Consider the following 72,089-nt stretch of genomic DNA (forward strand, 5'->3'; position numbering starts at 1 on the left):
ATTTCCTCGTGCACTGAACGCATTATATTGAAGTATTACTGTTCAACATAAGTTTCTTTTAAACAAAAGCTTTACTTTGACCTTATTATACACTAGTTGAATGAGATATATCATATACTGCAAGGCATAAAATGTATTGTTACGTGTGCTTCATCGTATTTAAGGACTGGAAACCACTCCAACAATCTCTTGGCATACTAGTAATAAAATAAGATATAAATTTATGGTATTGATTGAAACAAATTCCGAATATATTATACAGCATCCTCCCTGACCTCGTGCAAATAACTCGAATACTATTGTATACACTACCATCATGCTCATACTTGTGTATTTTTGTAAAACGTTTCTGTCAGCTTCTAACTCTCCCCTTTCTTCTCACTCTTCCGTCACTCACGAGAGATAAAAATATTTGAGTCAAACACTTTTAAATGGAGATATTTGTAAGCATTAACAACACCAGAAGGGTTAAGAAGGGCGGGTGCACCACGCCCCTCGTAGCTGTCCCACGGCTGGTTTCCCAGATATGTATTGTAATGTAGGTCTAGAAGTATACAATATCCTCTTTTGTATTTAGACAAGTAACTAACACCCTCAAACTTCTTTGTTTTACTGACCCCTCCCCCCTAGAAAAAAGAAATATGTAAATAAAGAGCAAGTATGCGTCGTCACTGTTTGTAACGGTGTCGTCCCACTTGCGACATTCCTATTAGCGACAGGAACTGTTAACTGTCCTATGAGCGACCGATTCGATCTGTTAACTGCTCTATGAGTCACCGATTCGTTCATACTAAGATAATGGAAGAAGACAAGGTTCTCTCTTCTTTAACTTGTTTCATGCTCATGCGATTTTGAACCTAACAAAATGTACTATGAAAAATTTCGCTCTACCTGGATTTAATACGTGAGACTACTCTCATTACACTAACAATATTTTCTACATTTTTCCTAATATTATATTTTTGAATTACTATGAATACACTGACTATATCAAGGGGAAAACTAACTAAAAATTTAGAGTAGCTCCGCCTTTGTCTATTATTCTAATATAATTAAAAATTTCATGTTAAAATGATGCGGAGCATAAGTTTAGATTGAATATATTTATGGCATAAGAAAGAAATCAGAAAGAGGTAGGGGCGCCCGAAGAAAATTTTCTAGGGAGAGGCATCTTCATGGTTGCTGTACCATATCTGGTATATCTGGTATTTAATATACGTGGTTTGCTATATTACGTATACATTTTCGTGAGCCAGGGGGTGATCCCTGCCTTCCCATCGGGCGTCCATGGAAAGAGGGTGTTTACCACTTGAGGATATCAAAGAAATCTAAAAAAATGTATTCGAAGAAATGATTACACAAGTTACAAATCTCTCGCAAGACTTAACAGTTCGTCTAGTTATAAGGGAAGGCAAGGAAGGCAAATTAAGCAATTAGTTTACGTTTTAGTAGCTTACAATAGGAAGGAAGGTAGTTTAAAGAGTTTGTTTACCTTTTGGATTGTGTAGAGTGAACTGCATTGTAATTGGTGAGATTGGTTGAGAATAGCCAATCAGATGTAAAGGATCTCAAAAGCTGTCTTTTATCATTGACTTTTTTCATCTTATTCAGTGTCTTTGGAAGTCTAAAAAGTAGATAGTTGGCGAAACTGTTACACGTTTAAGTTTTTCAAAATAAAATATATTACTGTGCTTAGTGAGTAATTAGATTTGAACCAAATTAAGTGCAGAAAACAGAGCTTTTGAAGAAAGGGGATATTTCAACTGGATTTTCAATAATTACATAGGAATATACTTTTCATGGAAATGTCTCTGTTGTCTCGCTAAGTTATTTGACATGTTTTACGTCAAATCTAACTCAAAATTAAAATAAGTTTTATTTGCACTCACTGTAGAGGGAAAATATATTTGATAAACTGTATTACTGGCACGTACATTTTTCGTACCAAGGTTGTTTGGGCGCTAATAGCGCCAGAGGCAAACATATTTCACGAGAGAGAATCTTATCATCTTCCATCATCTCAATGAAAATGAATCGGTCGCTCATAGGACAGATAACAGTTCCTGTCGCTAATAGGAGTGTCGCTTCTGGGACTAATTCTTTGTAACTACAGTATTATGGAAGTATACTGCTTGTAATTGTGAAGTGGACTGCAACAACTTGAAAACAATGGGAGGAGTAGAAGAGCCACAAAAATAAATGGGCTTATCCATGTTAAGAAATTGAAACTCTCTGCCGTATACTCAATATTACAGCATGCAATTGCTGCTCTCATCTTCCAAAAACGTAAACTATACTTTCTTGTTCAGTTTTATTTATATTAATATTTGAAACAAATTTGCGCTCGAGAGCATATATTTATCATTTACACAAACACGTTAAAAGCATGTTTGTGGTCAGTGGCGGCGTAAGGCAAACTGGGGCCCGGGGCCAGTGAAGTAGATCGGGGCCCCTTTTCGAGTAATCGTGATTTATAAACTTCTATTTTTGACATTCATTTACATAATCATTCTTTCTGTTTACTACTCCCCCCTTTCCCATTGGTGTGTGTGTTTAAACCACTTAATTTGGGTGACATTCAGCATCCCTGTCTATTTTATTAACACTAAGAACCGCCTTCAGGCTGGTATCTAAAAATAAAACCGGACCAGAGCTATCGTTACATATATTTTTTATTCATTTTTAAACAAGGGACACGATAGAAAAAGGGTTAGAAATACAAGTTTAACGGAAGCTACAAAGAATCCAAAATTTATCCTACATCTAAGTTATCCTAGTTTAAACGTGTACTGTAATTAGATAGAATAGTAGGAGTAATGCTCCTAATAATATATTTAGAGACAAATTTATGTGCAAAATGTAACAATGAGCTGATATTGAAATAATCGCAAATAATAATATAACCAGCGCGATTTTTAAATGTAAGCTGTAAATGTAAGCAAGTTTTCTAGAATTTTCTTGTTCGGTTCTCGCCTTTGGTGTTCCTCCTGTACAATTTCTTATATGGCTAAGTTTATTCATGGTTTCTTACCTGTCTGAGTTTACACTACATGGGTTTTATTTAATTAGATTTTATTCCTGCAATTAGCCCCATTCACTTTAACATTCGGATTCTCTCCAGTGATCACACACGATACTTAAACTTTTTTTATTTTTTTATTTTTATTTATTTATTTATTTATTTTTTACCGAAGTATCAGTAAATAATGGCTAGAATAGATTTCTCTCCTGCCTGTCATCATTTATCTTTTACTAGGTTTCTCTTCAGTGATAATATACGATCTATTTAGTCCCACTGCTTTTGCCGAAGTATCAGTGAATAGTTAAGCACTGTATGTTTCTCTCCTGCTTGTCTTTTTTACGATTGTTTCCATATTTCACACTTGTATTATGATTACATCATTTCGTGTTTAATAATTCACTCATATTTATATTCTGTCACTTATGACTTTCTATTACCATTTACTAACATCCTTAGTATTAGAATATATTATAACAAAAAATCCTGAATATATTGAATAATTGGGAATATATCATAGATTAAATATGTGAACACAGAATTCTACTATGGGTTGTACCACCCATCACCAGTCAATTGACAGATCTTGACGGCTTTTTATTATGCTTTTGGTACTTTTATATTTTTATTGTCTTAAGTTGAAACATGAAACTACTTTCAATGATATTTCCACTACCTTAGTAGCCTGTGTTTCACCAGCATTCAGAATGTTACCTTTTTTGATTTGGTTGCTGCGGAAATCTCAACTATATTAGATTTTATTTCATTTTCAATAGAAAGAATGGCCAGATTCGTGAGTCTTTCTTGACCAATTGTGGAGTGCAAGTATGATTTTATCAGCTTAATTTGGTGAAAGACCGTTCACATGATGCGACAGATACGAGCAGTGTTATCAAACTCTGAAGAGCGGTTGCAAAACTTTTGTAGCTTCAATCCTCATTGAAGATACATATTTCAGTATGCCTTGTGGAGAAAAGTCAAGTTGTTCTTGAGCTATCTGAGCACACCTTAGAGAATGGATTATATGCTTACAATCCTGAAATAATTCTACGCCGTCCAGGTCATTCGGGTAGAACAAAGCCAAACCACAGTAACATGTTTTTAGTCTTTCCTCGCTCTCATCATCTAGCTGCTGCACAAAGTTGGCAAAGTAAAAAAAAAAAAAAAAAAAAAAAAAAAAGGTTGGCTTTTCACCTACATTCAACCTCTTCCTTTAAATTGCTTACCCCACCCCCCAAAAGAGCGTGGAACGTTTATTTTATTTATTTTGAATCTACATTCAGTTTTTTCTTTAAATTTCTTTCCAGGTCCCCAAGGGAGTGAGAACCTAAGCTATAGCTTGTTTAGCTTACACATAATTCGGCACTGATTAGTTTTATTAGACAGATATTTCTGTTGTTTCATCAGTTATTTGGTGTAATTTCGATCGACAATTAATTGCGTTTACTTTTAGGGAAGGATTATAAACTTTGACGGCCTTTGTACGGCTCATACTAACAAAGTTCTTTAGCAATTAGTTTTTAACTACCGTCCGGGGCCCTCCACGAAGTGGGGCCTCGGGGCGAGGGCACCGCTCGCCCCGCCCTTACGCCGCCACTGTTTGTGGTTAAAAATAAGTGGTTGCACAATCATGTAACATATAGGAGTAGTGTTGTCCACGAGACGAGAGATACACGATGTTCTTGATGACATATTAGGCGAGAAAAAGGTCTTCCAATAGACAAAGGTACATTTTTCGAGACAAAAACATTTTAAGGACACCACTTCGACTCAAGACTCTCCCAAATCGCTTCTCGCGGGCAGTACCATGTAGCAACAACCACGCCTGGATCGATCTAGGAAAAAAAAATGTGGAAGGCTCAAGTGTTAATCTCTATAGCTTTCTATATCTTTCTCTAGTTCAAATATAACGTTCTGGTAATAATAATAATAATAATAATAATAATAATAATAATAATAATAATAATAATAATAATAATAATAATAATAATACACTACTTCCACATGAGCTCTTCCTTTTTCGCCATTTGGGTAGCGTACACGCTTTCGGCACGGAACGTCCTGTTTCGATTTATGGTGAGAGCTCATGTGGTATGGATACCACACTAAGCTATGGATCCACGTTTGTTGCTAAAATTAGACGCTAAACTTTAATCCAACCTCGGAAGTTAAAAGTGTTTCTAGTATGTAATTTCAAAATTCATTTCCACACATTTCGAGATACTGACACTTTTTTTATTTAACATGAAGATTTTCGTCATCACATTTGTTTCTTGAGTATAAGCGTCGATTTTTATTATACTTCCAAACTATGCTAAGCGTAAGTGTCAGAAGACTTATAGAACGGCTTTCTCCGTGACCGTCTGTCGACAGGAATCAGGTCATGTAAGAGATATCGAGGTGCGCTTTCTCGAAATCGAATCAGTGTCTCAAGAATAGCTACTATCTCCTCCATTAACTATCCATTCAACTGGTTCAAATTAATCATTCCATGTTTCAACGTTTATTTAGAACGAAAACGGGCAATATACAATAACTATCCCAAGCCAGAAGTTGTTCCAAGTTACTATTGCTTCCGATTTCAATACTGATTTCCACAGAGAAAAAAATGTTAGAAGGTATCGAGATGCGGTTTTCTGAATCGATTTATTGTACAAAGAATAGGTCTCACCTTCTTCATTAAAACTCTACTCAAATCGGAAGTGGTTCAAATAAGTAGAGATATGTCCTTTTCTGACCGCCCTGAGGCGATATTATTTTAATCGTAGCCTTTTACGCTGTATTATGGGCTTTCTAGCGCCGCGGTGTTGCCAAATTATGCCCTAAAGGGTTGAAATTCCCTATATTTTGTATATTTATAGTGTAAATTATGCAACATTGTAAGATATAATTTAATTAAATTTTGATATCAATTTAATTAACCCTTTAATTAAACTCCTATCAAATTGATTACCCCTTTAATCAAACAGCTATTAATTTATTCAATTAAAGATGATTACGTAGAATTAATGTAATCGCGTATGATGATATATGTACCGTTATTACCTTATAGTGGTATTTAATTACGAAAGGTTTAATGTATTATTTTGGATTGATAACACGTGTTAGATGGTGCCGTTGGCGCCATTACTGTCTGGTTATGCCGCAACTTTCCTTTATACTTTCCCCGCCCGTTCACTTTGTATATTACCGACTGCCGCGTTGTATTGAACGTTAGTTTTTTCGCTGGCGCCATTACCGTTGCGCCGACCGCTTTGTATATCCGCCGCTCGGTAGCCGTGGACGCTAATGGTATTTTCCGGCACACTTTATATGTTTACCCGATACTTTAACTTAAGTTAGAAGAGAAAGTTTACTTACCTTTGATAATATTCCGCCTCTGGTTATTTCCTGGTTGCAGTTGGTGGTTTATTGATGATGACGTAGAAGAACTTGTTGAGCGAACAAGCAAAATACCGCATTTTGTAATTTCCTGTTTTAGGATATATTTATAACCTCGGTTGACTTTTGATTCAAATTATTATTAAACTTAATAAAATAATAATTCAATGCGTGAATATATGAATTTGATATTGTAATTTTATGAAATGTATTAATATTGTGCCTTTATTAATATTTTATTTTTATACATATGAAGCATATGTATTCTTCCTTTATCTTATACAGAATACACATACTTTAGTATAATGTACGTAAATAAGATTATATAATAGTATATGAAGCATATGTATTCTTCCTTTATCTTATACAGAATACACATACTTTAGTATAATGTACGTAAATAAGTTTATATAATAGTATATGAAGCATATGTATTCTTCCTTTATCTTATACAGAATACACATACTTTTTGCATTAAGTACCTTTTTAATTTTATAGGATGTAGAAATTAAAGGCATGAATATAGTTAAAATTTTATTGTAAAAATAATGACAAAAAATTATATAGCAAAATAAAAAATAAAAAATTGTAAACATAATAAAATGAAAATGTAAAATATATAATAAAAATTAAAATGTACATATATAATAAAAAATTTAAAAATGAATGTATATAACAAAAATAATAATGTTGATATATAATAAAAATAAAAAAATGTAAAATATATAACAATTGATTAATATAATGATACATACAGTGTTCTAGTGATTGTTTGTACTTGATTAACTAATTTAATATTTGACAAATGGTATTTACTATATGAAAAAAAAAATCTATTTACAATATAATATATGAAAATCTATTTACAACATATGAAAAATTTATAATATATAAAAACTATTTACAATAATATACACATTGTGTCTTAAATACAATAAACATAATTTAAAATATTATTTACAATATGAAAAATATTATTTACACCTGAAGCCGTGGATCATAGGGTGTGAGGGGTCATGAAAGATTTAAAGAATTTGATAATATAGCATACCCGGGAATAACATGATAGAGTGTATAATTCTTACGTGTTTCCTTTTATTCATAGCACTATTTATATTTTACTATTTATTCATTTATTTACAGTTTGTTCAATTTTATTAACAAGATATATATATATATTTACATTACATTTATGCACTCACACATTCACACATTTGCCAACCATTAGGCACGGTACCCAAAGGGTAATGTCCTGTAGTCAGTCGTGCTGTCAGGATTTAATCGTCGTCGTTTGTTGGATACCATTTGATGGGTCTTTGTTTCAGGACGTGAAACGATGACAAATCCCCGCTTACGGGTAATCCTACCTGGGATGTTTATTGTTTTCCTTTCAATTTTTCCACGAACCAGGTTGTAAAAATGCTCAAAATTTATTTCTTCACGCGTTCTATAATCCAAAGTGATACCCCGAATTTTATACACATAATCAAATTTTCCCGTCCCAATTTCTTTTAACCTATACGCATAATTTTTTGGCCCCAGACCTATAAATTTGTCTATTTCCCACCCTTCTGGTACTTCGTCGGTTAGTTCACCCAAGTAGGGCCCTAATGTAAGCGGAGATTTCTCATCACGGCGTTGTACAAACATGATGCTATCAGTATCACAATACAACACCTTATCGCGACCTACACTTGTCATCAAGTCATACAGTTTTAACCGCGCCCATGACGTAATGAACGCCGCAAGAACAACGTTTGAAAATTTCCAGGGCTTATTCTTATTTTCCGTATTATGAAAAGTAAGAATAAGATGTTTATCTCCGACGGGTAATACGCTTTGTACCTCGTATTGCGGTGCCCATAGATAATGCAAAAATTTTTCTGGTGTGTCAACAATTACGGATTGCGACAAGTCCGTTCTTTGTCCCCATTTCCCATAAAGCGAATTGAGGAATATCTTGGAGATATACCTCAGACCAGGGTTCGATTCAATATTTTTTTCATCTAATTGTATACCTTCATGGGCATAATAATCTGCTACGTATTTTTCTTCGTCTCCTTTGGTTTGACATGATGCAGGAAAACCTGAAGCCTCCTGCTTCATTTGGAGGAAAGAATTCACGTAGTTGCGGAACAAACTACGCGAATTACGATCCTCAGAACCGAACAGTTCGAATTCCCATACTTCAATAATTTGCAGAATTTTATATCCGGCCTTTAACGCTTTATGAAGTTCTGGGGTACAATACGTGTCTGTTAAGGCACGTTCGGCGTCGCAATGCGTGCAATCATTGATACCTTCTTCCATACACGTGCGACATAAGCCAAACATAAGTCGACCGTTACACGTATATGGGAGCACCGGAAAATACAAATCTTTTGGGGGCAAAATGGTGCATTTTACTAACCCATTGATACTTCCCACATCTGGGAAGACCGGCCCCTTGTATATTTTTGGTTTACCTACGGGCATTGGTTTACGTGCCATTACCCAAGGATACAATGATGTTACATCATAATACGCAATGAACTCATCGGAAGTACATTCGTACAACGCATTGAAACACTCAGTCCGACCACCATGAAAACCGTCCTTGGGTACAAGATGATTAACAAGATCCTTACACTGAGTTTTAATAAACTCTTGCAAACTCTTGTCATTTTTCACCATGTGGTCCCAATCACATTCCCACATTTCAACGAGATTAACACCTCGTTTCTTGAGGTAATTAGCTTTTATGATGGTCTTTTCGAAGCGATCTTGTAGGGATGTACTATCCTTAGAGGCAGAATCGAGACTGACGTGGCGCAATGCTGTAAAACAACGCTTACACCCGTGGAAAAAACATCCATGAAACTCATAAACTGTATTTGTTTTACTATCATACCCATCGACTTTATATTTACCAATACGCCTTTCCAATCCATTCCCTGAATGTTCAATTTTATTACCTTTGGTACGTTCTAAATACCGTAACCAATACAAAGCTTTTAGACTTTGCCGATCACGGTGATCGAACCCATAAGGCGGAATAATTGGAATGACCTCATTTGGTAAATATAAGGACCGATAAGTTAAAATTGCCAAACTTGCAATTGTAGGGGAGGAAATAAAACACTGGATACCATTCGTTTTTTCCTCGATTAAGTTCGAAAACTTAATCACAGCCTCTGCAAGAATCTTAACGTCATTCCTACAGTATTCCATCATCTCGTATTGGAGATCATACTCCTCGCCGCTTAAAGCACGTTCTTGGTGCCAGGCGATTAATTGTCCCCGTTCTTTCGGGCTGAGACTGTCTGCATCAAAATACTCTAAAGACGGAATTTTGCCTACATAATTTTGATTTTCGGATGTGTTAAATAAATATGGGAAATATCCCTTTCGCAAATTGCCAGATAAACCTAATGCTTCAGGGAGCCGGGACAATCTGACTCCCATATACAAATATGTGTCACGGAAATAGATTTTATTTCCAAGTCTCATTTCTACAATTTTTTGGCCCGTCATTATTACATCTGGTACGAGATCATGTTTTTCTATTAAGGTTCTTGCACAGAACTGCATGTCATAGTTACTTCCATTATGTGAAAGTACTATGATCTTCTTGAACATTGACCGACTTATTAGCACGTGACTAATAAATCCGTCAATATCCTGGAAATCAAACTTACGGGATCCATTTTTATCTCCACACACAAAACAGGGATCATCCAACTTTGTGTCTTTGCATTTATGGCAAATATTAATACAATTTACAAAATTCACGCAATGTTCTCGTTCTCCTCGTTCATTTTTGGGTAATAACATCGTCTCCACGTCAAACACAATGTACAAGAAGGTATCGACATGCTCAACTTTGGCAGCCTGAACAAAACAAATATGGTCACTATCCACATGCATGTAGCATGCTTTGCAGAAATGTTCACCACATTTGTGTTCAGACTTCCTGTTTCGCATATCGAACATATCACCACAATCGGGACAAACTTTCTTTAATTCACACATTGTCTTACCGCGCGCGATTACGTTTTTATGATTGGCAAAACATTCATGCGAAGGAAACAGTCGTAAACAATCATTACACTCGCGTTTAATATCGTCACCACAAGGCTCATGATATTTTTCACACGCAGGACACTTATATGCACACTTGTGATATTGTACATTATTATATCCTTGTAGACAATAGTGACAATAATTGTACTTGTCCAAAAGTGTAGTAATATTGGTAATCAGCTCATAATGTCCTTTTGTGTACAATATTAAGATTTGTTTGTTTGCATGAATTCCCGGATATATTATATTATACTCCCGAGTCATTTTGTTCTTCTCATAAATAACAATTTGATATTCGGGGGTTAGTTTGTTTTGGAATTTTTTCGCATCAGTAATAGTGCACCCATTTTGATGCTCAATGGTAACACCAGCATCATCGCACAAATCCTTAGCCTGCTTCAACAATCGCTCAGGATTGTTTTTTAATTTATACAGTTGTTCATATTTTTGATCGGCCCTAGCCTTCCCGAGGATAATAGACTTAGGAAGACAATAGACATTTCTTTCCATAGGGATGGTACACTTTTCCAAAAGAGTTGCATAATCCTCATATTTGGCCGATCCACGGGTTCGACCCCTTCCCTTGCGTGGATTAGCAATGTGGATCTTAAAATCCACCTTATTCCCAAAAAGAAAATGTTCATTACTATTTAAAACATTTTCAACTGTATGAAACAATATATTGGGGTTCAATTCCTTTTTAGGACGCCATGTCATGTACACTGGTTTGTTTAATTTTGACGCAGAACTTTCAATAGTAATACCAATGTACATATCATCATCGACGTCATTTAGCGTATGCTCTTGTACAAATTCAAATAATGAGCGAATATATGTTTGCGGGTCTTCGATTCCAATAGTGCGCATACGCTCAATGGTAACTTCCTTTCCACGCAGTCCAAAGTAAGGATAGTGCTTAGTTCTACTATTAACAATGCGAAAATAATCCCGTTTGCCTGCACCATACAATGTAGGTTCTAATGTAGAACATGTACTATGTTCTGGCGCAGAACTCGTACTAGCTCCCGGAAGAACACCCAATAACTCGTCGGAATCATCAGCAGTTAAGCCCGTAGTCTTCCCTGCAGACACAAATTCTCTAAATTTTTCACGCGCTGCTTCCAGCATATTGTCTTGACGAAAGAAGCCCACACGATACAAATCAATAATATCCTTCGCGGACTTGCAACTCTTCAATACAATAGCCGGTACACAGCCAAAATGCACAAATACCGCTTGCAATAACTTTACATATGATAAAGTGTTTACCCTCACACCCGTACCATGGCATTGCGTCAACACTTCCCACGTAAAAAACACTTCTTCGGCATTATTATAGCCCCGAGCTTCCTGGGCCGCCAACATGGTGGAAATAACATTGTGCGCTTCCATTTTTTTTTTCAGTCTTCAAGCACTGTTTAAATAAAATAAGTAGTTTTAGTTTTCGTTAGAACTTTTTAAATATTCTTACACAATTTTGCACTAATGATATAATTAAAAGTTTTCGTGCTTCAAATCAGTTACTTAATTTTTCAACTTACTGAACACACTGTTTAACTTTATCGACAAGTCCGTTAGTACTTTCTGCCAGCAACAATTCGCAATGTCCCGTAATCAACTAATGATCACAACACGGAAACTACAATCAGGGATGTCTTCGCTTTTTAAAAAATTCTTCACTACTAACTGCCCGTGCAATTTTACTTGTCTTATATACACGAAAATATTGTAAATTCCACACGAAGTTTTCCGAACATTAACGAAATTTTTCGAAGATTGCCAAAAAATACCAATCCTATATTAACACTGTTTATTGAAAATATAATTAAATGTTTATCGACAGATCCTGATAACTATAACTCCGTAAGTTTTTTCAGTTTACGAAACTGGCAAATCCACTCAAAGTTTCCAAAAACACTAAATGACAAAATCCTGTAATATTTATCTAACTGTTTTGCAATTGCAGCACACAACGTACAAACAGGAACGTCTTCACTGCAGCAGTCCTTCTTCTTCTATAGTGAACCGCCGCGGCTTGCTGAGCCGTATTTATACTTTCGGAAATGTAATCTCGTACCCAAATGCATTTAGTTTGTAATCTCGTACCCAAATACACTTACTTTAAAGTCTCGTACCCAAATATTTTAGTTTGTAATCTCGTGCCCAGACTGATTAATCATGTATTAACGAAAATATTTTCTAAAGTAATAATGTTATTTTACAAACATGTATTATTTAAAGTTATGTGACGTTCTCGAAGTTTCCCGAACTTAACCGAATGTTTCCGAATATTTAATTTTACGGGCAATAATATTTTAATAGTTGAAAAGTGAACATATCTGATGTGAACATTCCAAAGAATAAAAAATCATTTCAAAATAACATTTGCAATAAAAAAAATCCAAGTAATAATAAACAGAAACACAAATTAATAAAAATAACCTAGTAAACAAACATATCAAAGAAGAAACAATTTAGCAAAAAAATCAAATAAGAAACAAGGTTAGCAAAAGGTTTAGAATAGTTTATGACCCAAAGCATCAGAACTTTATCAGACAAACAATATAGCAGAGATTTAAAGAATATACTGAATTAATCCACATAGGTTAGCAAATCCATATTTAATTAAGCCAATTATTATTAAACATACGATAGCATAGAAATAGCAGATTTTAAAGATAATGCAGTTCTATTCAAAATAGCATTCAAATAGTTAATTGTTACAAATTATAGTTAAGAAAAATTACGTATGGTTAGAATGAAAGTTCGATTACTTACAAATCATAGTTAAACACCAATCAACAGAGAAAATTTATTAAATAGGATTAGCAAAATTAAAATAATTAAATCATATTAGGAAAAGCATCATTATTTAAAAGATCAATTACTAAATTTAAAATACGTATAGTTAGAGAAAGCATATTAAATTAACAAACAAAATAAGAACAAATAAAATAATTAATATGATAACTGTTCTACAGTATTCAATGAAATGCATCAACAAAGAAAACTAATATATTTAATAAATATTTTGTGACTATTCAATTTGTAAATTTTGATTTATTGTAACTATTTTTATAATGCACTACTAATGAAAGTTCAGTTAATTTTGTTTTTATAAGTTAATCAAAACGTTAATGTTTATTTTAAATGACATTAAATTTTGCAATGGAATTCTTTATATGTTTACATGAAACTTTTTTGATTGCAAAATACATTTTTTCATATATTCGTTTCATCATATGAAACTCTTTGACTGTAAAATAAAAAATGTAAAAAAGTAATTAAAATTTAAATGAGTTGCAAACGAAAATATAATTTTACATGGTCTTAAATATTCATTAAGTTTATGTACTTAAACACATGTAAAGTTAGTTTACTCAAAATTATTTGTCAATATGTTTTTAATTATATACTCTTTATATTATAGTTTCATTAGATTAAAATATTGTTTTTATTAGTTCATTTATGTAAGTAACAAATATTTTTATTTTTATTAACAAGTTTTACAGGTTAAAAAAAAAATGTATATGAACACTTACCGCCGCTGGGAAAACAAGAAATCCTTATCTAAATGTTCTTAGATGTCAAGAAGTGATAAATTCACAGTTGAGGATGAAACACTTGAATGCTGTAATAATAAAGAAAGACAATATTACTTTTACATGAAACATAAAAATTTGAAAATGTATATTACTAAACTGTAGAATTTGATTTGCAAAAATTTAACTATGTTGCATGCTACAAAAAATTTTAAGTGGTGTTAACAAAAATGCATGCTAAAAAATTTTTAAGTGGTGTTAACAAAAAATGTATCAGTTGTTAACAAAAAAAAATGTATGTTGTAAATGGAAACATGTTATAAACTTTATGTTGTGCAAACAAATGCAGGTTCTCAAAAAATAAGTGATGCAAAATAATTCTTTCAAAAGTAATCTGCATGTTACAAAATAATGCACGCTATGACAAATGAAATGATGCAAAATAATTCTTTCAAAAGTAATCTGCATGCTACACAAGCTCAAAGCAGCTACGCTGTGATTATTTTATTCGTTCGTGTTATTTAAAATAACACTCGTTTTTAAAATTAGAAAGTCGTAAGAGCAGCTACGCTGCGATTACTTATTCTCTCGTTTGTTACACAAACTCGTTTTTAAAATATTTTATTGGTTCGTATGCCAAAGCATACTCCTAAAAGCAGCTACGCTGTGAACTTACAAAGTATTATGTAAGTTATCAATGATACTTACTTTACTTCTGTGAACTTTGATACTTTGGAATTCTTAATTCCGCTGCCACTTTTATTCCAATTAACTGCCTGCCCTGAAACAATGAAACATTACTAAGCAACACTTGTAATTTATTTTCCTAATCATTTTTATGATTCACTTCTTATTTTTTATTGGATCGTATCTTATTTTTATTATTTCGCTTCTTTTTTTATTGGTTCGTATCTTTTTTATTATTTCGCTTGCTAAGCAAGCTCAGAACACTTACAGTGTGAACTTACAAAAATTTCTTATAGAAAGTCGTAATTTTAATAATGGATCGCTTCCATAAGAAGCTCCTTATTCATTTAACCTCTCGTAATAAATTACTCGAACACTTACAGTGTGATTATTTTATTCGTTCGTGTTATTTTATTTTATTGGTTCATTTGCGTAGCAAATTCAACTTTTTTTTTATTGGTTCGATTTCTATGAAATCTCAGAACACTTGTAGTGTGAACCTACAAATAATTTCAAAAATACTAAAAATTGAGAACTTGTAAATTACTCGGAACAACTATACTATGAATATTAGAATGATTAATCAAACTAACTCAACATAACTTAAGCTAATCATTTTTATATATTTGACTATTTCTATTTGGTCTTTCAATGTTGCTTTTTTTATATGTTTGACTATTTCTATTCGGTCTTTCAATGTTCTTTCTTATATGTTTGACTATTTCTACTTGTTCTTTAAATGTTCCTTTCTTATATATTTGACTATTTCTACTTGGTCTTTCAATGTTTCTTTTTTTATATACTTAACTATTTCTACTTGGTCTTTTAATGTTTCTTTCTTAACTTTGACGGATCATTTTCTGTGAAAACTTCTTATTAATTTAACCCCTCGTAATAAATTACTCGAACACTTACAGTGTGATTATTTTATTCGTTCATTTGCGACACAATTTTCTGGTATACTAGAGCAGCTACGCTGCGAAACTGTAAATAAATCGTATGCCAGAGCATACTCGCTAGAGCAGCTACGCTGCAAAACTGTAAAATATTCATTCTCTCCTAATAAATTAGTCGAACACTTCGTGTGAACTTGTAAATAATTCGTTTGCTAAGCAAACTCAGAACACTTACAGTGTAATTATTTTATTCGTTCGTGTTATTTTATTTTATTGGTTCATTTGCTTAGCAAATTCAACTTTTTTTTATTGGTTCGATTTCTATGAAATCTCAGAACACTTGTAGTGTGAACCTACAAATAATTTCGAAAATACTAAGCTCGTTTTTAAAATTAGAAAGTCGTAAGAGCAGCTATGCTGCGAACGTACAAATGATTCGTATTATTTTCAATAATATTCTTGCAGAAACATAATTGGTCTATTTAAGTACAAAGGAATAAAAAATACCTTTGGTAGCAGAAAATATCTTGCTCCTCTGGTACTTTTGGTTGGTACTTCTCGATACTTTTTAGTACTACACCAGTAATAAGGGTAACCTAAAATATAACATGTGTTAGAACATATAGTAAATATATAGTATTAAACCTTATACCTAACTATATATCTATATTTACATTAGAGATATAACCATATCTATATCTATCTATAACTATATATTTATATCTAACTATATCTATATCTATAACTATATCTATTTATCTATAACTATATATTTATATCTATATCTATATATATATATATATATCTATATCTATCTATAACTATCTATAACTATATCTATAATTATATCTATATATAACTATAACTATATATATTTATATATATCTATTTATCTATAACTATATCTATAACTATATCTATATCTATCTATATCTATCTATAACTATATCTATCTATCGATATATATTTACATTAGAGATATATCTATATCTATCTTATATGTTAGTATACTATATGGTATGCCTAATATAAGATATAAGAACATGATATTGAGTGTATCTAAAGATATATATTTCTGAAATATGTATAAATCATTTGGTTCTGTTAGAATTAAATTTTCAAATATCAGTACTATAAGATACTAGGAAGGTATACAGGTGATGTCAATGGAGTTTTGATAAGTTACGAGAAACTTAAAGGAAACATTTATTAAAAAACGTCTACGAAAACAGAGTACAAAAAACAATACAAAGAAAAAACAAAGGCAAGCATAAGAAGAAAACATGCATAAAGACAAAACAGCAAATTTGGATTATACACAAACAGAAAGCTTCTACTATATACAGAAAGATAAAAGACATATGATAGCTAATGTCAAATAGTTTGGGTTAGGTTAAAGAAGTTATAATAGAATAACAGACAATCATCTTGAAAAAATACAAGTAGTAGTGCTAATAATAATAGTAAATAGCAGTAGAAGCCAAGCAAGAAAAAAAACTAAACACAATAGAATAGTACTCAAGCAAGTTAAGAAATTCTTCTAGTAGTGCTAGCACCAAATAACAAAAGAAACCAAGTAAGGAAAATACTAAACACAATAGAATAGCAAACAGCCATTTTAAAAAATATATAATGCTAGCATAATAAGGAACCCATACACCAGTCTTAAAATCATCTACAAAAAGGAGCACAATTGGAAATTCTAAAAGACATCTAATAATAGAATTGGTAACAGACATATAATAGCAAACAGGGAGGCAAAAAAAAAACTTTCAAATAGCTTAAGCTTAGTTCAAGATAGGAACATAAACTTGAGCATGCAATACTTAAAAGCACTATACTGGTTTAGCATTATTTAAGAAGTAGCGAACTAATTAGTTAGCAAGTAAAAGCAGGACATGAGCTTAAGTTTAGGAAACATTTAAAGCTTAGTTGTTGTTCTGTATGGTTGTGAATCATGGTCACTTACTCTGAGGGAAGAACATAAACTAAAAAGTATTTGAAAACAAGATCCTAAGACGAATATTCAGTCCTCGGAAATGGAAAATGGGGGAACTACATAATTTATATGGTTTACCCTGCATTGTTAGGATCGTCAAGTCTAGGAGGGCAAATCATGTAGCTGAAATGGAAGAACGCTTTCAAACTCTTGACTGCAAGACCAGTCGGTAAAACAACCATTAGGAAGACCTAGGCGCAAATGGGAGGAGAATATTAAGATGGATCTCCCAGAGATTGGAATACAAAGTAAAAAAATGATGCAAGAATAGAAGTCAGTGGAGAACTTCTGTGAACCTTCGGGTTCCATAGACCATAGAGTTAGTTAAAACTTAGCTGCGGACAAGATCTTAAAAGTTTAAAATAATTCAAAACAAATTATTCAGATCATGACCGTATTGGTCTTTATTGTAAGTCATTGGCAATTGACGATTGAGGCAAAGCACAAATACAATAAATTAAATTTAGTTCAGTACAATAACGGCAGGAATAAAAGTAGCGGCAGCAAAGTAAAAGAGGAAATCATGTAGTACAACAACAAAAAGAAAATATTTAGCGATTCATACCATAGAGTCAATGATGGACAAATATATTACATAACAAGTAAAGGTGAGTGGGCAGAATCAAGAATATGTTAGCTAAAGCATAGTAGGGAAAACCAAAGAAAGAGCGGATGAGGATGTAATTTATGTAAAATTGGAAGCCCATCAAAGTTAGGGTAGCACACAATAAATTGGAATAGCTTAGGTTACATAAAAAGGAGTCAGACTCAAGCAAGAGAAGATACTAATCTGTAAGAGATGGCTTGTTAAAGGAACTTTACTTAATTTACCTACTTCATCATATTATTCTATAAAAAAAAGAGATAGACATACCTAAAAAAGAGAAATATTCAATAGAGATAAACCAAGGAAAGAAACGGGGAATTTAGAAGCTGATCAAGGAAAGAGTAAAATAGAAATAGGTACAAATAGAACAAAAGGTGAAATAGAAATCTAATAGCATTCTGCATAGAACAAATAGGTAAAAATAGAGATACAACACAAAGAAAAGAAACTTTGATTAAAAAAAGGGCATACATGCAAAGAAAGAAAAAAGAGACAGACATGCAAAGTTTACATGGTAGTAGAAGAAAGAAGGTTAGATTACAAATGGAACAAAAAATAGCAGCAAAACAACAAGTAGTAGCCGATACTCATTAGTTCACATGCAAGCCATAGTAGTAGTGGTAATACTAATAGTAGTAGTAGCGGAAGTAGCGATAATAGTAGTAGTAGTAGTAGTAGTAGCAGCGGTAGTACTAATAGAGTATTAGTAGCAGTAGTAATTGTGGCAGTGGTAATACTAGTAGTAGTAGTAGTAGTAGTGGTAGAATACTAATAGCAGTAGTGATGGCAATACTAGTAGTCGATAGTATTAGTAGTGGTGGTAGTACTAATAGTAGTAGTAGTGGTAGTAGCAGTGGTAGTGCTGGTAGGATACTAATAGCAATAGTGATGGTAATACTAGTAGTAGGGATAGTAGTAGTAGTAGTAGAAATGATAGTACTGATAGAATACTAGTGGCACTAGCGGCGGGGACAGTGGTAATACTAGTAGCGATAGCAGTAGTACTAATAGTAGTAGTAATAGTAGTAGTGGGAGTAGCAATAGTTGTAGTAATAATAGGAGTTCATGCAGCTTCAACGATCATGTGTTTTTACATATATAAAGTATCTGTAATTCAGAACTTAGTTACTTAAGAACCCAAGGTAAATACAAATGTAGCGGACTCAACTAATACAAATTTACTTTAAATCAGATACTTTCTGTTACATATACATTAAGTTTCCATATACGTGGACTCTCATTGGGTAAGCACTTATCTAATGTAGGGGTCCAGGGTAAGCATTCTACTTTGAACTAAATTAGTCACTATAAGAAAAAAGGGATGCCTAAATTTAATCATTATTATTATTGTTAGCATGAAAATGAGTCTTTACAATGTATCAGCTATATTTTCTAACAATATCAATAACTTGGCCCTATCTGCAAATATAAGTTGGACAAATAATGAACCTGTTTTTCTTAGTTTCACATGTCTCAGTGTCTTGAACAATAGTATTCACATTGAATTGAAACAAGTGTTTCTGCTTCTATTATTCATATTGACTACTCCTCATACTTTCACGAATATTAACAGCGTACAGTTCTTTCGCCTCTGATTATATTGAAATCTTCTAATTAAATGCGTATCCTACTTATAGTTAAAATTGCGTTCATTTAACTCAAATGTATACTATACTCAATAGTAAAATTGTGGGGGCAGTGCTATGAATTCTTGGCTCCCTGTAGCGTTCTCATGACAAAAAACAAGTGTTTTGTATAAATCGTAGTGAACAATCATCGTAATCGTGGGTTTCCTGCCACTTTTTTATATACTTTTTCAACAACTTTCTTTGTAAAGCAAATCAATATAAAAATCATTTCTCATAAGGGACCGCAATAGTTCAGTAAGCCAGTGGGTGTAGCCGAACGGTCTGAGGCGTTAGGCTGATAATTGTGAGATAAAGCCAATTGGGGTTCGTGTCCCTCTGTAGTAGCAAGGGTGGAATTTTAACTGTCCTCAATGTTTCTGTGTTCGTGTCCCTGCCGTGTCTAATGGTCCTGAAAAGTGGTTAAAGTAGGAAATAAGTCAGGAAGTTTAAAAGGTGGTAGAGCATTCACCTACGGTGTTTGGGGTACCGGGTTCAATACCAGCTTCCACCAAATATTTCAACATTTTCATGACAAACATTGTTTGGATTTATTTTTTAATAAATTGTGGTGGACAACATCGTGTCCATGTTTTTTTTTTTTCGGGGGTTCTCCCGTTTCCTCCCACTTCCTATATACTTTTAAGAGCTTATTTTAGCTCCCATATTTAGTTCAAACACCTTATTTTTAACAACGAGTTTGCACAGCAAACGATTTATTTTGCAAGTTCGCAATTTTTAAAATATTTTCGAAACAAGTTTCTCTTTATGAGATTTCATAGAAATCGATCCGTAAAATAAGTTGCTCCGACTAATTTATTAGGAGAATATCTTTTATTCTCTCACATATTGTTCGACAAATAAAATAATCACCGTCTCCTTTAGCCTAACCGGCATAACCGTGGGACTCAAAGATTTCATTTCATTTTCTCATAATCACCATAAACTGAAAGATACTAAATCTTTAACAAATACATACAAAATTTCCCTCTGTTCCCCCAGTCTTAGTGTCCATGTCCGGTCATAACAATTTTAAATCTTATATAAATTGTGGTGGGACCCCACCCCCCGCCTTTGGCTTACATTTAAAAGAAAATTGGTGAGTATTTTTCGAAACTCATAATTGTGGGACGCTAAACTAAAATATGTCACCTTATTATAATAGTAAATTTCAAAGAATAAGTTGAGATATGGTAATATCCCTGGCTGTATGCAACCCAGCGGTACATAAGTGCTTATCTAGACTACATAACATTTCAGGCACTTTTCTATTAAATATGTTTGGTATTGTTCCCTAAAGTATATGTATTTCTTCCCTGTATAGTTAAACCCGCTGTACGCTAAGCATTTTAAATGTCAAAATATACAAGTCTAGGCATGTCCTCAAATAAGTCATTATCCAAGGAAGTCTAGAAAATCTAAATCTCGATTCCAATTCTATATGAGTATTGTCCTGAACATCCCACTAATCAACCTTACAAGTATTGAGGGGTGCTATAACATTTTTCGCCGGCATCAAATATTTTAAGGAAGCTAAAGACTCTATTTGTTAATTGTCATTTAAAATTTTGTCCATCTAAACATTTTCTCATTTGTATTATCAAACGGAAATAGATATAAAACAAATCGGGTACGGTAATATTCAAATATTACTGTAAACAAGGCTGTGAAAAAACACAATTTATGTATACTGTTCAACTTATTTTACATAAATACGAAACTAATAGCTAATTTGATGATTCTGATATAAAATTATGTTTCCAATAATATTAAAACTCAATCAGGTACAAATCAAATTTAGTTTCGGGTAATACTAGTTTCAATAAAGTCAAATAATACGTTACAAGCAAAATTCAAAAGTACTATAGCTCGTTGTATCTAAAATTGTGTCTACGGACCCTGTAATCATCATTATTTCTTAATAAAATGTAATCTACAAACTAAAATACAATGTAATTAATCTAAATATCAAATCAGTACAACTACTCCTTTTATATAGTCTTAGTATTAATCAATTTGTCCTCATACCAAAATATTTCCTATATTTCTTTAATTGTGGGGAAATCAGTGATAGAGTGCTTACTTCAAAGCCAAGTTAGGGCATTATAACAATGTCCATAGATTTTTCGAGGTTCTATCTATTTTAATGGATCAAAATAATCACCATTTCCCTCATAACTTAGCAACTATAATTGTAAAAAGTCGGGATTATTCCTCAGATCATTATAACTGCAAGTTTTTCCTCAAGTGACTTAAAACAATATAATGCAGTAAACAAAGTGAGAGAATTCTTTAAATTTGTTCTCCAAAACTTTAAAAAAAAAAAAAAACAAACAAACGTGTGTGCCGTCCGTTTTTAAAATTACTAACAGCCTTTAGAATCTCAAACCAAACAAAGCGGTACTAGTAATTCAATAATATATGCCTCATATAATTACACCGTTGGAGGTTCATGTCTCAAATGCCATAACTTTTAAACTTATGTTTCGCCACCCATTAAAAAAAAAGCAATAACTTAGTTCATACAGTCTATCCAATGTCGTTAAGTGTCAATATTAACTGTATTACGCTATTACATCAGTTATGAATCTATTCGCTTTGCTTCACTCTATGACATCCAATAAATTAAAAACTGTTATTTCGCTCTACGCGATTTCTACTTTCATTTAAGCTCCTCCCCATAAATTTAATTTTATATGCGTCCAAAAGAAATAACATCTATAAAGTATTAAGGTTTTCTCGGAGTATCATATACGGCTTTAGCACGGTGGAGATTCCTCATGTTACTTCCTGTGATTCAGGAATATAATAATAAAATATAGGTCCATGTCTCCTATACCCTAGCTGTTAAAAGTAATAATAAAGCTTGTTCCTTACTAATCAATTAACATACACGTCCTAGTTGTGGGAAACCCCCCAATGGGGAAGCAACGCTAAGCTATGTCTCATATACCCACAGTTCTAAATGAACTCTATGTATTATCTTGAACTCTAAACGTAATTTTACTCAATAACCGTGAAATTGAAAAAGTACATTTTCGATCAGTTATAATCCAAAAGATCTAAGTGGGAAAATAAAATTCAATTACAAGGCTAATATAAAAAATAACATTACGGTCAATAAGCGTAAACTCCTCTCATTATGCGGTGTAAAGCATCTAGATGTTAATGGAAATTATTCTACAATTACATCTCATGACTTGTCCCTAGCTGGACATTCTTTATTTTTTTTTACTGCTATCAACTCGCTGGATACTCACAAAATTTTATAATTCAAACCCTTTAAACTTAATTATTCTGTCACGCAGCAATTCCTGTAACATTGGCAATGCCTCATTTCATATAAAGTCAATACTTTATACTATCGGTATGTAAAATCAACAATAAAAAGCTTAGTATTCGATGACTATAAGGAAACATCCTAAATGTAATTCACTAGACTTGACATCACAATTTAATGGTCATATTACAAAATAAGGAAAACAAACGTAATAATGATAAAAGGTACTGAAAAACAACCAAATAAGATAATATTTTTGCAATTAATCCTTTTTTCGCAAAACGAAGGATTTTCTCTTTATATATAATCTCAAATTGATTCCTAGTTAGAAAACCTTAAACACCAACGTGATAAATACGCATTTCACACTAGTAAACTCCAATAAATCACTTCAACAAATAATGTTTCCTACAACTTTGATTCAAATTCTGTACTGCACAATAATAAAATAGAAAATCTCCAAAACGGAAAACAAGTTTGAAATTAAGCTCAAGATGCGCAAAATTCCAGCTCATAATAATAATAATAATAATAATAATAATAATAATAATAATAATAATAATAATAATAATAGAGCTTCTTTACTGCTAAACTTTTTAGCGTATGTGCCTTCGGCAATTAATTCTTTTATTCCTACAAAACAGTATTCAACTCTGCTTTCCATTGTTTATTAGTTTGTTCGTTTCATTTAAAAAAAAAAAAAAAAAATCGGTGCTAAACAGGTCTATAAACTCAAGTACAATCAACATAGTGAAACAAATCTCTTTCAATAAAACAAAGTTTAAAACGAAATATCAATTTCATGAATCAATCAATCTTTGCAATATTTAATTCTATATTTTCTATGTATAAAATTATCTAAAGTTTTCTTACCTTAATTCTGCATAAGCGCTGAAACAATCTTCAATGTCAATACACCTATCTGCAGAAATCAAACACCAAACTAGTACACCAATAAATTCTAATACGACCACACAATAAATCTTCTCTATACCAAGCGCAGTACTACCCAAATAATAAAACGGCTATGGTCGGTCATGTATTTATAAAGTCCTTCAATTCCGTCAAAGCATAAGTTCATTTACCTGCCCTCCCTTCTCCTATCTATGATTAGTTACAAAATATCTTTCAGCTTTCTACCGGTATGCTTATTTTAAAAAAAAAAAATAAATAAAATCTGATTTCCTCATGCATTTTCATCAGATATAATAAATGAGGGGTCAGTCTCCTGCCTTGTCCTAGTTTTTGGGTTAAGCAAACAGTTAACCAATTTATTTATTTTATTTCTAGCCATCATGTTATTCCAAAATAAGATTGCACTTAAAAGAGAAAATTGTGGAAACCGTTTACTGATTACATGGCAATAACCTCTGTAAATAATGACCCCAGTATACATAGCACTTTCTTTCCTTAACTAGCATTCCATCAAAGTAACCTTTAGTGGCCCTTCCTTTCAAATCGTCTATTAGTACACAATTAGAGGCGCCTTACAGACATAAATATCTTCACATAAGTAAATCTTAAAATATCTAAAGAGTCGCCATAAAGTGGTTCTTTAGATAATATCACTCATTGGGCCATCACTGCAGATAATATCATCTATAGGAGAAAGTCCCATAGAGGTTCAAAAAATAGCACTAGAAATCAAAGCATGTTTTTATTACAACAGCTGTTGCTGTTAATCAGATATTGTCTACATTTATAACTCATTAACCGTCCTCATTTCAAAATACTTTATAGTTCTTGTGTACATCAAAATAGACACAAGCATCAAAAATAATATTTCAACAAGCTGTATTTCATTTAGAGGTAAATGACATTTTAAAAATAAATATGTTCCATATGCTTTCAAGATTGAGTTCCAAATTTCCAGTAACAACGAATATCCCACTTCAATCATACGAAAACCCATCGCTAAGGGTTCATTTCAAACAGGTCATATATGCTATCAAGTTCTCCAAGTTATTGTAGTACAAAATTCTGCCACATGATGTCAGCACCTCCTTATACGCAAAGAGAAATCTATCTTCGAAAGTATTAACACATAAAAAGATGCATAGCTAGTTTGTCTTTAATTTTCTTTCCGCAAAGAAAACTAAAAGTTACTATAATATATGAAAATGTTATTATAACAATAAATAATTCTAAGTTGTTCGGAAAAATCAAGTTCATTCTACAAATAATTAAAATTAAAAAAAAAAAAAAACTCCGAAATCATAAAACCACGATCTGTGCGGTTCATGTGTCATCAAAGTGCTACGTCAAAAACATCAGTGGTGATATCAAAAGGTAACTTGTCTCTTACAGTGCGCCAAAATACCATTAGCGTCCACGGCTACCGAGCGGCGGATATACAAAGCGGACGGCGCAACGGTAATGGCGCCAGCGAAAAAACTAACGTTCAATACAACGCGGCAGTCGGTAATATACAAAGTGAACGGGCGGGGAAAGTATAAAGGAAAGTTGCGGCATAACCAGACAGTAATGGCGCCAACGGCACCATCTAACACGTGTTATCAATCCAAAATAATACATTAAACCTTTCGTAATTAAATACCACTATAAGGTAATAACGGTACATATATCATCATACGCGATTACATTAATTCTACGTAATCATCTTTAATTGAATAAATTAATAGCTGTTTGATTAAAGGGGTAATCAATTTGATAGGAGTTTAATTAAAGGGTTAATTAAATTGATATCAAAATTTAATTAAATTATATCTTACAATGTTGCATAATTTACACTATAAATATACAAAATATAGGGAATTTCAACCCTTTAGGGCATAATTTGGCAACACCGCGGCGCTAGAAAGCCCATAATACAGCGTAAAAGGCTACGATTAAAATAATATCGCCTCAGGGCGGTCAGAAAAGGACATATCTCTACTCAAATAATCATTTCCGGTTTTAAAATTTAGTCATACAGCAAAAGTGGTAATAGATAACGGTATATGGTGCTCTGCAATAGATTCAGTGTCTCAGGAAAGCATATATTCGCAACACGCAACACTACCAAAACCGGAAGTGGTACAAATTTACTATTATTTCTGGTTTGAATACATATTTTCATAGGACAAAAACTGTAAGAGATCTGAAGATGTTCTTTGTTGCAATTGAATCAGCATCCCAGGAATAGGTCCTATCTCCTTCATTAACCATGTATTCAAACCGGAAGTGATTCAAATTAACCACTTCTAGTTTCAACATTGATCGCCATAGAATAAAAGTGGTACTAGGTCTATGTAGCGGCAAACTGTTTTCTGCAAACGATTCAGGGCGTCAAGAGAACATATCTTCATAGCCCACAACACTCTACCAAAGCCGGATTTTACTACTACTTCCCGTTTCAATGCTGATTTCCGTAGAGGAAAAACGATAAGAGATATATATCTAGATGCAGAGTTCTGCAACAGATTCAGCTCCCTAAGAGTATGTTCTATCTTCTCCAATAACCGGCTGCTCAATTCGAAAGTGGTTCAAATCAACGATTTCCAGTTTCAACCATTCCCCAAGCACAACGAGTAATGACTTTTTGATATGGATTCATTGTCCAAGGTATATATTCTATCTGTGATCGTATTAATTAATCTATTAGAACCATAGTTAGAGATGTACTACTTCAAATTTGAGTACTGAATTCCTAGAGTTTGGAAGTCTACCGTACTTTCTCATTATGAAACGAAACTCACTTATTATTGTTTTCAGTGGGTGCTCATCTGCGGTTTTTGAAGAAAAGTTACAACGTTTTTCATTCTAATTTTTTCAACAGATTCAATAGATTAGTGATTATCAATCTAAGGTTCCCCTTTGAGATGCATGAAAGACTATCAACGGAGGGACACTGGCCTCTGAAATCAAATGAACTGTGAAATTAGTTTCAAACTGCAAAGTCGTCAATTTTTTTTTTCACACCACCATTACCTATTTTTTTTATTGAACTTGGACTGAACATTAAAATTTTATTTTCCCATATTAAATGTGTAAGCAGCATTGGTCATTGTCTTAACTTTTAAAATTGTAACGTGTAATTAGATTAATTATACTCACTGCTGAAGCTCATTTTATATTACCTAATTATTATATTGGTATAAAAATGTAACATTCGATATTAATTTCAACGCAGAAATCCAATTTGTGCTAAGTACCCTTAAGAATCTCAAATGGGCGCTGAGTCCTGGAACATCCACGTATTGACGCCTATGGTCCCGAGTGGAGCATTTCGTGTCAATCAAATATAAATTAAGAATTTTTCATGCAGACAGTTTCGGATTGTGATAGAATTTATCCTTCTATAGCAATCACTTTCAACTGGATGCTCTGCGACGTCACAGTTTGTTGCTCGTGTTCCCAGCAAATTACAGGTAGAAAGCAAGAAAGCAGCAAACATACTGTTGATAAAATACAGTCAAACAAGACGAAGTCGATGGTTTTGCAGATGCACTGTTCGTGTATTCGTGATTAATCGAATACTGACAGCTTTTTTTCTCTTCAATTTCATTCACATCATTCCCTCCGTTTCTCTTCTCAACCTATTCTAAGGGGGACATGGTGGCCCAGTAATAGAGCGCTTCCTTCTGGTGCGAGGGGCCCTTGGTTCGATCCCCGGCGAAGTAAGATTTTGATGAAGAACATCATGTCTGTGGGTTTTCTCGGGATACTCTCGTTTCCTTCGAAATCGCATTTTACCAATTCTTCCATCATCATTCACTTGCCTTAGTCATTGTCTCCCTTAGCCTAACGGGCATAATCATGAGACGTTAAACTGAAAGATTTAATTTCATTTTTTTAAACTTGCTCTCATTCTCTCTCTCTCTCCTGGCTCTGATCGTAAAAGCTTGCTCCTATTATATATAGGCGAGTAGGAAATGATTACTCTGTAGGTATAACAGCAATATGATTTTCACGAGATTATTAAATATCTTAAAAGGATTTTGCTTAATGTATTTATATAGTTTGAGTGTAATAGATATACAAACGCTAATATAGACCTTAACCGCTGTAACGATTCCTAAAATTCTTACCAGATACACTTTCCCCGAGAGATTTCTTTCTACCTTTCTTTTTTATTTTAATTGCTCGAAGTGCCAGAAGTGAAATTATATTTTCGGTTAAAAAATAATGTTAATGTATGTTCCTGACTTTACTTGTACTAACAAATAAAAAGAAAGAAAGTGTAAGCTTTCTTTGGTGAAAATTTGAAGAGATTCGGTTGGGTACTAAGGAAGTTACGACAAAAAGAATGTATATACAAGAAAATATATGTTTATAAGGTTAACTTCTCGTTGTACCGCCCACGAGGTGATGTTTTAAACTCTAGTCTCAGTTCTTTTGATTACTAATACACGCACATCATCACAGCACTAAACCATTTTCTCTGTCATTGTGTATTGAACTGTCAATCAACCATTCAACCGAGATATGAATGGTACGCGGTAGTTTGGCCAGTTCGTAAAGAAACTAATACTCCCCCTCTTCTCCGTACGGCAACAAATACTCCCCTCTCCTCTGCTCCTCCGACGAAAAGATTACAACAAGAAGCGTGTGGTTTGTCTATTGTCTCTTTATATAGAAATGTTATCCATAATGTTGGTAGCCATGACAAACTTCAATGTTCCAACTACAATATTTAAGAAATGTTTAAGCGGAGACAACCTTCATATGGTAGTGGTACGATTTGCTTTGGTTAAGTTCTTAAGTATGAAATTTAATGAGTTGTAATACTATGAAATAACTAGAAAAAGTTCACACTAGACCTCATGACCAAAAAAATTAATTGCGTATTAATTCTTTATTTTTCGTTTATTTACTATGTCACTTTGTAATAACATTTCTATGAACGGTTAGCGTAAATTGATAAAATTTTACTTAAATTCGATCAAAAACCTATCAATTATTAAATATTTTTCGAAAATTATCTGGAAATGAGGACCGTAATAAACCTTCCAAAACGATAGATATGGTATAGATATAACATTTTTAAATAATAAATTAACAAAATTCTCTATGATAATACATCTTGTAATATATTATTATTCTGAACCGGAATTGACCCAAAACAAAAACTTTTTTTGTTCTTCGATTTTTTGACTTCACAGAAAGAAGCTTTGGTGGGTTTTACTGATTCAAAGAGACTTTATTGCTCAAAAAACGCAAAATTCTTTATTTGTGAATCGATAATATAGTAGATAAACCTTTTTATAACTATTTTAATGTAAAATGGTGGAATCAAATCTCACTCCGTTTGAAATAAGACCCATTTTACAGAAAATACGTAAACTCTGTAAATATTTCATGAAGCAAAATGTTTTAACAAAGAGCGTATATGAAAAGTATTATATTGTTTTATTAATTTTTACTTTTAATCATAAGTAGAATCTTACGATAGACTCAAAATTACAGCTAAATGTCGAATATCTGAAAAGAAAAGCAATATCTATTATTGGGACCGAAATAGACCTCGAGCAGCTATAGATAGATAGATAGATAGATAGATAGATAGATAGATGTGTGTGTACACTTTAATTTCATATATTCCAGCCTTTAGTTTTCACAGTGTTAACCCATACCAATCCAAAAACATTCCATTTTAGCATGTTTAGATTTGTTGCAATTATTTTTTTAAAGCTTGGGACCAAATAATTGTATTGACTAATGGAAAGTATTTGATTGAAATTCTATACGTTACTGCACAGTAAGCTCTACTTAAAATGCCACAGTAATGGGAGCTGAACGACACATCGGAGGAAAGAATACTTGGGGCCAGTATTCACCTCCATGGTACAAATCTGTTCCCATACCCGCGGGATGTGTGCCTCTATATGGTAGTTGCCCTGTTTGTGTAACAAACTCATGACAGTACATTCAGATTAGCTAGTGGCCTAAAAAAAATGATTTTTGGGTGGCCATTTTGGATTTAAGTTTCTTATATTGTCGTGATCTATTCGTAATCATACAACGTACATCTTCATACCAAGCCGAGCGGTATGCGGCGATAGACCATTGGCTTGAAGGCCCCGGGTTGTGTCCCGGAAAGGTCATGTGTACGGATTTTAACAGCATTTGTTTTTTCGTATTGTGTCAGAGGGCGAAATCGTACGGGATAAAAGGATTTCAGTCTGAAAAAATTGGAGAGAATATCTTCCCCAGTTTACTTTCATGGAATTAAAAAAATATAGGATATACATTTTATAGCAGGGTTAAAAATATGGTTTGGGTAACCTATTTCTTTTCTGTTAATTATGTTCTTCAATGTTCGAATTTTTATAATTCTCGTGATATTTTCTGTTTTCAACGGAGTTCCATGAATATTATACCAAATGTTCTTTAAACTTATCAAGTTCGAGAGGTTTTATGCGCCTGTAAGAAACCATTTCTGAAGATAATTCAGGTCCTAATGAATATTATTCATTAGGAATGGGAAGTAATCCCCTCCTTTCAACATGGATGCAGAGGGCAATTTCGCACTCTGGTCAGATCAAACATTTCCGCGTTACAAAACGAAGGCCCCCCTGTAAAACCTTTTCACCTCCAGTGTTATTGTTAGTATCATATATTTGCTGAAAACAAACAATTTGAAGGGTTCGTCGACAATACCTTTGCTTTCTTTGTCCTTCGCCCGCCTTCTAAACGAAGAGGTGAATTTTACAAAATGACTGTTGTAAGCGAGCGATTGGTAGAAGTGTGTTTTTATATGTGTTTGTGTGTGTGTGTGTGTGAGAGAGAGAGAGAGAGAGAGAAAAAAAGAAGACAACATTTTAGTTCCAAGATGACGTACTTCAATTGTCGTTTTCGGTTCATTTAGCAAAAAGAATACCGCCATCCTACAGCCTGTGATGAGTGTAGACCTTACCCAGTTTTCAAATTGAATGGCTGGTGGTGGTAGTTCGGTTTCTTGACCTTGTAAAAATCTTCCCTGTCTTTGTTTTGTTTGTCATCATTCTAGCCAGAAATAAAAAAGAAAGAGAATTCCTGAGTTTACAGCAAGGGAAATTTGGGTCAAGAGATTAAGGATGATATTCCTGAAAGATCATGTACCACGATTGTTTCATTCAATAGACAAAGGACACTTTTCTATGATGGCTTTTCAACATGTTTTCTCACAAAGGGGATTTTCCTTTTGTGATCTATATGACCGCTGGCAGCTTCAATCTTGGCTTTTCCCGCCAGCGGTTCGCATTTTCGAGACGCGAGACGAGACAAGACAGTTCACGAGACGTCCCGTCTCGTCTCGTTTTCGACACGAGACAAGTAGTCTGCCTCGTCTCGTGTGTCGTCTAAAAGGGTTCTGGCTCGCCTCGTGTCTCGTCTCGTTTACGAGACGAGACGAGACACGAAAAATGTCTCGTCCCGTGGCAAAACTACACGAGCAGCTGCGGTAGACGAGACCAACTCGATGGTTGAGGGTTGCGATCGAGAAACCTTTTTAACAGCTGGGTTTCGCTCGTTACTTGTTTTCTTTTTCTGCTATACTCCTTTCTACAACACTATTCGAAAGAGAGAGAACAAATTCTTTGGCCTTGATTAACTCAACGCTAACGTGACTGAAAATAGGAATTATTTCTTTACCTACATTTAATTCACAATCAGCTATCTCTTCAACTTGTTCAAATTTATTGTCAAGAAATTCGATGTTGGCTTGATATAAAATAACGGCTGGTAGTTGAATACTAACACATGGTAAAATAGTACAACTTTGAACTCATTCATTTTTCACTGTTCGTGCGTATAATTTTTGGGCTACGGGGGCAATGTCCCACAAAATTCCTTCAAACTCAGGTATAACAAATTCTAAATTATTTTTAGCAAATTTTATTTCCAGTGGTACTATATTGCTTTTGAAATTCTCGCGATTTTGAATATTTTCTAAATTACTAACTTTTACAGAAGGATGTGCAAATGTTACAATTTCAGGAGAACCAGTAAACCTAACCCGTTTTGGTGGTACAGTTTTACAATTCCGGTCATCACTGAAATCCTTATTAAAACTAACATTGTGATATTTTAAATGGATTTTATATATCCTTTCAGCTAACCCTTTTTCGCAGTGCGTACTATGTCTCAATTTTCGTAATGGACTTTCAACTTATATTTAATGTATGACAAAGAAACACATTTTAATTCAAAAACACATTCATTTTTGACTTTTCGATAGAGATCAGATTTACGTAATTCACGCATTTTAGCAACAATTTTATCTTCAATTTCAGCCCTGTATTCTATGTTCCTTTCTAAAAGAGATTTCGCAATCTCCTGCTTGGCTCTTTTACGAACTTCACATACTTCCTGATTTACCTTTAAAGCATTCACGACTTCTGACAATGTAAATGGTTCTTTTCTATATCTGAATTGACTTTCTACTATTAAATATTAAGTTTCTTTCCAAATTTTTCACATTTCATGCAAGACAGGTATTATTTCTCTGTTTACCGTCATGATGACTAATTTAATAATACCAAAACAACAAAATTAAACAACACTAAAAAGACTACAATTTATCTTAATAAAAATACAATTAGCGTCGCCTTTATGCAATTTTACCAAACGGTTCTGTGCTATCGGGCGCCATTTTATTACAGAAGTGGTTCGTGTCCTACAGATCCCTAGGTGGGTTTGCATTTACTATGGTTCGGGATTCGATCCTCTACGATTTATATGTCTTCTTTAGACTTTGATAACAATTTGGATCTTTAGCCAAAGCCGACAATTTAGCCACTGGAAAACACACTCAGAGTTCGTGTCAGAACGTTCTAAGAAATCGACATAAAAGTTTACTCTAATTGTGCTCTCAATGCTGATGCGACTTAATAATATGAAAATTGTTACGTTGCATGGGCATTGGTTACGTGTGCTGAAAAGAAAAGTAGAATAGATTATTTCTTAAAACTAGCAAATGTAAATTTATGCCATGATGATTATTTTGGTAAGGGATATGCAAGATTTCACTTTTCACTTTAATTAACAACACTAAAACATCACGAACATATATTACATTACATTTACGCACTTTAATTTGAATGATTGAATATGATAATAGAATTTAACACTCAGCCCATTAATTATTGCTGTAAGCGCGGAAGACGCGGGTTATTGGTTGTATTTCGCTACATTATTATTTTCCACAATTTCAAGCTGTCACTTTTCGCTCACTTTGATGCTGAAGGAAAATCATTTTTGGTGGTTCCAGGGGAGACGTCCTGAAGTTTGCGGGGTGAATTCTACTGCTCCTCGTCGTCAGGATGACGTTAAAATTAACAATCATGTGCAAATGTTTTAAGGTTTCAAATTATCTTCTTAAGACAACATTTTTATAATTATCAACGTACTTTTAACGTGTTGCAGCACTGTATTTTATAACGTAACTAAGATATAATAATACACGCAGTGTTATGTGTTTTTACTCGTCCAGAACAGCCGTCATGGTAACGATTACCTATTATCACGCCAGGCACAATTGTCAGACTAACTTAGTTTTTCTCCCCGTCTCCTCGCGTTTCTACGCAGTGGACAAGCTGTCGATGCAGCCTGGTGATGTCAAAGCTAAAAATAGCTATAACAACCCATAGGCAGGAATTTCAGAGACGAAGTTCGTTCTCTGTGCTGAATTTTAGCACCTTATTTGGGGAGACGAGATGATCACCAAGATTTCCGTCGCAGACGCGACGCACACATACATATATGCATATTCGACTGTTTGCTGAGAGAAAAGCTTCTATGAGTGCTTTTATACGAGGTTCACTTAAAATGTAAAATTTATCTTCATTAATATTCAATGAGCTGAACCATATGGTTACAATCTATGAGGTCATAAAGGTGAACAGAGCCATAAGCCTGAGAGAGGTCATGAATACGGCAAAATAAAATGGAGACGGGAAAAAGCAAGCCAAATATCGGAGATAAGAACGGAAAGGCAGTCGGAAATACTGGAACTAAATCTACAACCTTATTGTTGTTCGTAAAATAAAAGTTGGTGTTCCGAGAACCACTGGATGCGGTTCCAGGAGATGTTCGAATACCTTTAAGAGACTTGAGAAGAGGGCGATACGGCAATAATGGTCAGCGATACAAGGTTTTTTGTAGGTTTGAGGATAGGATTGATAAAATAGTCTTTCGACGGAGGGGAATTCGTTCAGAAGACCATTCAGTTTTATATAAGGTGGGCAAGGATTGAGGGTACATTCGAGAAAGTTGTAGGTGACTGTAATGTATGCCGTCTTTGACAAGTGAAGAGTGAGGTAGACGGGATAAGATGAGAGTGAGTTCAGACATGCTGAAAGGAAGATGGAAAGGGCTTGTTGATTCTGGGGAATAAAGAGGAGAAAGCCAGAAAAGAGGGAAGAGACACGTGGATGGGGTAATTGGGAATGGAATTGATGGAGCTAGGGAGAAGAAATAGATTCACCAGAGGCAGGATGACAGTCTTATTACGTAGGGACCCATAAAATTTCTAAATGGAGGATAGAGAGCAACCAGAACGAAGGTTTGAACAAAATTGTCGCCATTCATTACGACGGGTTTGTTGAATAATATGGGCCGTGGTTGCTTGCGTTTGTTGATATACTAGGAAGTTTGAACAAGAGTTAATGGCGAGGTATGTTGTAATGACATGACACCTACAGAAAATCCATTGCTGACATTCCCTAGTCCATCATTTAGATTAATGGGAATGGACAATAGAGGAACGAATTGAGTAGGAGGGATCAGAGTGGGAGTTTGAAAGTCGAGAAAATAAAGCCTGGGAAAGTCGAGAAAGTAAAGCAGTGTGAAGATGTAAAGGATCGCGTAACGAGGGAGGGGTGATAAATGGTCAAAACAGTAACAATAAATGGACCAATCGGGGTTAGTAGAATATGGGTGACCTGTACGAGATAAGGAAAAAGGGGAGAAGTATTATGTAAAATAATGTAAAATAATGAGGAAGTGAATAGTGCCGTGTGGGTCGGAAGAAACGGCCATGTCAGGTAGCTAGAGTAAGCAAGAGAACAAAAGGTATGATCAGGAGCAGTGGGGAGTTCGTCGGGACGGAGAAGACGTGTAGGAGTGCCATTATTCAGAAGAGTATATTGTAAGGTGCAAAGTAGGCGATAAGGGGCAAAGCCAGCTGTTTTGGGAAAGAGAGCTCCCCCAGAACGAGTGGTTATAATTTACGTCACCACCTAAAATCCAGGGAGGGTAAAGGAAATTAAAAAGATAGAGCCAGAGACGATCAGGGGGTGAACGTGAGGAGGAATATAAAAATTAGGCAGGGTGAGAGAATGAACAGTGACCATTTGACATTGAACGGCTGGGTATTGGATGGGAGGAGGGTGTAGAACGTAAGCTAGAGTGTTATGAATCACGAGAGAGACTGTTCCCTCGACCATATAGGCGAACATCGTGAAGCCAATGATACGAAGGGATGTTAAAGCGGTAGGAATTTGTTAGCCAGGTTTCTTGGAGTAGCAGAAAAGACGGATGGAACAAAGATATATTAGGAGATATAAGGCTTACAGTTACTGCGAGAACTGCTCATGTTGCATTGTAATAGATTGGAAAAGAGTGAAAGATGATGTTATAGCGAATGTGATTGTAAAAGCTTGAATACGGTGATACATGATTTATAGGTGGGAGGAGAAAATTTATGTTGAGATGGTTTCAAAATAGAAAGGATAGAAGAAACAGCGGCGAAAAAAGAAGGCATAGGATCTACCGTATGTGACGGTTTCTGAAAAGCTGTGACGGTGCTGGCAAAGGGAGAAAATGCTAGTGGGGATCGTTCTGTTGGAAGAGATGGTGACCGCAGAGAAACAGAAGGCGAAGAGTGAGGACTAAGAATGCGATTTTTCTAACACCTGAAGGAGAGGAAGGAGAATGAGAAGAGGACGGCCGAGAGATAGCGGCTGAGTATGAAAAAGCAGAGGTAGGGATAGAGGACGGAGTAAAGCTAAAAGTGGCAGGAGAGGACGAATGAGAGTGGGGGTTGAAATCCCCTTAAGTAGCGTTGAGCAGAGGTCGTAGTCAAATATCGTCGTTTATCATCGGTATAGGATAGATATTCAGTAGCCATGAGGGTGTTAATTTGAATTTGAGGCGTTCGGGACATTGAGTGAATGTAGCCACTTGGGCACCAGCACAGTGCTTGCACTGGGGAGGTGCAGAGCAGGAGGAAGAAGGGTGGCCAGGTTGGCTGCATGTGACACAAGATTGCTTACCACGACAGACTTGTTTGAAATGGCCGTTTTTTAGTACATTGTTTTAGGCCTAGGATATATGTATCAACGGGAAGGTGAAAATAAAAGAAGGTACAATGGAAGGGAAGAGCGTCGGCATCAAAAGTAACAACGATTGCTCCTGTGGGGATTAAAGAGGATGTAGAATCCGTAACAGATGGGTTAAGGTGGGAGTTAGGTGATAAAGAATAGTCAGATCAATGGTTAGCAGAAAATCATCAGAGGAAGAACATTTACGAAATATGCAGCGAACATGTAAAATAGGAGCACCACATCGCAACTCAGAAATGAGTTCATCATTCCTCAAGGACGGTTCGACTGCACGCAAAATGCCCTGACAAGAAACGGCATAGTTGGGAATGTAAGCTCGTGAATTATGTGCCATCAATAATGGGCGTGAAGGAAATCCTTGGCGGCTTTGCCGTTACGAAAAAATTCTTTAAACCCCAAGGGCCAAGAGTACGAATGTCAGTGACATCACTTAGATAATTATTGTACAGAATCCTACCAAGTTTTATGGGATATTGTTTGCCCAGAGAAGTAGATGCAACGTGGACTACAAAAGGTCCAAGGTGGTGGTCCTTGTATGCATTTGTGTTAGGCAAGTTTTAGATGGAAGCATTTAACGTAAGATTTCTCGTAGCAAAAATCGTATCATCGATATCCTACGATGTAAAGTAGCAAATGCTATAGCATTTCCCATGCCATGGCATATCCTATGTCATTTCTTGTCAATAGAACCTGCTTTATTTCGTAGCATTTTACCCAGCATTTATGGTCCGATTGCAGCGCCGTGTTGTTAAAAGGAAGAAAAAGACTTTGTGCCAAGTATCCATGCTCTTTGCCCACATATTGTATTTATTGTATTTATTTACTCCATTTGAAACCAAGATACATTTGGTATTTGGAGGGTTTCTACAGTCCTCTTTCTTGTTTCAAATGCACTTAAAAAGGAAACATTTTACACTATTTAATACACATTATTGCAAAGATAATCTGCTATGCTGTAATATACATTATCCACCAGGAATCTCGAGTTTCTTTTTAAAGGTATTTATATTTTATTCATTCTTTATTTCTCTGGGCAGCTTATTGTAAATTTGTACTTACACATGGCTTGGGCCTTCCTGTACTAATGTTAGTTTTGAAAAATATTGTCTTCATTCATTTTGCTGTCTGGGATTATGAACGTGACTTATGTGGGTTTCGTCTTTCAATTTTGCTGCATATATTGCTGTTTCGTATACATACATAGATGGTAGGGTAAGGATGTGGTGCTGTTTAAATTTATTTTTGCAAGATTTTCTCATTTGTAGACCAAATATTATCCGTATTACTTGCTTCTGTTTCATGAAAACTTTGTTGCTTGAAGATTTGCACCAGAAAATGATGTCGTAATTTAGTATAGGGTGTATAAGTCCGTAGTATACTTGGATCAAAGCTTGGTGTTTAACGCTTGTTTAGTATCCTGAGTGCATAAAGGCTGGAATTTTGTTATACAATTATTTATTTTACATGAGTTTCCCAAGTTAGATTTTCATTTATATTTAGTCCTAAAAATTTAATTTTGTGTGAAATCTAGTTTTAGACCAGCCAGTTTATTTTGGGTTTCTTTTATTTTGTGTTCTGTTTTGTGTGAAAAATTAGGTATTTTGTTTTTGTGTTGTTTATGCATAAGCAGTTACTTTCGAACCATTTTTTGGCTTGATGCAATATTCTATATGTATTGTTCCTTACCTAACTTATTTTTTCGCCTTCTACAATTACGCTTGTGTCATCTGCAAATGAAATCAGTTCAAAATTCTTTAATATTCCAGGGAAATCATTTATATACAATAGGAATAGAATTGGACCTAATATTGAGGCCTGAGGCACGCCGTTGCGGACTTCTCTTGGGTTTGATAAATATGTTTACATTCCCATTTTGTATATGAGACAAATCAACTGTTTGCGTACTACCCTGTAAATAGGTAAATATCATCTGTAACACTTCCCCCTTATGCCATAATGTTCAAGTTTTCGAAAGAGTGTTTTGTGGTTTACGAGATCGAAAGCTTTGTTTAAAAAATCATAGAAAATGCCTAAAATTAGTATTTTATCATTTAGCCCTTTTAGTACGTTTTTTATAAGCGCATTTGATGCCATAGTTGTGTTTTCCCAGTCACAAAACCATGGTGCTGATGGCATAGTATCTGTTGTTTGTTCAAGAAATTTATTAGTCTCTTTTTAGTTAGTTTCTTAAATATTTTATTCATTGGGTGTAAGAGTGATATCGGTCTGTAATTTTGATCAATGTTCTGTCTCCATGTTTTAAGATTGGTTTTATTTTAACTCCCTTTAATTTTGTTGGATATTTTCTAGTATTGAGACTTTCCTTGAATAGTTATGTGAGTATAGGTACTAAATTCCGGCTGTTCTGCTTGAATATTTCAATTGGAATTTCGTCGCTTGTAGAATTATTTGGGTTTATCTATTTATTTTATAAAATACCTCATGCTCTATTATCGGCACGAGAAACATAATTTTGCATGTCCTAGGTTTAAGATTTGTTAATAGTTCAATAGCGTTTTCGCTATCTTGAATCTTATTCTTTAATTTATCTGCAATATCGATAAAGTAGTCGTTAAATATTTCTGATATTTTGGTGAGGATCCGTGGTCTGGGTCTGATTGACACAAAGATTAATACTGTTTTGTGTACGTTTATTTTTCCTTCGTGTATTTTGATTAACTACATTCCACAGCGTTTTTGTTGTTATTTGCTGTCATTATTTTGTATAGTAAACTTCTCTAATATTACGTAATTTTTTGCATTGATTTATAAAAGCTTTATGTAGTGTTTTATTTCCTGTTTGTTGAGAGTTTTTCAGTAAGCGTCTTTTTATTTTACTGAGTTCCCCAACTTCTGGTGTCACCCAGCATTTTTAGTGTTTTTTTTATTATTTTTATTAATATTTTCCGAAAGGATGCGTCAAAAATACAGTGAATACGATCAAAAAAGGCGTTATATTTTTGGTGAGTTGTGGATTTGTTATGCACGTCCACCCATGTTTCGTTTGTTACTAATCTCATAAACTTCTCTTTATGTCTTAGGCTGTAGTTTCTGATTTTGTGTGTTTCATGTGTATTTTCAATTTTTTGTGGTGTTTCTATGTACATCATCTGGCATGTGTGATCAGATAGACCATCAATTATATCATATTTGATGTCATCTTTTATATTAGTAAATCCATTGTCAATAGCCGTTTTTGAGTGCGTGGTTATTCTAGTGGGTTTATTTATTATGCATGTTATGTTATACGTGTTCATTAGTGTAACTGCGCGTTCTTTTTCTAGGCGGATTTTAAGGACATCTATGTTGAAATCTCCGCATATTATAATTCTTTTGTTATGTATATTCCGTATACCCTCTAGACACATTTGAGTGAATTAAAGAAGGTGTCAAGAGATCCCTGTTGGTTAAGATATGCTACAGCAATTATTAAATTTAACTTTTCTATAGTAATGACTACACATTGATAACTAAACCCGGTAATTTGCATGTCTTTTTTTATAACATCTTGTAACAGCCAAGGTGGGTAATGTTGCCATTACCGTCCCTTCCCAGAAAAACTAAATCTTTGAAAATCAGGAAAGAAAGTTTTACGTTCCCCTCCTTCTACTCAAACAAGTAGCCCCTCCGAGAAGAGTTTCCCGGGCCAGGTATGTGGTTTACAACGCCGCTCAACGCACGTAAAAATGTAAGCTACTGACAGAGAATGGTATGCTAAAGTTCAACAAATAATAATAATAAGTCTTCAAAGGTTGCAGGAACATAACTCTACTTGATAAACAACACAAAAAGAATTCCGATAGCATTAACAAATTTTATTATTATTGTAAAAAAAATAAATAAATAAACGTAATGTTGAATCTAACAACGAATTTGTAAAGTTCGTAAAAGTTTGTCCGATTTTGAAAAATATCTTCAACTACTAGTAGATTTAAACAATTTCGATTCATACAAAAACCACAAGAAATTTATAATTACTGAAAAATTTATCAGGCACATGTTGCATGAAGTAAAAGTCCAAGATGGCTCCTGCCTTATCACAAGACATATTCAGCATAAACCATATTTGAAATACACATATTTATATTATAGAAATTCAATACCAATATTTGAACTGATGGTTCAATTAGAATATTTATCAATTTTCTATCTACATGTTTTTTTTTATATATATACTCACGAAAAAAACCAGAATATATTTTAAATTCACAAAATAAAATATACTATACACAATATTAAATATGGTGTAACACATACCTCGCGTAGAGAACAAGTGACGGGCCCAATCACTTATTTTCAAAGCTCTTTCATCGGAAGGGTAAACAACCAATCAAATTTAAGTATAGCAATCACATGACATGACAAAAGACTAACCATAATACCAGATCATTTAAATTAAGAAAACACCAAACTCTATATCCCAAAAATATACAGCAAGCAATTCCAATTGATATATTGTTCTATTAAAATCAGCGGGTTTTAAAGTCTTACTGAAAAACCAAACTGGTTTCAACAAGCCCTCGTCCGTTTTCTGAGACAAAATTGCGGCTTGAGATCTCAACGTCGAATCTACATGCAAATAAAATCTTTTATTTAAATTGGGGATGGACAAAATAATCTGTTCTTCAAAAGCTCGCTTTATTTGCTCCAAACAAGAGTCCTCTCTGGGACCCCAAACAAATTTCTCACGTGGAGAACGCATTCTCGATAAGGGTTCGATATGGCCCGCGAAGTCATTACAGAAACGAGAATAGAAATTTAAAAAGCTCAAAATCTTCACAAGGCCACGTCGGTTTTGAGGGGGTTTAATATCCCTAATTGCCTGCAGCCTTTCGGGTAACATCTTAATCTCACCATCCTCGATCAAGAAGCCCAAAAATTCAATTTTTGTCCTCAATATCTTACATTTGTCGGGAGAGAGAGTGAGGCCTCTGTTCGAAAAACGAGAGAGAACTTGTTCAAGCATGGAATTGTGTTCCTCAATAGAACGTCCATATACGACAATGTCGTCCGCGTAGAATTCAACCCCCTTTCCTCTCAAGTCTCCCAATATATCGTTAAGAGCCCTCATTAAAGCCTGTGTCCCAATGCAGATTCCCATCGGTACTCTATCGTACTCATATAATTTGTCTTGTACAGCGAAGGCGGTGAGCTGTCTACTCTCAGGGGACAGCTGGACCTGGAAGAAAGCTCGACGGGCATCAAAAATTGACATAATTTTTGCATCAGAAAGCGAACTAATACACTCGTCGAGGTTCGGACACGGGACCCCATCTCCACAAATGATATTGTTCACCCGAGCGAAATTTACTACTAACCTGGAAGATGAATCCCTATTCTTAACTAGAAAACAAGGAGATCTAAACTCAGAGAGTGAAGGACGAATAACATTATTTTCCAATAATTGTTCAATAATATGGGATAATTCCTTCTGCTGAGTTCTAGAAAAACGGTACTGTCTCTCACGTATCACTTCATCTGATTTTCTTTGGATATGGTATACAAAATCACTAATGCAGCCTATACGATGAGTGATCACATTATCATATTTACTCAATAACCTATCTACATAAGCCCCTAAACTCTTATCTTGTTCCAATAACTTTTTATCTATACCATCAATGATTTTCTTTCTCTCTTCTACAGTAATATCCCACTTACTCTCATCACCCGACTGTAACATACATAACAATGGATCGCCCCCTATTTCATTATTATAATTGACATTATTGACATCAAAATTCACACGTTTCCCACAGACATTATCGTCATTTACTACATTACAAGTATCAGGTCGCGAAGAAGGCCCAGGCACGGGCTCATTATCTATCATTGAAATATTATTTTTCTCAAAATTAGAGTCCGAAGTAACATTTGTCTTTCTTTTTAAATTTGATGAAGGCAAATGAAATGTCCTGGAAGAAAAATTTTCGCTGCAAGAGTACCTGTAACCATGTAGTCCCACTGTGTCGCTCCTGGTCGGCTTAGAAGGCTTACGCCTCTTTATCTGCGGTGCCCTGGTCGCATCCAAATCTTCCCTACTAGGATGTTTACTTCCGTTGTCAAAATTTCTCTTACAAGTCCAGGGCCTACGGGAATGAGGCGAAGAATCTCCCAAGAAAAGTTTGGCGGCAGCTTCGCTCACACTCCCCTCCCTGGAAGGATAAAAACCAGCAACAGACTTCCTTTTGTTATAAGTAAGAGTGGAGGGGGGAGAAGATTTTACTAAGGGAACTTCTATTTTTGACTTGGTCCAATATAACGTGTTTTTATCAAAGTCAATACATAATCCCTCTCGACGAAAACAATCGAGTCCCAAAAGAATTGGATATTCAAGATTTTTCATCACATAAAGCTTGCACTGAAACTTATATCCATCTATAACCAAGGGTAGCAACACTGAAGGACGTAACACTAATGCTTCTCTGTTAATAGTTTTTCCACGAAAACAGTCTTTATAATTAACACGGACTCCATCTAAGTTCTTGATTTTATTAAAAAGGTCCAAACTAATTAAATTAACCGTACATCCACAATCTAGGGCAGATACGACTGAAAAATCCCCAACTTTAAGGTTCACCAAGGCAACGCCCCCACTATCTTCTACAGAGCACACTTTCTTTTCATTATTTCCAATAAACGACATAGATGAAGACGAATTTTTATTTAAACTACAGTTCCGTTTTAAATGCGGACCGCCACAAAGAAAGCACGCAACAGTTTTTTGTTTTTGTTTATTTGTAAAGTTTTTATTCACAACTGGCAACCCTACTTGAGAGCGCACCTTAAAATCAAATTGTTTAGAATAGAGTTCATGAAAGGTGTAATCGTTAACCAGTCGGTGTAATTCACTCATAGTTTTAGGTTTCTGATTATAAAATAACCTCCCTTTAATTCTAGGCAGAACGCCACTGGTAATGAAACTTATTAATCTCTCATCACCACAATTTAATTTAAGCAAGCGATCGACTGTGACTAAACGTTTAACAAAGTCTTTCAAGTTCTCTGCCTGGCCTTGGGGCTTATACATATATTCAACAACTATGGATTGTATAGCACATTCCGATAATAAATTATGAAAAATATAATCTCGCGTGAGCTCCCAGGTACGAAGCTGACTAGGCAATTCCAGTAATACATTTTTTAAAGGACCTGATACTTTTCCTCTTAAAGAATACAGTACTGCCGGGAAAGGAAAACGGTCTACATTATAAAACTCGTCTATTTGTTTAACAAATTCATATAATACTATAGGGTTAGATCCGTCACAACTTGGTAAATTATCAAAGAAAGATCGAAGTACCAAAGCTGCGGAATTCTGTTCTAGTTTTGAAAAACAAGCATTCGAAGAAGAAGTTAAGTTACATTGCTGACCTTGCACATTCTTATCAACTAACGAGCCAGCAAAAGGTGAATGAACACTTCGTACAACAGGCACCGTGTTTGTATTACTCACAGGTGCTACGTTAACTACCTCCTGCTTATCAAGGTCAACAAACGACTGTGGGTCAGCTGTTTTATCTGCAAGGAATCTATAGAGTAGTGATTTTGCTTCTCCTTCTGATAACGTCTCTACGACTTGTCTTTGGTCAATTGGATTCAATGTAACAATTTCTTTCAAAAATATTGATTCGACCTTTCTTTGCTCTGCGTGTTCTACATTTTCATTTTCCTTAAAAAGTGGTATCTCATCCATAAAAAAGGAACTATCACCACCAAAAGCCATGATGACTATAAACAAGTAAGCAAGGATATTGACTAACATGTGCCAAGAATTGGGTTCAATCCCGCCTGCTTTATTTTACCAATGAAGACTATAACCGACTTTAAACTTCTAAAGCATACCATAAAAAAATAAGACTTGTTCTCTTCTTTTGTAACAGCCAAGGTGGGTAATGTTGCCATTACCGTCCCTTCCCAGAAAAACTAAATCTTTGAAATTCAGGAAAGAAAGTTTTACGTTCCCCTCCTTCTACTCAAACAAGTAGCCCCTCCCAGAAGAATTTCCCGGGCCAGGTATGTGGTTTACAACGCCGCTTAACGCACGTAAAAATGTAAGCTACTGAAAGAGAATGGTATGCTAAAGTTCAACAAATAATAATAATAAGTCTTCAAAGGTTGCAGGAACATAACTCTACTTGATAAACAACACAAAAAGAATTCCGATAGCATTAACAAATTTTATTATTATTGTAAAAAAAAATAAATAAATAAACGTAATGTTGAATCTAACAACGAATTTGTAAAGTTCGTAAAAGTTTGTCCGATTTTGAAAAATATCTTCAACTACTAGTAGATTTAAACAATTTCGATTCATACAAAAACCACAAGAAATTTATAATTACTGAAAAATTTATCAGGCACATGTTGCATGAAGTAAAAGTCCAAGATGGCTCCTGCCTTATCACAAGACATATTCAGCATAAACCATATTTGAAATACACATATTTATATTATAGAAATTCAATACCAATATTTGAACTGATGGTTCAATTAGAATATTTATCAATTTTCTATCTACATGTTTTTTTTATATATATACTCACGGAAAAAACCAGAATATATTTTAAATTCACAAAATAAAATATACTGTACACAATATTAAATATGGTGTAACAATCTTGTGTCAAGTTTTCTCCGACTAGGATTAATGATCCTCCCCTGCTGTTTATTTCCGTACAGAAGTGAATAACTACTTCATAGTTTTGTATTTTTATTTGTTCAATATTTTCTTTCGTTAACCAGTGTTCGTTCAGACACACGATTTGCGGTTGTTTGTCTGTAGGATGCTAGAATGCTTCACGGCCAGTTATTTTTGATGCCAGCCCTTGGATATTCAGGTGCATTAATGTCACAATGGGTTTCTACGTGTTTCTCCTCACCTGGATATGAGGATCGATGTCCTGTCCTGTCTGGTCTGCATTCGTTCCATCTGTTCTTCCACCCCCCAACTCACTTGTCACTGTTGCTCACTAACACTTCACTTCCTCCATTCGCTCCTCATTTTTGCTTGTAGGTGGCTTTTCCTCTAGGGTCTCTCGCGTTGATGCTCCTCTGTTCGGAATGCTCTTGTTTCCGATATAAGGTTGTTTTGTCGAACTTTTAACTCTTTCAGGAGTTCTTCGATGTTCGCGGTAGTAGGTCCGGGATTCGGTTCAACTGCTTGGACTAATAGGAGTATCAATATAAGCGTAGCACTGATAAATGCACACTTCCCGTTTTTGTTATCTTTATTTGCACGTGAAACAGCACTTCCCTTTCTTACGTAGTTTTTTGACCTTGCTTTCGATATGTTGAAAAGTCCGATTGCCGCTCTATACTGTACAATGTCTTGCGCCAAGTTGCAACGTGGCACTGAAGAGTACACTGGAGCGCGTCCGTCTTCTGTGGTTTTCGTTTTTTAATATAACTGGTGAGAAATGTTGTTACAAACACTATAGCTTTAGCTACCTCATGCTTTAGTTTCGCAGCCATAATTGTTTTCTTTTCCACTGATTTGTTTGCTACATGACGGCAAGATGCTTATCAAATTGCTACCGTATAAAGCACCATATACTTTTGATGCCATAGAATGTTATACGAGATTTTTGACAGTACATCTGATACGATAAATACTTCCGTCTAAAACTAGCCTAAGTATGTGCAAAGGGCACATTAGATGGATGGCAAATTGAAGAATTTGAAGCCGGAGAAGTACCGATATTATTTGGCCTAAGTACGTGACCGTCAGATGAGGCTACCACGTTAGGCAGCGAAGAAAGGAAAAAAAACATTTAGAAAAACCTTGCAATAGTGCACAACACACGAAGGAAATAAAAGTTGAAGAACACGACACAAATCTAGAAACTATATCACGACAAGATTAACAATTCGAATCACTCGTAGTCTGCTGTATGTCTATCATAGGTGTTCGTCCAACCGAAGCGAAATCAAAAGATCTTGAAATATCTTTTTTCTCGAAACTCCAATATTTCTCGTGATTAGAAATTCCATGCCCAATGTTGCCAGTAGGTGTTTAACAAAGGAGTTAAAATAATTATTGTGGTACAAAAAGATTTAAATTAGTTTTTCCCCGTCTTAGGAAGTAACGTAACGCAAGTAACGTTTCCTAGTAGCGCGTTACATTTTTTCCAAAGTAACTGTAACGGTAACGCGTAACAAATTTTTAAGTAACGTACCTAGTTTGCGTTACTTTTTTCGCGTTACATTTCGGATGAGTAACTACAATATATGTATTCTTTTTTTCGGAAACAAATGTTTCTTCCTTGCAAGTGAATATTTCAGAATGAAACACTCGAGCATGAACTACGTATGTCAGTGACCAACAGTCACCGACACACTGTGAAACAGCTAAGTTCGTAGTGCCACTTGCTGCTTTTGGAAGATGAGGACAGCCTTAGGGAAATCACGTGTACTGATTGCAAGCACCTGGAACATTTTGTCGTAGATTTTGACAGCTCCAAATCAATACATTCAGTGAGTGAACTAGGAGTGCAATGATACCGGTAGTCTATTTTACTTTGATTGGTGTTGTTTTTATAAAGATGAAGAACGGAAATATTTTACCGTTCGAACATTTGAAAGAATATTTTTTTTTTCTTAATAGCTGAGGATGATGGTGGACGGAATTTAAAAGTAAAGTGTTTGAAGTGCCCCGGCGGGAAATATTTATCAACAATTAGGATGGCATAATTAACGATATATAGTAAGGGGTTAATATGAATAAACTGTGTTCTGATGAGCAGGTCTATTTTTTTACTAGAAAATAGTTTACTGATGGCAGTCTTGGGAAGTAACGTAACGCAAGTAACGCGTTACTTTTCAAGTAACGTTTCCTAGTAACGCGTTACATTTTTCCAAAATAACTGTAACGGTAACGCGTTACAAATTTTTAAGTAACGTACTTAGCTTCCGTTACTTTTTTTGCGTTACATTTAGGATGAGTAACTACAATATATGTACATTATTTTTCGGAAACAAATGATTCTTTCCTGTAAGTGAATTTCTCAAAATGGAACAATGGAGCATGAACGATGTCAGTGACCGACGATTCCTGCACTGTTCGCCTTTTCCCGTTTCGCCTTATGACCTCTAGCAATGAAATTTGCATGTAAAACCTGTTATCACTTTTAATCTTAATGTAAGGCGGAACGGGAAATCTCGATGTGCATTTTCCCGTTTCGCCTTACGAACTTTATGTTGATAGGCTTGCAGATACATTCATAGATGCAATTTGATTTGTTTATTTATAGAACGAAATATGGTGCCACTTGCTGTTTTCGGTAGATGAGGACAGCCTCAGGGAAATCACGTGTACTGATTGCAAACACCTGGAAGAATTTGTCTTAGATTTTGACAGCTCCAAATCAATACATTCAGTGAGTCAACTACGAGTGCAATGGTACTGGTAGTCTATTTTCCTTTGATTGGTGTTGTTTTTATAAAGATGAAGAACGAAAATATTTTATCGTTCGAACGTTTGAAAGAATACTTTCTCTTATAAGCTGAAGACGATGGTGAACAAAATTTAAAAGTAAAGTGGTGCCCCGGCGAGAAATATTTATCAACAACTAGGGTGCCATAATTAACGACATACAGTAAGGGGTTAATATGAATAAATTGTCTTCTGATGTGCAGACCTACTTTATTGATGTAATGTTGATGGTATGTAATATTAGAGTTCTTTTAGATCAGTTTGCGTATGCTAAAGTCCCGTTGATTATAGAGTTTGGAACAACTAGCTTTAAAAAGCATGTATCGATTTTAAAGTTATTGGCAAGTTTTGATTCACCTTCAGTTCATGTGTTGTCATTTTGTCAGTTATAGTGTAATATTTCTCTATATTCTGAATTTTTAATTTTCCATAGCAACATTGTTATTATTATACAATTAGTTTAGCAGATTAATAATAAGCAACCGTTTTTCTAACGCATAGGGATGGGCACGAGTCAAGCTAAAACTCGACTCGAATCCAAGTCGAGTCAAAAAGTAATATTCTCGAGTCGAGTTCCGAGCCGATTTCCTGGTTTTGGCGTCGAGTTCCAAGTCGAGTCGAGTTTGATAAATGGCTCGCTCGTTTTAACTCGTTTTGAAATCATGGCCTGATTACACTAAAAAGCGAAAGCCATGAGAAATGTAAGCTAAGCGGAAATATGGAATACTTTCAGTGTTGCTCACGAGAGGGGACACTGCTCGCATCTCATCTCGTCTCGATAGCGAGACCACAAGATATTTTTTAAAACAAGCTCAGCTCGGCTCGGCTCAACTGAGAAGATGCCTCTAGCCGGCTCCCTTGGGGCTGGGCTCGAGCTGGCTCGGTAGGGATGAGCAATGTGCACGATTCGGCTTAACTGAGCCGAGGGCTATAGCCGAGTCGGTTGGGTAAGCTGTTGGCTCGGCTCACTTCTCGGTTCGGGCCGATAGTGAATGAGCTGTGCGCCGAGCTGCTAGAGTCGTTGACAATTCTAAACCCGGGCCGAGAAATTTTGAAGATATTTCGCCAGTGTCCTATAACTTTTAACAGTGTTTGGCTCGAGCCCGAATACTTAACCTAGACCCTCAACCCAAATTCAGAGGCTCGTGAACAATGTCCTTGACTCCTAAACTTCACGACTACCGAGGTTGACGATCAACTAGTTTTTTAGTATTCAAATACAAACCGCCTATCTTTCATGTTTATATACAGTGTTGTTATAATTAATAATAATAATAATAATAATAATAATAATATAAGTTGTAGTAGTAGTAGTGTTATTGATAATAATTATATTGTCTATGTAATATACTTGAAGAATGTACTCGAAACTACACACCGGATTTGGCTCGACTCGACTCGAAATTCGACCCCAATTCGAGTCGAGTTGGAGAAAATGTTTCGAGCCGAGTTCTCGGGTCGAGCTCAAAGATGTCTGTTTCTACTTCTAGTCGAATCGAGTTTCAAAGAAAACTCGCTCGAACTCGCTCGTGCCCATTCCCTATGAGTAACGCAGTATGGCATTTTATCAACATTACATTATATGAAAATGTTCATATATCAAGTAATTTTTTTCCTTGCATTTACATAAAGCGATTCAGAACGTGCAATATTAATAATAATAATAATAATAATAATAATAATAATAATAATAATAATAATAATAATAATAATAGCGGGAGTAATAGTAGTACGGAAAAATGAAGTAATATTTTTTTCACTTATTTAAAGTTTCGGACCTAAAGGTAACGCGTTACTTTCGAAGTAAAGTAACATATAATTTTTTGGGACAAGTAACGCGTTACTTACGCGTTACATTTTAAGAGAAAGTAAAGCAACTTGTAACGCGTTACATTTTTACAAGTAACTTACCCAACACTGGTCTTTCCCGAGAACGTCATTACGCAGCAGCTTTTGCACATTCTGCAGAGTTTCAAACAATGCAATGCATGTAAATATTGATAACTGTTAAGCTGATTAGAACAAACTAAAGCATAATTTAAATGCGTTGACACAGTCTGTTACAGAATATGGACCTCACCGATATGTTAAGGGCGGCAGTAATTTTGTCACTGAAAATTTCGTAGTTGGTAATTTTGTCACCAAAATATTAGCATATAGATAATTTCATAACCGCAAATTTTGTCACGATAATTTCAGCACCGGTGTCTTAGAACATAATACAAGTACAACTTATGAACTCAAAACAGTTTTTGAAATTGCTTTCCTTAATTTTCAACTGAAGAAAAACTATGCAGCATAATCGAAATATACTTACGTATATATATATTTGTTATTAAATAAAGAGATACATATTTCAGATATTATATTTGAGATAAGAGAAACGTTTCCGGTAATTCTATCACGGAAATATTATCTTATAGGAAATTTTGTCACGGTAATTTTTTGACCTTTGTTGAACTAAATAGAGAGAAAGTAAACGACCAATCCTCCTTACGCATATTTAACCAAACTTGGAAGACATTTCAGTTGGTGCTGAACTCTGCAAAATCGAAGATTCGGGTACTCCATGCAAGAACAAGAACCAGTAGAAGAAGATAATGCCAGGTTCAGCAAATGTTAAGAAAAACAGGCAACATGGACCCTAGTTCGTTTATATATCACTCTTTACAAATATTACGTTACTCCAACATCAAAATTTCAGAATCGAAAATAGCAAACCACTATGAGAAAATATGCCAATCTGTTCATTTTAACGTAAAATAGACGGATCCGTTTTTTATCGTTCTTTTACACTCCGCATCGAAAAAATTGCGACAGCTAACGCCGTGTAGCTAGACCACCAAATATACACCTTTTTATCCCATAATCGTGTCCGGTTAAGAGACCCTCTCTCCCTCTCTACTCCTTTCTTCCCTCCCATACAAAAATCAGTTAACAACATGAGCACTATTCTAATTTCAAACTACACCTGCATTAGTATCAATAAAATAAAATAACAAATTCGAGACGAAACAAAATTCATAATTTGGGAGAAACTGAAACACACATAATGAAAAATTGGAACCAACGGATAACTACTACACAGATTCAGAAATGAGGCAGAGACAGAGAGAGAAGGGAGAGAAGAAAAAGAAAAGCGAGAATAGATAAAAATCTGAAATTTAAAGGTAGTGAGAAGAGAACCCAACACAATAAAGTTACATTTCCAAAAATCCAATAGTAATATAGAAATAACGTTTGTTTTTATATATTTTTCAGGACTATTCAAATATATAAAGGATGCTTGAGACATTCATTAAGTCACTTTCAAAAAGGATAACACTCAATTTCTAGTAGATCTTTAGTTTTCCGAGACACATCTACAATAATGTCAAAAGTTTACACACATGTTTTGTTTATAATAAAACCAGTAAGTAGCGTAGGTGATATCCTCAATTAAATACTAGTAACGCAAACTGAACAAGACGAAAAAAGAAAGGAAGGAAAAATTGGATGAGTACTATTTTACTGTTAATTTCTATCAGAATATCCAATATTAAACGCCCAAACTGTATAATAATGAAAGTTACAATTGTTCAATAATAAAATTGGATATTCCTTTTAGTTCGTAGCAGATCTTGCATGTTTAAAACCTCAACATTAATAAAACACATGGAATTATAGGACGAAAACAAATTTTGTGTCGAACCAATATAAATAAAATAATATTTTCAAATAACCAAAGAGGTGCCCATTTTCTAGACTTTTTCGAAGATTTATGTTCCGAACATCCAGTGTCGATATCATCTATTGCGGATGTAACGTAATTCACACAGATAGGATGAACACGCTAGAGCTCAAACGGGTCAACGCGTCAGTTGGATGATGTTGGTTAGCTTATGGAGTAACGCTGGGTCGAGGATTCAAATCGTAGTTACCCGCTAATTCGACTGAGACTCGTAACTCAGAGGGTAAAAAGAGATTTAATTATTCTCTTCCGTTTAAACAGTATTTTTTCAGAGATGACAAGGACCGAAGATATTATCCCCAGAGTACGAAAAACACGACGCCGAAGCGGTCGATTAATTAGATTTTCCAGACCAGGTCCATCAGGCCATTGCTCCATTTCAACTTCGAACACACACAGGCACATGAAGGGCATGAGAGAGAAGGGGAAAACGTGAAAGATGCAAAGACAGGATAGGGAAACGTCAAGAAAGAGAGAGAGAGAGACGAATATAAATATAAAACACAATTATCGTTACAGTATATGATGAAAAACGCACACACTGTTTACTCGAAATCGCGCCAGTGATGACTTGTCATTTCTCCAACGGAAGATCAATCATGTTTGCAGTCATTGTTTTATGCCAAAAAATTATGCTACCTGACGGAGAATCGAACCGACATTTTCCATTTGGAAGTCTACCACTTCACCACCGCATCATCGATTGCTGTATTAAAACTGTATTAATTTTGTTTATTATAATATTTCTTTCTGAGAAAGGTAATACGAAAAGTGTATGCAGCAAATCAATGAAGTGTTTCAAATGTTCTGGTTTTTCAATTGCTCTTTCCCAAATTACATTCGTATATCGTCTCAATCCTGATACAGATTTTTGCTTCCACATTCTTAAGTATTGTTCATTTTGTATGACAATTCGATTCTTCACAATCACTTTTAAAAAAGAACAACTTTATAACGGTGACGGTAACGGTTTAGGTTATTAGCGGTTTAAAAGCGGAACAAGTTTTCAACAACCTCCCGTTAGCCAAAACATCGGTAGCGGGAGCGAACGCCCCGAAAACAGAGTGTATCAGGGAATAGTGAACTCAAATTGAATAAGAATTGATTTTATGATTCGTTGCTGTTGTTGGACATCAACACTAAAATACCAAATTAATATTAAAACACTCTTGGGTTGTAATCGAATACTTACTATTCAAGCCTTCAATATAAATCTCCACATTGATGATGTTCACGATGTTGTCAGACGTAGCGTAGACTTCACTGAGATGACGCAAGGAACATATACTCAGAATTTTCAATATTTGCTTCAAAATTATATACATCAATGTATTGTTTCAGAAAGCATGCTATTAACGAATTTATATGTATTTATTTACATCATCGGTATCTATAATACCATAAAATTGTATTAATATACACCACTGGTAACACTCACTACGTAAGAAGATATTTTGTCACAATCACTTCAATAATGATTTCAGAATATAATAGATTTTAGTTAATGTTACCGTTCAGCACAAAACTGCGTTAACATTAATCCACCTTTTAATTGATATTCACAAGTATGCAAAAGACACAAGATACATAGAACAATGAAACATACAAAAAATACAATATACAACAAAAATAATACATGCAATAGCGTTCCACTACTATACTTCTATAAGCCTTTGCAGAACGAATGAGAGTCCACACGGCAATAGCGAATTACATTGTTATTTCATATGTCTAGAAAGAACCATTATATATAGAACGAATTGTGTTTATTCTTATTTTATTTAATATTTCTTCTTTCTTGGATGCAGATCGTGATTCCGATTGTCATGTTCAAAATGTATATTCGTATTCTATCAAATTTAAGTAAAATGCGATTATGTTATTACGAATAACACTGAATTAGCCTTGCAGAAATGTAATTCTACTTTGCTTCACATCTGTTTTCATTTAGGTTCTTAATTTTTCGTTGAATTAAAACTGTACTTAATGAAGCCTAACCTAATAAAATCCACTTACATAACGTAACAGTATGAAGCTAGTGAGTATTATAATACATAAATGCTGTAGAGAACTTTAAATTTAAACTCGACTGATATCACTGTATTATATTTGCGTGGTTTCAAAGTAAGCGAATAAAACGGAATCATTTTATGGAGAAATAGCTAGTAATTTCTTTGATATTTGGATAGTTTTCTCTTAATTAATTAACAAATATGAAAGACAATATAGTTGTCTTTATACTTATTTCCAAAGTGTAATTTTATGGGATTAAATGAAAGATTTAGTTTATACAGACAACTTTTGTCAGAGGCTTATGGTTTCTTTTAATATTTTGTTGTTAATGATAGTGAGATTTTATATTCAAGAGCTCTTTATTTTAATTGAGTTTTTTTCTGATTGTTAACAGTAATCACTTGACTTGAACAATTGTCTAATTAAATATACCTATGTCACCCCCATGCTTCCTAAATATTAAAGGCTAGTTTTCTTTTGCCTGTATCTTAAATCCGAAGAATGTCTAATAAACTTTGTGTGCAAAATTCGCGAAAACAATTAGTTCACAACTGCTGATATGGCGTCGTGTCCTGTCGCATATGGCATTCGAAAAGGTTGGTCGCTGCACCGTCTCTAAGCATCCACAGATGAACTTTCACTTAGTTCCCACAGATACTTATGAGAACAAGATAATATACAAACAAATGAAACCCGACGCTTACATTTATATACATAAATACATATATAAATAATATTTCAAAATATGTACAGTCCGCAATCTATTCGCAGTATCAGGCCCTTTTGCTCTTTGCCTCCCTAGCGGTCCCCCCCACACAGTGATACTGCTATAGGTCGACAAACGGTGAATTAATAGTGGCCGCTAGTTAAACTACTACTGAAACATATCTCGACAACAAAGTTACCAACTGCAGAATATCGTATGTTGCAATAGTCTGCGTTCCGAGCAAAAATCTACAGGCTCCTTTTGTTTGGAGTACAGCAAGATCTAATTTATCTAAATCTGTAAGATGCATGCATTGACCTCAGCATCTTAACGTTCGTTTTAACCTCTGTCAATTATCTGGTTCTCTTCTTTCTTTTCGACAAAGAACAAAAAAAATCAGTCTGCAATCTGATTTGCTTCAATGTTCAAAGTCATACTAAAATAAGAGATGCTTCCTTACAAATAGCATGCACTGCAGTAAATCTTTACATTCGTGTTGGACGAAAAAAGTGTTCGTACACTAAGTAATTAATTTCCATCTATTATGGCGACATAGAACAAATGCATAGCATCCATTAATAATTTGGTATTATTATTATTATTATTAACAAATAATATCGAGAGGTCTTGTTTAATATACAGTAAAAGAAGAGAGCAGAAGTTTTTATTATTTCTGTCATTCTCTCTGCTGTTCGTATCTCAATAGTTCGAGAATATTAAGATACTCAATACTATCAACACCTACTATTTGCTACTGGTACTAGTTCTCCTTCTCATCTATCTTCTGGTCTTGTCTCTAGTACGTCTAATTTCCTAACGCTCTTGGCCATGGCAACTAAGTACAAACCTTCTGCTGCGATGTTAATAAGCGATACTAGCGATCTCCAAGGAAAACGGAGTCAGCGCTTGGTGGACCTATTCTATTAACTAAAGCCTGGGGAATTGAGGCTAACAAAAATCAGTGATTCTTTATAAATAAATCTTTCAGAAGTATTTTCTTTTAAACTATTTTAACTGTAGCTTAATCCCAAAACTGGTACTATTAGAGAAATTCCGAAATTTATCACAGAGCCAGCGCTACAATCTCCTGATTACTAACCATCAGGTAAGATACCGAGATGATACAACTTGGTCGCGGCAGTAATGTTGTTTTGTGTAAAAGTGTAGTTACTCCCATGACCAGGTTGTATCATCCTGTTATCTGATGTTTGTAGGACTGGTCTACAGATATTCCATTCAGTAAGTTCAGACAGTGAATGCCAATTTATATCACGGGTTTATATTAATTCTGCGTCAAAATATTCATTTCTGAGAAAATTAAGCATTAAGCATTTCTGAGAAAATTACATTGTAGGAATTATGCAGAACAGTAAATCAGTGGTGACATGGATTTTCAACAGGATATACTAATTAATGCCCCTCCTTCAAATCTAATCTCAAAACTTACAATATTAATTTAGCATCGACTACAGGATAGGAGCGTTATTTCAACTACATTTGAATTTATTTTAAGGCTTTGAAACATCCGAGACTCAGTGGATAGAAATAAGGGAAATTAGTCAATAGGGCCACCGAGGAAGAGTCTTGGTAATCTCCTCAGTTGAAATATTTATCCACGTGGGATCAATCACACCATCTTCCCAATCTTAAGCTGATGTTCTACTGCTGAGCTTTGGTCATTCGGTGTGGGTGTGAAGTGTTTGTGTATTTGAATTCACGTCAAATTCTAAAAAGTAGTGAAGGTAAACAAACGAAAGAAGGAAAAGGACTACGTATACTTCTTTTGCTGTAAGGAGTCCCGATTTAAATGTCTGTTCTAACACTGTTTGATATTAGGGAAAGAAAAACATATTTCCTCTGTTTGCTTCAAAGAGTGCTTACTTCATCATTTTAATAACGTAAAGGCACATTCATTACTCAGTTTTAGAGCTCAAGGGAAAAAGTAACAAAAAGTAATTGAACTACGGCCAGATCAAAACAAGTAACTGAAACCGGGGCTGTTGCCTGGGCGCCAGCAAACTAATAGGTGTGTTTATTGGTGTGGATGTAGATTAAACGGATACTAATCGCAAAATTTGCCCTGTTCACCAAATGTCTACTTTCGTCACTGATTAGGGTACCATTTTTTTTAGCGTGAAATTTTGACATTTTTCTGAAATATTAAGAATACATGATACTTATTGGCAGTTTACTTTAGAGTGAAACTTAAGCTTCAAGAGCAAGGCTTATAATTTAAAGTGGGGTGGAACGGCAAATCACTGTCCTGTTAGAGTTCAGTTCCTGTTTCTATGCGACGTTTGTCTCGTAAGCACTTTTGTCCTCGTACATCACATTTTACTTTATTATTATTAATAATACAGTTTATCTACCAGATAACTATTTATATTATTATGCGGTATTAAACCAAATCTGTAACTTGTGATATTTATTTCCTTGCATCATTCCAGCCAGGAAATAAATGTCATCTATACGAGATGGAATGTTCTTGGGTAAAATTTAATATTACTGTTGCCATGCTGTAACTTTGAGCTTCGCCTTATTTCAAGTAGATGCAGACATGTCGGAAGGTTTAATTCTTGTAGATTCACTAGTTCAAACGCTATCGAAAATGTGGTCTGGAGAATATGACTCTCAACGAGCAACATTCGAACAAATCTATCAAGAATATTTGTCGATATGCATAGATAATTGTCCTGTAATTCCAGAGCGGGAAACAGATAGGCTATAGGGGTTCCATGTGGGAACGAAATAAACATGCCCCATCGAAATAGCACAAATTCATTTTGGATTAATCTCTTCCTTCATTGGAGACAGAAAACGAATTTTCTAAAGATAATATATAAAGAGACATTTTTCTGTCTACTATTGATAAAGCAATCACTGAGACGGAAAAACACTTTGGATCATGTAGCAAAATAATTAGATCAATCACCACTCTACATCGAAAAGGTTAAAACTTTCTAAATTGCAACATTGTGGAGCATATGGTCCAGTATTATGAAAGTGATCTGGAAATATTTAAATGCAAACTCATAATTCTCCCAAACACAATTAAATTGTATGAAGACGAGAGAAAACCAAAGCTGATTCCTTCGTGAATTTCGTTCATCTTTGCGTCTACAAAACCGCATTCCTAGAAACCAACAAGTTACATATAATCTCTATATAAGTCTCTAGTGCTACATGTGAAAGGCCATTCTCATGTTTGAAAAGATTAAAGATATATAGGCAATTCAATGACTGATGATAGGTTGAAAAACTTAGGATTACTTTATATTGAAGAAAATTACTAAATCGTTAGATCTTGAAGAAGTTGTTAAGTTTGCTGCTGCCCACAAGAATAGAAAGATCCTCTTTTAAGTCGAGGCATGAATCTCTAAGTTATTTTCTTGACCTGTGAAAGTGTATTTCCCTGCTTCCACTTAAATCTACCAGCCACACATATTTTAAATGCAGCAATTAAATTACTACTTACCTATATTGTAAATCAATTGTATTAATGTATCCTAGTTGTTTGAAGTAGTAAATTTTTACACCTTCACCGTAAAAGAGTAAAATCATGAACAACAAAGATGAAAACATTCAACTTGAAAACACACACACTCATATATATGCCCTCTCAAAATTTTCTTGAGCCCTTCATTGCCCCCTGAGAAAAATTCTAGTTACGCTACTGCGGCAGTATTCATCTGGAAATTCCTTCAACAATTCACTGGGACAATTCTAATCTGCCTTCTGGCGCGATTTCCAGTATTCTTCCTTACTGCGCTTCCTCAATTTACACTGATATTCGGATTGATGTCCTATCGATTTCCCATTGTTCGCATCAATCAACTCCACAACCTTAAGACTTGGCTTGCGAACACATAAGTATGCTCCTGAGTACAGATTCAACATCTTTTTTTATCTGCTGCGCTGGTGTATCACTGATGTCATATTCCCTGAGGAACGTAAGACCGCCCACATTAGCATGCCAATCCGATATCACTTTTCGTATATACGTTGATTCTTCTTCACCATCTGAGAATACTTGCGGTATGTAATCATATGCAGCCGATTGTCCCCTGAGCCCTCATCTTCATCAGTCTCTTCTTGGAACAGTCGATTCATCACAGGCGTTATATTTCATGTTTAAATGTGCTTGAACTGGAGCAACGTTCAGATTCTTCACAACAGCATACTTTAGTAGCATAACGATATTGTACAATTGCTTACTCCAATCTGCGTGTTGTCCAACACAATACAACCTCCAAAGGCTATTCATTTTTCTATGCATCCTCTCTGCGTAATTTGCTTGAGGATGGTATGGTGTGGTATAGTATATTTCAACTCCTTTAATAGCCATTTCCTTTAGAATTTACTAGATACAAAACATGGACTGTTGTCACATATAATGTTTTTTGGGATACCTAAATGCATAAAATACAAATCCAGGCATCTGAGAATTGCAGCGGTCGTAGCTCATCTCATTGGATACGCAACTAGATCTCTGGAAAATAGATCCACGCACGTGCTTACGTACATGTAGCAGGAGATAAGTTGGTTCCAGTATTTGTAAAATTCAGGAAGAAAGCGTGCGTTCTTACCAATGTTTGTAGTGGTTATTCAACCAAATTGGAGATGTTGAATTGGGTATTCAACGAAAGGACCAGAATGATGTTGGTAAAGGGTCTGATGGTGTCTTCGCTGAACGTAATGCAGTGCGTTGGTTTCCATCATCCAAATGTAATATTGCATAGTTTTGAAGATCCAGTAATGGAGCGGTACAGTGCTAACTTCAATCAAACTAACCTTTGGAGACAAGTTCGAAGTCTTTATGTGCGATTGAGGTTGTGATCCCAACGTGCAGGAAGACAGACGACAGGAACTATGTATGATAAGGAAAGTAAGAAACGTAGAACTATGGAAGTAAATAACGTGGAATGCTATGTTCCTGTTTGTGACTATCAGTATACCCTGACTGAATTTGTTGTTCATGTAACTTAACCTGATGTAAGTGCGTCCGAAAAGATATATCAAATTGATTCTTAATTTGACCAAATGTTATGTGTTTCACTATGATTGCAAAACGCAATATTAATAGTATTATTCGAGTTCCATGTTATTGAAGTATATTTAAAAGCGTATTTGTAATGCGAGGATATATATTCAAGTTAATAAGTTTTGTTTTCTATAAGGAATTTGTTGGATATGTAACTTAGATTGGAGTTACGGCGTCTGAGGGGACCGTACTCAATTGATTTTGCTTCAAACGTCATTATGATTTCATGCATTGTTCGTATCTTGAGTTCATGTATATGATTGCAATTACTCAAATTATGTCTACAAATATCGTAATGTTATGTTTTTCTTATGATTGCCAACATATAATATCAATCTCATTATTCATGCTATGATGTTAATAAGACGTTAATTATTATGCTATGTCCTGATTATTATCGATATTTCAATCTCAATTTATATTTTGTTTAACTATATTTTCCGTCTTCGGGGGCCATTTATCTTCTTCCGAGTACCCGCTCCCCACAGACGAACTTCTCTTGACCCGTCTTTGCCTTCTCCGATAACTTGGGTGCACCTCAGGTTCCTTGCTCCTAACAACCGCCGTACTGTTGCGTGCATTTCTCCCATAACGGGTACCAATAGAATCACTTCTAGTGCATATTCCGTCTGAGCGTAGTGACTGAGCTGGATTGTATGGTCGCTTCAATTCTGTCTTCTCTTCTATATCTAAACCATGTCTTCGCCATTCCTCCTGACTTTTCTGTTGCCGCGAGACAATTGGTATCTCCTGGCAAACCAACATTTCTTGTACTTTTCACAGTTCCAAAGTGTTTTGCCATATGACAGTCTTCGATTGATTCACTTCTTCACGACACTTTTGCAGTTGATTATTAATAACTGAATTGGCTCTAATCATTCTTCCAGAACCCTCTTCTACCACTTTTCTGCATTCATCACTCTTCTGCGTGCTTTTAAATCTCTGGCCAACCGATCTCCTAACTACGTGGTTATCATCTGTAACACCTCACTCTTCACATCTAGAATCTCATCCTGCATCCTGTCCTGACATTGTGCTATACCTGCTACACAGCTCTTCGATACCTGATCAATTGTTTTATTCTTCAAAATTATGACTCACTTTTTTTCCGTTAGCATTGCCATTTTCTCCAATTTATAGACAAATTACTTCAAATCTTCAATCTCTTGTTGAGTTCCGTCCATTTTTTGTTTCAATTCATTCACCTGACATTTAACGAGGCATTAGTATTATTACACTTCTTGCTAACTTCTTCAATCTTGATCTCCTATTGTTCTCTGTTATCCCATAAATCCTCTTGAATGACCTTCATCTCCATCTGAAAATCTTCCTTCATTTATTATCTCAAATCATATTTTCCTTTCCCAGGAGCGAACGTTCCGAAAACAGAGTGTATCAGTAAATTGTGAACTCAAATTGAATAAGAATTGGTTTTATGATTCGTTGCTGTTGTTTGCTATTAACACTAAAATTACAAATTAATATTAAAACACTCTTGGGTCGTAATCGAATACTTACTATTCAAGCCTTCAATATAAATCTCCACACTGATGATGTTCCACATGTTGCCAGACGTAGCGTAAACTGTTCACTGAAATGACGCATGGAACCTATACTAGAATTTTCAATATTTCCTTTAAGAATATATGCATCTATGTATTTGAGGAAGCATGTTATTAACGAATTTATATCAAAGAAAACAGTACAAATTATGTTACTCGAAGTAGTGTTCACTCACACAATATAAGGCGCAAACATGAAATAAATATTCCCCATGTGCGGCTGTGCAAAACTCAAAATAGTTATAACTATATAGGGATGAAATTGTATAATCTATTGCCACTTAGAGTGAGAGAAATGGAGATTAAGAATTTTAAATGTTTTTGTAAAAAGTGGCTCTTATTAAAGTGTATATATAGTATTTCAGAACTTCAGGAAGAAATTTTAGGATTAGAATAGAAAAGTAGTACTAGGTAACATATAAAATATTGTATTGATTAACTAAAATTGTAAATATTACATATACACAAACTTAAATTTTGACTTGTATATTGCATCATGACGTTTAACGACAATAAATAATTCTTATTCTTATTTATTTACATCATTGGTTGCTATAATAACATAATATACCATAAAATTGTATTAATATACACCACTGGTAACACTCACTACAAATGAACGATGTTTTTTCACAAGCAGTTACTTCAATGATGATTTGAGAATGTCACAGACTTTAGTTACTTTTACCGTTCAGCACAAAACTGCATCAATATTAATTCACTTTTTAACTGATATTGGCAAATATACAAAAGAGATAAGATACACAGAACAATGAAACATACAAAAAAAAATACTATATACAACTAAAATAATAATACATGCAATACGGTTCCACTAATATACTTATATACTGTAAGTCTTTGCAGAACGAATGAGAGTCCACACTGCAATAGCGAATTATACTGTTATTTCTTATCTCTAGAAACAATCAATTTATATAAAGAATTGTGTTTATTCTAATTTTATTTAAACTTTCTTCTTTCTTGGACTCAGATCGAGATTCCGATTTGAAATGTATATTCGTATTTTATCAAATTTAAGTAAACTGCGATTACGTTAATACGAATAATACTGTTTAGCCTTGCACAAATGTAATTCAACTTTGCTTCACATTTATTTTCATTTAGGTTCTTAATTTTTCTTTGAATTAATACTGTACTTGACGAAGCCTAACCTAACACAATCCATTTATAGAACGTAACAGTATGAAGCTAGTGAGAATTATACCACGTAAATGTTGTACAGAACTTTATATGTAATCGACTGATATCACTGTATTAAATTTACGTGATTTCAAAGCAAACGATTAAAATGCAATCATTTAATGGAGAGATAGCTAGTAATTTCTTTGATATATGGATAGTTTTCACTTAATTAATTGGCCAATATCAGAGACAATATAATTAGCTCTATACTTATTTCCAAGGTGAAATTTTACGTGATTAAATGTAAGATTTAGTTTATACAGACAACTTTTGTGAGATGTTTATGGCTTTTTATATTTCGTTGAGTGCCGGTAGTAAGATTTTATATTCAAAATCTTATTATTTTAATTGAGTTTTTCTGATTGTTAACAGTAATCACGTGAGTTGAACAATTGTCTAATTAAATATACCTATGTGAGCGCAATGCTTCATGAACATTAAAGGCTAATTTTCTTTTGCCTGTATCTTAAATCCGAAGAATGTCTAATAAACTTTGTATCCAACTATTATTGATTATATACAGGCAATTAACTTAGATATGTCGAACGTCGTATTAATTTCCAGTTGCTTTCATAAAATCCTTGATATGCAGCCTCATACTAAGAACAGGCTGCTTGATGCATGCTGTTGCTTTTATTTTAAAATCTTCTTACCTTGATGTTTACACCAATACTTTAGTCTGTGATTAAATAGCACACTTTGATCAAAACAACATCACGTTTCCGTAGCTGCACTAATACACAAAATGAAGTACTCTTTTAAAATTAGAGACGATCTTCTTCTCTGTACCTTCTATCTCTTCTTCGTACATTCCTGCCGGTCATGCGCTATCAATGTTGCCAGTGAAGTTTAGAGAGCTAACGTGGAGTTCAGAAGGTTACAGAGCGAAGCGCTCAGTCAGATCGCTCGAAATTAGTGAAACGTTAAATTCGCGAGAACAACTAGTTCACAAATTCTGATTGGGTGGCGTGGCGTGTCAGATATGTCGTACGAATAGGTTGGTCGCTGAGCAATCGCCAAGATTTCAGAGATTAACTTTCACTTAGTAACCACAAATACTTATGAGAGGAAGGTAACACACAAACCAATGAAACCTGACACTTACACTTATATACATATATACACAATATTTCGAAATATGTGAAATCTGCAATCTTTTCACAGTAGTCATCCGGGAAGTCGTTCAAAATTTCACTGGGAAAATTCTCCTCGGCCTTCTAGCGCTATTTCCAGTACTCTTGCTTACTGCGCTACCACAATTTACACCAATGTCTGGGTAGGTGTCCTATCGGTTTGCCATCGTTCGGTTCAATCAACTCCACAACCTTAAGAATTGGCTTGCGAACACATAAGTATGCTCCTGAGTACAGATTCAGCAAAGAAATAATGCTAATAGGTTTTCTTCCAGAAAATTTCTTCCAGGGGCAAAATCTAACTGTGAAGGTGCTGAACTGGGACTTCAATTACGTCCCTTGTGCAAAAATAACAAGTAATCGCAATTGTTATTTATTTTACTTCTTGGGGAGAGGGAGATGGAAGGGAACCCTGGGAAGGATCTCAGAAAAAATAAAATCTGGATTCTGGCCGCCACTGTTTGGTATATTACACAAAACAAGGTTCTAGTTACATTGTTCCAATTCACAAGAAAGGCGACAAAACTGACTAATAATTATCGAGGCATTTCTCTTCTGTCAACATCCTATAAAATCCTTTCAAATATTCTATTAGCAAGATTGACCCCATACGCAGATGAAATTATTGGAGATTATCAATGCAGATTTAGACGAAATCGATGAACTACCGACCAAATATTTACCATTCGCCAAATACTCGAAAAAAGGTAGGAATACAATACCCCGGTACATCAATTATTTATTGATTTTAGAAAGGTGTACGACTCGGTTAGGAGAGAAACATTATACTGACCTTACACAACTTGGAATACCGAGAAAGCTAATTAGATCAATTAATGCATGTTTAAATGAATCCTAAGGCAAAGTCCCGGTAGAAAAACTTTTGTCCACGAGCTTTCACGTCGAAAAGGAGATGCGTTGTAGCCATTATTATTTAACTTTGTGCTGGAATACGCTATAAGGAAAATCAAAGATAGCAACCAGGGCCTAGAGTTAAACGGTATTCACGAGGTTATGGCAGACGGTGATGATGTAAATTTAATAGGGGATGATAGAACAATAGAAAGAAATGCAGATATCTTATTAAACGCTTGCAGGAACATGGGTTTAGAAGTAAATGTAGAGAAAACTAAATACATGGAAGTGCGTTGGGACCGTAATACAGCAAATTGTTGATGCTTTAAAATATTAAATAATACTTTTGATAAAGTGGATACTTTCAAATATTTAGGATCAATATTAACAGACGAAAATCACATTCACGAAGAAATTAAATGTCGACTAAAAGCAGGGAATTCGTGTTACTATCAGGTTCAAAATTTCTTGTCGCGAATTCTGTCGAAGAATTTGAAGCTTAAAATATATAAAACCATAATCATGACTTTGTTCTGTATAGTTGAGAAACATGGTCGCCTAATCTGAGGGAAGAACATAGACTAAAAGTATTTGAGAACAAGATCCTGAGACGAATATTCGGACCCAAGAGGAACGGGAATGGGGAATGGCGGAAACTTCATAACGAGGAACTACATAATTTATACAGTTTACCCAACATTGTTAGGATCGTCAAGTCTAGAAGGCTTAGGTGGGCAGGTCATGTAGCTAGAATGGAAGAAAGTATAAATGCTTTTAAAGTCTTGACTTGAAGACCACTCGGAAAAGACCATTAGGAAGACCTAGGAGCAGATAGAAGGACAATATTAAGATGGATCTCGCAGAGATGAGAATCCAAAGTAGAAACTGGATCCAGTTGGCTAAAGATAGAAGTAAATGGAGAGCTTTTGTGGACGCGGCATTGAGCCTCCGGGTTTCATAGGCCATAGAGTTAGTTAGTTGTTTAAGGTTGTAGTTATATGTAAATAATATTGCGTTTTCGTCAGGCTTTTCATTCTGTAGGAGAGGGGGGATGATAATACCTGGGGAATATTTTCTACTATCAGAGTATTGCAGGTGATTGCATTTCTTCCATTGTAACTTGGCCAAGCTAGTTTCATTATATGTAAGGATTAACATAGCCTTAAAAGCTTAAATTTGCATGACAGTTTTCTCTGTACTCATGCTACTCACTTTCCAGTCTGCGGGAAACTGTGTTCCGAAATTTTCGACGGTTCGGAAGCAGTGCTTAAAGTGACATTAGATGAGGTGACGGTATGGAACAAATATGACCCCTTAGAGCAGTAATTTTGATAGAACCCTAAAGATTATCTCTACTCCTGACATGTTTGCACTATTTTTGAAGTGAAAATCTATAGAAAGAGACAGAGAAAGAGTGAGTGAGGACTAATATGTAAATGTTTTACTCCCCACTATTATCAGCTTAATATCCAATGAATATTGTTTTTGGTTGTATTCCATTGTATTGTATCGTATTCCACTAACATTTAATGATTCTTTCCAATCTAATTTCCATTTTCAAAAACTTCTGGTCTCGTCTCGTCTCGTCTCCTGGCCAACACTGATTTTCTTATTGTAAACACAGAAGCCCAGACAATGTGAAAAGAATAATTTTGAATTTAAAATGGTTCTGTCAACACCGTGGGCGGATCCATGTTAAACATTTTAGGCGGGTGCTACAGCAGTAAGAATTTTTTTGAGAGGGGTAAAATTGCTCACACAAATGTTGAAAATAATCAAGAGCACAAATTCTGTCATTGAATAGGGTGATAGGGAAATGTTATTTACTTTCGAAGCAGCAGCAAGGAAATCTCTGATAGTACAAACATATTTGTTGAATCTATGCTAAAGTCGTACTTATTTCTATGTGCATTTTTTCTTTTGCAGCACGCAAATTACAATTTAAATAACTTATTTTACCGGTATACCATACCGGCCGATTTTCAAACTTTCGGATGCATAACCGGCTCATACCGGCTCACTGTAAGCACTACTCGGAAGATAAGTGTACTAAAGGCATATACAATATATGTGGGCTTATTTGAGACATGGATCTACAGTTTAATGTGAGGTAACAACTACATGAGCTCCCAGCGGAAATCGATCCATGGTCTCCCGTGCTCAAGGCGTATGTGCTAACTACACAGACGCGAGGAAATTCACATAAGCACACACACACACAATATATATATATATATATATATATATATATATATATATATTGTTGAGTTGATATTGAGTTTAACGCCCCTTTTAGGAGCGAGACGTGGACGTACTGATCAGAGTTCGTAGTTTGAGTAAAATTTCCCTAATCTAGGGAAATTTCATAGATAAATTTAACGAAAAGGGAAATTTTCGATAAAACGTGAAAATGCAGGGAAATTCACTAATATCAATGCTTAAATTTTTCTTTGGTCTTCAGAGGTAAACCAATACAATATATATAGATTTTGTGTGCTGAAAGTACCATAATTTTCAACCATTGTTGGCTGAATGGGGGGGCACGTTGTAGCGCTCACCTCGTCCCTTTTTACATCCCCAGCCAAGTAAGCTTTTGGTAAACAACATCGTGTCTGGATTTTCTCGTAGTAGCCCCTTTCTCTTCTTCCATCATCATTCACTTGCTTTAATCATCGTCTTCCTTAAAGGCATATAAGTGGGACGTTAAACCGAAAGATTTCATTTCATTTCATTTTGTTGGCTTGATGTATTTGGGTGTACATTTTAGAAAAATGCATGAAAAATAAACGTAAAAATAGAAGCGAAAAGCAAATGAATAAAACAAATGTGGTTCGTAGTTCCTTTAATATAGCTAAATTAATCTTATTACATATCTTCTGTCATAGGTATTGGACACGAAAAAAAAAACTAGGGAAACTTCATTAGAAAAGGGAAAATTTTGAGCCACTCGCGGGAAATTTTCTTAAAGAAACCAACGAACACTGCTACTGATTTACGTGGCATCCTAACTAAATAAGCTCCCGCTAGGAATCGAACTCGACCTTATTAGCACACTTACGTCATAACAACGTCAAATGTTGGTCATGAAATTCCAAAGACGTCAAGCGTAGAAATAGAACGTCATTTGTTACGTCAAATAATGGTAACAAAAATGACGATGTTAAGATACATGTGGACGTCTTTTACACTTAATTCTATTACCTGTAGTTTGCAGCGCCAGGGGGCAAGTATTTGAACTTCAGTACAGTGATATCAGCTGGCGGGAAATTTCCCGTAAAACGGGAAATTCTTAGCACTGACGGGAATGCGGGAATTTTTGTTTAAAATAGGCTGAAAACGGGAAATTCTGGCATTCTCAACTTTTCTAGGCGTACAACAACCTAGCCTGCAACATTGACTCTTTCTTGGTCCGTTCGTCCACCTCGAAAAAATATGTACGGCGTCCCCTCAATCCCTAAAAGAAATTTACAATGGGCAAAAATATGTAGGAGGAATGGCGTGACGTCATGCCGCTACTTACCGTTCCCCCACCTTTTCAGATCCACTTTTACACCTGGGTAAAAGCAGGGCTAAAAGTGAGGGAGAACGCAGGTGGATGTCATCTCCTCACTTCCAGAAAATATCTGTGGTATCACCCGCTTCTAAAAATTACAATTGGAAAAGAGGTACAGGAGACGGCTTTACGTAATGCGTACCCCTACCTTCTGAGATCTACTTATCCCTGGATAAAAGTGAACATTGCATACACTCAAAAGACTTAAAACATCAAGCTAATATAAACTATTGGGAAATACCCTTCTTATCGGTGCATTTTTAAACATTTTAAATTTTTATTTATTTATTTTTGTGGCAAGGAACAAGTGGTGTGCAAGCAACACCAGAATCGTGTTAAGGCTAATACAATTTAATTAAGTGTTGATTTCCTGGACATAACATCCCTTCCAAACCACAAAAAACACCATATTGTTCGTAAAAAAAGAGGTGTACATTCTTTTTTTTTTTTTTTTTTTTTTTTTTTTTAAATTGGCCTGGAATAGATATTGTAAATTATATCTACCGAAGTTGACGGGAAATTTTGTATCTAATCGGGAAATTTATGGTTTCGGACGGAAATTTCGCTGTTATAAAACTGGCATCACTGAATTCAGAGCGAGTTTTAAAAGCAAATGAATGTCGTAGTAGTGGGGTGAACTTGAAGCGTAGGTTTGTGTGATGTGATATATATATGTAAATGTATCTTACAATGTGATGACAAGTATATTTAAAACAGGCAAATTCGGCCATTTTGGCATGTGCCACTTCAATACATATATTTAATTCAAGTAATTTTATTCAAAACAAATTTAGTGAAGCAGTTCACATGGCTATATGACTGGGACTATAAATCTCCCGTAAGGGAGAAAACTGAGCTGAAACTGAGGTTTGTGAAGGACAGAACTGATCAACCGAAATATGAAAGTAAAGAGGACATGAAAGCAAGATCCAAAATAAGCAAGTGTTTATATATATTGATTGTCTGTTTTTATTGACAATTGGATAATATCGGCTTTTTGGGAGCAAAAGTAGGTTAAAAAAAACATTGTTTACAGGAGAAATGAGTTCATGTTTTGGAAAGGTAATTGATGTGTGAAAAATATCTGAAGTGCCTACAACAGAAACGCATTGCTGAGGTGTTACGAAATGATAATAAGTTATTAAAATGATAAACTGTCATCCACACGCAAACGCTTGAAAGTAGGTGACGTTGGACAAAGTGAAGAGTTAGCCTTTTGGGAACATCAATGGAATTACTCGAGGAATCGGTTGTACCAAATTTTAACACATTTCTTCCATTTTCAGGTTAGGGTAGAGCTTTGTATTTCTATTAACAGAGCATGCACTAAATGAGAAGCTTCATTACTCTTGCAGATTGACATCAGGAGAGGTCAGTACTAGCACAATGTGGACATGGGGCATAAAAACTACGGTGCATAAAACACGAACCAGTTTTTCGTGTGGCCACTGAAAGGCACGAATGCTACCTAACTGAGTAAGGGCAGGAATGCAACACAGAAACCCGAGCGACAAGAGGGTGCGTCCGTTGAAGTCAGGCGCTTCACCGACGGGGGTTAAGCGCATAAACGAAGATATTGGAAAAGCACACTAAATAACATACAATGCTTTCACTGTTACTCATAATTCATTTCAATATGCTGTGTACTGAGAGTAATTGATTATATTCACACTGTCATTACTTCACAAAAAATGTTTCACATCGTATTTTACCTATAGTAGAAGAAAATGGATCGATCTGGGCCAATCTGGCTCAACCTAACTCATACTTGGCCAACTCAGGAGCCCCTGGGAAATTGAGCACCTTACACCGTGAAGCCACGATCTTTTACGACCTCCATTTTAGGGGTGAATTTGTTCCCTTTTATGAGCACTTTTTAGGGGGTGTACTCGTTCCCTTTTATGAGCATATTTTTAGGGGTGAACTCGTTCCCTTTTATGAGCATATTTTCCAACCCCTACGAACATATAGCACAGCTAATAAAAGAGTATGGGTTATTTTTCAACCCTTATTTTACGTGAAGCCACGGTCTTTTATGACCTCCATTTTCGGGTGAATTTATGCCCTTTTATGAGCACTTTTTAAGGGGTGTACTCGTTCCCTTTTGTGAGCATATTTTTCAACCCCTATTTGAACGTAGCAGATATTACGAACACATAGAAGATAATACATAGCATATTTTCCATCCTCTATTTTAACATAACGAACATAGCAGAGAATATGAAACATAACAGGGGTGTACTCGTTCCACCCCTATTTGAAACATAACAGAAATTATATAACACTTCGTTCCCTTTTATAAGCATATTTTTCAACCCCTACGAACACTTCATTCCAACCCTTATTTTAACACAGCAGAAATTACGAACACATAAGATTACGAAATATAGCAGGGCTGTATTCGTTTTTCCAACCCTTATTTTAACATAGCAGAAATTACGAACACACAGCAGAGGGGTGAACTCGTTCCCTTTTATGAGCACATTTTTAGGGGTGAACTCGTTCCCTTTTATGGGCATATTTTCCATCCTCTATTTTAACATAACGAACATAGCAGAGCATATGAAACATAACAGAGGTGTACTCGCTTCACACAGCACAACATAAGATTATGTAACAGCAGGTGTGTATTCATTTTAACCCCTATTTGAACATAGCAGAGACTACGTACTTGCTCCACCCCTTATTTACCATAGCAGAGAATACATGGAGACTACGAACACATAGTATAGCAGATTCATTTCCACCCCTAATTGAACATAGCATAGATTTAAACTCGTTCCCTTTTCCAACCCTTATTTAAACAAACATAGCAAAGACTGTAAGGGGTGTACTCGTTCCACCCCTATTTGAACATAGTAGAACATAGAAAATTCGTTCCACCCCTATTTGAACATAGTAGAGAATAGGGGTGTACTCGTTCCAATGTAACATAACAGTTGGCATATTTTTCCACCCCTATTTGAGCATAGTCCATTTTTAGGGGTGAACTCGTTCCCTTTTATGAGCATATTTTAAACATAGCACAGGGGGTGTACTCGTTTCAACCCTCTATAACAAAGATTCTTTTAAGGAGTAAACTTGTTTTAACCTTATTTGAACATAGCACAGATTATTTAAAGATTGCAAAGGAATGCAAACTTCCGTGTTTTGATATCAGTTATATAATAAATTCCGCCATATGTTGATAATTCTCATTACGTCATTCATCCGGATGTGTTAGTGAGCAGAGCCTGGTGTATTTTTTCTTTTTATTTTCAATGAAAAAAAGTGTTGACAATTTTAAAACAGACAATACTGATTTAATAGTATAATGGGAATTGGGTTCGAATCTTAGTAAGTTTCTGTTTTGGGACGCCAGATATAAGGGGAATGAGATTCGATACTCGTTTGTTTCAGTTTGAGAAGACAACGAATAATGCTATTGGGATCCGAACCTTGGATCTTGGGTTTTCCTAAGAACATCATTCAATTGCACAACTTAATGAATTATAGTAAGGAACTGGTAACGAAACAAATAACACCACTTCTACGGTTCTAGGATTTGGGCGTTACACATATCAGAGGCATGTGCCGTATACTCACCGTTGCTGGTACGTCAGCTTCAAGATACACTGGTCAATACCTGTAAAAAGTACAAGTGGGATAGCAATGCATGATTTACGCCAGATGGATAGTGGGAGACGAAAGTAATGTTTGCCCTTCACTGCTTATAAGTACCTTACCTGTTTAATTTTACTCTAAGCCATGTACCTTATTGGAAGGTAATATCCTCCATTTGCTGAGAAAGAGACAATATAAATCACACGCTTTGAAATTATTAAATTATACTTTTCATTGTACATTGAAAAAGAAATATTTTGCAAGATACTTATATTTAACTTTTAACTTCAATGAATATAAAACATGTACAAACGTGTGAGAACACAAAACACTAGATTTCACTTAAACAAAAAGGATGGCCCAAACACTGTGGTATACGACCCGATACGATACCGAAATAATACGCGAAGATTACAACCGCATGAATACGCTGAATCGGATAGTGAGTATGAAATCCACTACAAGCACTTCACTTCATCACTGTATGAAGATAAGTTTATTTGATGCCTCTTCAATGAGTTTCTCCATTCGTTTTAATTTCACTATATGTTCATTGAAGACGAAGGATGGGAACACATTGTTTACGGTGTAAATCCACAATGTTTATAAAAATATTTATTTTCGTTAGGAAGCGCAAAAGCTATTATCTATCCAATAGACTATCAGGACCTGCATAGTACAGATTTGCATTGCACCTTCTTTTTATAACATTTCGATTTTCTACAAAATAATATTGGAGAGTGTATATATAATACGTAGTGTATATATAATTGCCTACTCCGGGCATTACATAATATGAATGACCCAAAATATTGGAGGGACCTTTGCTTCACAGTCTTCAAGTACTACTTGAAATATTTTCGTATTTAACGAAAAGATTAATACAAGGT

At 34.8% G+C, this 72,089-nt stretch overlaps 1 protein-coding gene across 1 annotated transcript; it reads right to left on the reverse strand.

Annotated features, from left to right (window-relative positions):
* Window positions 1–7,164: 7,164 nt before the first annotated feature.
* On the reverse strand, window positions 7,165–16,156 carry LOC145685808 (uncharacterized). The gene is made up of 4 exons (XM_081758369.1): window positions 16,095–16,156; window positions 14,713–14,785; window positions 14,005–14,093; window positions 7,165–11,876 (listed from the first exon to the last, which is right to left on the reverse strand). Exon 4 carries the CDS (start codon window positions 11,852–11,854, stop codon window positions 7,625–7,627), a length of 4,230 nt encoding a protein of 1,409 aa, XP_081614495.1. The 5' UTR covers window positions 11,855–11,876; window positions 14,005–14,093; window positions 14,713–14,785; window positions 16,095–16,156; the 3' UTR covers window positions 7,165–7,624.
* Window positions 16,157–72,089: the final 55,933 nt, after the last annotated feature.

This window comes from Thermobia domestica, chromosome 5, assembly GCF_964235325.1.
Source record: "Thermobia domestica chromosome 5, izTheDome1.hap1.1, whole genome shotgun sequence".
Classification (NCBI taxonomy): Eukaryota; Metazoa; Arthropoda; class Insecta; order Zygentoma; family Lepismatidae; genus Thermobia; species Thermobia domestica.

Coding starts and splice junctions, on each gene's coding strand:
- LOC145685808 (XM_081758369.1), bottom strand. CDS start 11,854: ATGGAAGCGCACAATGTTATTTCCACCATGTTGGCGGCCCAGGAAGCT.